This window comes from Nilaparvata lugens, chromosome 3 (assembly GCF_014356525.2).
Source record: "Nilaparvata lugens isolate BPH chromosome 3, ASM1435652v1, whole genome shotgun sequence".
NCBI lineage: Eukaryota > Metazoa > Arthropoda > Insecta > Hemiptera > Delphacidae > Nilaparvata > Nilaparvata lugens.
In genome coordinates, this window is record NC_052506.1 from 66,884,518 (window position 1) to 66,956,606 (window position 72,089).

Consider the following 72,089-nt stretch of genomic DNA (forward strand, 5'->3'; position numbering starts at 1 on the left):
ATGTAGCTGTGTTTGAACATGAATGACAAGCAACAAGAAATAGACTTCATGTTGTTGCAGCTATACTTGTACTAGTGTCAATAAATTGTTATCAAGGATAGAGATAAGAGTGTATTCTGACAGTCTAAATTCGAGTGAATGTGTATCAAAGCTCACTTTTCTATTTGTCCCAATAGCCAGCAGCTTAACATATTTTAAAATGCATTTCAAAGTGACATCTTATATTGTAGATGGTCTGCCCTCTGAATAGAGTTGATTCTTTCTCATAAAATCATGTTTTTCTATGAAAAAACGAATAAAAGAATCTAGGAAAGGATATGGTATTAGTTATTAGTTTGATATTATGATGTGTGGATATGGATTGTAAATGATGAAATTATAATCAGGTTTTCTGTATTTGAAAATATAAATTTTTTATTGATAGGATCAAATTCGCCATTGACCTGATAGTAGTTGAAAATCGCATAAGTAATATTTTAAGCCACTAACATATATACGAACAGTTATTTTTAAAAAATTTTTAGAATAAATACGATTCATATTACGTTTCGAACGACAAATAATGTCTTCAATGGTTGATATATACATGGAATAATGTATCGGATTTGTAATTCGGAAGTTTGACCTTTGATTGTAGGTTCAGTTTGCACAGATTCTATGTATTCTAACTCATTAATATGATACTGGAATCTCTATCAAAATAAAATTGACAATAATAATGATAGTGATAATACTGTCCAATATTTCAAATTGGCAATTAAGGAAAAGGTTCATTCATATTCTGATTCATTGATATATCTAGTACTGTAGTTAATTTAATGGTTATGTGAAATTTGCTATTGAGTTTTCTCTTCACTAGCGTATAAATTGGTTCATACAGTATTCAATTATTCCAATCACGATTTATTATTATTCTAGTTTCAGTGCTAATCACTTGACCTTCACACGTAGCATATCATCATAGATAAGTTATACTAATTACAGAAGCTTTTATTTTATAGCTTTTGAATAACGCTCAATTTGGTTGAGAACATAACCGATATTGAACTGGTATAAACTGTGGAAATCACGTAGGCATCCAATTGAAATATGACAATCCACAAAATAAAATATACATCATTATTGTATGCTTATTCTTTTTCTATAATTTTGTTCTATCGACAAATCTACTGAGCGACGGATGGATGGATACGGGTTTTGTTTGATGGTATACGGGTATAATGATGGCATTGTTTTGTTCAAAACAATCCATAGACCTATCGGTGTTTTACTAGAAGAAATTTTCAAGAATTATGTCTCTATATTCCTCCACTCCACATTTCTCATTTACTGATAGCAGATTCCATGGCTATTATTTTTTCCAGAAGTATTTAATTATTAATATTGGAAAATATTAATCTTCTTTATTTTCAAGAGGATAAAACAGACATGGCAAGACAATTATGACAAGAGGGGTAAAATGCATAAATATACTGCAGAAGGATTTTTTTGTCTCATTGAGTGTATAGAATCAACTGATGATTATGAACGATTTACTAATACTGTATTTTTGATAATTGACCGAGGGAAGTGATTTTTTGCATTTCTCTTCATTTATGTTTATCATGTTTTTATGTTTATATTTATGTTCCGTATTCACAGCGAAACGCAGCAACAGATTTTTATTAAATTTGACAGATATTACTTTTTGAATTTCGCGTCGACGTATATACAAGGTTTTTGGAAATCTTGCATTTCAAGGATAATATAAGAGGAAAAGGAGCCTCCTTCATACGCCAATATTAGACTAAAAACAGACTAAAGAATTATTCATCATAAATCAGCTGTCGAGTGGATTATAAATTATTGCATGCAATGACGCATGCAATTCAATATCTCAATGTAACTTGGTGAAAAACCAGCTGCTGTGTGGACTATTAATTGCATGCCTCATTGAATGCAATTTTTATGTACTATTAAATGAACTATTGATTGCATGCAATAACGCATGCAATTGAAGTAGCATAGTATTTTCTCCCGACTTTTCTCTACTTTCAACTCGGTAAGCTTTTGATGATAGTAGCATAGCTGTTTACATCAAATTATTAGCATTGTCCATACAACCCAAACAGCCATTAGTCGTTTATACACCGATATCTTGCAGACAGTACAGGACAGAATTTACTCTGATGGACAGTATTAGAGGAAACTGTGTTTTATAACTGCGCGAGGTCTACTATTCACAGAACTACTAGCATAAGTGAATTTAATTGCATATTCAAATTAGCTTTCAGTTTCATTCTTATTTTCTTAGAGCAGGAGTGCCGGCCGCCGTTGAAACATGATGTGCACTCATATATCCAAAATATCACTATTCTCTGTGTAATTAGCTAAATTCACCCTTTGGCTGATGTCATGATAACTAAATAATAATTGTTTCTCTCTTATTGGTTAACTTGTGATTAGTTGAATTCTCACAGCTCTCATTGGCTGTAGTTGTGAGGACGCAATTACTATACTCTCTCATTGCTTGGCTAGTGATTGATTAAATTTCTACTTGATTGAAATGTCTGAAATCTTGGTTGAAATGTCAACGATGGTTGTCAACGTCTGAATTTTTGCTCTCTTGATGCTCTCTAAGCTTGTGATTGATTGAATAGTCTCTTAAATTTCATTGGACTGTCAAAGTAGTTACAAACTACATAAATAGGTTATCATATATGTAAATATCCCGAGTTTATAGTCAGGGCCTCAGGGCCTGAGAGGATAATCTCATAATCACTGGTTTCGCTGTTCAGAATTTCTTTATTTTTGACGTTTGTATTAATTTCATCTCATATTGTGCATCTCATAGTTATCTACCCCGACACATATTATTTTTATAGAGGGGTATCATAATTAGAACTAAGTTTAGTATTAGCAACTTTTGTATCTATATAATAAGAGAGAGTAGGGTTGTGTTTGTTCGCATCAAAACATGCCAACTTGAGGATTGCATACCGGAAAAACGGGAATTATTTAGATCTCCAAATTTTGCACATAAATTCTAAAAATATCAATTTCGTGCACCTCGAAGCCCAAATTTCAATTTTTCTTCTAGATTTTTCAGAATTAATGTTCAAATTTCAATCATGCTACCGTACATGAAGTTCCATACGGCATAGGCTACATTGTTGTAGGCCTAAAGTGTGTTTTTTATGAGGAGGTTATATAATTATAATGTCGTTACAAGACGATCATTTTCGAACGGAGCCGTGTAGCGTAATGTTAAAGCGTTCGCTTTCGGAGCGAGAGTTTCTCGGTTCGATTCCCAATTCTCCCAAATTATTTTGCTCTTAATTTTTTCCCTCGAAACGTATTAACTATTTCTCGAAGTAATTTGTTTTCATTACAATTGAACTTGGATTTTATCAAATAATCATTTTTAATGTAAAATCTTGCCCACCAGTAAAAATGAAATGGACATAGGCAGTAGCGGCTCGTGATATTCTAGCTTGGGGGTTCAACCTCATGATCTATTGGAGAGAAAGGTCAATAGGATATAGAGTATTGCGCATAATCAAGTGTAAACGTGATCAATAATAATTACACCCCAATGGTTGAGCTTATTTTCTACAAATATAAATTTTTTGTCCTGTTCATATTTTTCTTGTTTGATTTTTACTTCGGGAGTTGGTCACCATTATGTTTTATTTTACACCTACCCTCAATATTAATATTGTTTGTATTTAACAAATACTGAACCTTATTCATATTTCTTCATCAAAATGCTGTTACGGTAACACAATAATATATTCACACTCTTACTAAAAGAAAATGGACACACTAGAAATACTCACGAATACACAAAACACACTAGAAATTACTATATTCTTCTACACGCAAAACAAATTTATATACCGAAGAGTACAGTGAGATCTATCACAACTGTATACAGTATATACCCGTCACGCTTAGGCTACTTCTTGTTTACCGCTTTTTTACTGTTTACTGCCACCAAATTTAAATCTATTGGTTATAAGCAAGTTCAAGATGGCACTGTATCCGTATCACGAATACTCACGATTATTCATTCCGAGGTTTACCGAATGCTTCACTTGCCTCGGCTAGGTTCAGCTACTCTCGGATGAACTCGTGCAAACTTGGTTCAGACAGGATTGTGAACCAAATCCGTGCTAACAAACCGATTCCCCTCCTCCATTCCACTACCATACCCAGCCCTGTTTTTGGGTTCACAACGGGAAATGAACACTGCTTTCCATCTCCACCCGTCTCGTCATTCCATTCGATGCTGTTTCAAGCAAGCCACTCCGGGCTCTCAGGCACCGGCCGCTAAACATCGACATTAAGTTTACGTAGATGAAAAATGTTGTGATGTAATTTAATGAGTATAAAATGGAAATATAATTATTTGAGTTGCAAATTCATAGGAAGTTGATTCAATTCTGGGGGTTCAATGAACCATTGAACACATAGGACGAGCCGCCACTGGACATAGGCTTCATGCTGTATCATGGAATTTCATAAGAAAAACATGAATAGATCACAAGAAAATAAGTAATAATTTATATTCTTCAGCTATAATGTACTATCAGACAAAAATTCTGAGTGTAACGAATATTTTAGGTATTTTGTTTGGAATTGGGGAAACAAAAGGCTGCCTGATTCAAATTTAGGAGGATCTAATCGATTCTAAAATTTATTGATGTATTGAAAAAGTCAATATGATTCTGTGAGGTTTTCAAGTATTATGTCTTCTTTAGTTATCTATACTATAATAAAGGAAAGAACTGACTTAAGTTATACACGTAAGGAATAGGAAATAATGTTTGACGTCTGAACTACTCAACTGATTAATTTGAAATATTGCATATATCGTAATTAACCGAGGATGGTTATAGGCCTATTTTCAGTTCTTCAAGATTTCATTAAGTCAAGTTTTTAATTTGTCATGTTTCCAGTTGTTGTATAGAAACAGCTGAACATTTCTTTAAAAAGGGACATTAGATATGATAGGTAAGATTGGGGATCCTATTCGAATAAAAATAACTGATTTTCTGTCGCATCAAAATTTTGTTCCACCATTTTGAATTCAACTTCATTTTTTTAAATTGGAAGGTAGTCACATGACACCTTCAGGTAGGCGGTTTTCAGGTAGTCATATGAAACATGATTTCGATACAGAATTTCAAGAGAAAATGAATGGTGAAAACCGCACCGATTTCTCAAACCGTTCAAAAGATACTGATAAATCATCCATCTATCCATCATCTACCTACACTATAACAATGGAAAGAGCTGGCTCATACACGTACGGGAAATTATGTAGGAAAATTATGTTTGACGCATCATCACAACTGAACTACTGGACTGATTGATTTGAAAATTTGCATAAAGATTCTTTATTAACCGAGGATGCTTATAGGTCTATTTTCAATTATCCAATATTTTATTACGCCAAGTTTTCAGTTTCTAAAGTTTTAAAATAGACCCTTGCGGAACACGGGTTACCTGCTAGTGTATTATATAATAATTATGTATATGTTTTGTCAATAAACTCCTCTGGTTGCAATTCATTGGCAATCAGAGAATTTATTATTATTATCATCTTCTACAATACAAATAGAGAAAAATGGATACTTTCTGTTCCTTTGTTCTATTAAAATTACTCACGGATCTTATATTATAATCTAATTTTGATTCTCCACTTTTTGCAATGTTCAACTGACTTGGTTGAATCTTTCCATTATTTTCAATGTAAGTTCTTTGCCGACCCTGGGACGGTGTGTTTCTCCTAGGATTAGCCTAGTATGCCTCCAGATAAAGTTGTACTTACGAAAGAAGATTTATCGAAATTTGATGAACTCTCAGTTTAATCGAGGGGCTGGGGAATGCTAGGCTGCAATGAGGACTGTACCAGGTGCATTTTTTACCTGTAGGCTATTGTTTTTCAATGAAAATACTCCCAATTATTTTTTTCCAAAAAATAACCAATCGTCCTATAACAAACTGCTTTGAACTGTTTTATGTTTTGATGTTACAGTTAAGGAACTATGTTATTTGATCGGTCTTAAATTAACAAAAATAGAAAGTTATCAAGTGCATTGAACCAATTATTTAATTAATTGACCTTAATACACCAGCCACACCTGAGAATCAACCAGTATACTACCTCTCTAAATCTTGGCTATAGTGAGTGAAATGAATGAAGCATTTACTGAGAAATGGGATTCAACCATTATCAATCTGGGTAAAATGGGAAATGGCCAAGTAGTAGAGATTGGTTGGTATGAAATTGATCAGCAGTCCAGCAAGGTCCACAGCCGATGAAAATTGAACTGGTGGAAAACGAACAGAGTGGGGAGCGGGACCGGTCCTTGAGGAAGAGGGTGAAGAGTGGGTGAGGGGGTGGCTGGGTGCCCTGCTCGGTCTACTAGTCCGTTCTTTCCATTCATCCGATAATAATAGATATCCCTGGATGCGCTGTCGATAGGAGCCGGTGAGCAGAGTAGGTAGAAAAAAGATGAAGAAGAATTGAAAGGTGGTGTAAGAGGTGGGGAGGGGGCCAGGGTGACCTTGGAGAACTTCCGGCGGCGGTGAGAACGGAAGCAAGTAGTCATCTCCCCGCGCCGGAAGTCGCTCAAGATGGCAACATCCGGCCTCTGCTCTGCCTGCTGCCGAAGCTGAGCTGAGCGGCTGAGCCTGAGCCGAGGCTGACACTCCCTCAGTCCACAGCCACCAGAGCCAGGCCTGCCAACCCACTTTTCTCTGCTCTGCCCCTATAAAGGCGGGTCACCGGTCGCCGACCTGCTAGTCCCTGTCCCAGTCGCTGCCTGACTGGGCATCAGTCATAGCCACATAATTATATCAAAACTAAAAAAATCCATTCAAATTCCATATAAGGAACCCATTACACAAGTCATATTCATGATCAATGCCCATACATCAGATCATAGATATTTAATAGTTTGTTGTCATCAAATCATTGATAATATAAATAGTGAAATATCTGATAATGTAGATCATCGAACATATGGCGGTGTAATGGGGACTTATGACTCATTCATACTCTTCAAAAATCACCAGATATGATAACTCAAAACACTGTTCATGATAATTCAATAGATAAGAAAGTCTATGCTCGTGTCACAGACAACCTAGTTGCATCTCTGCTCGAATACAACAGACTCCATTGAAATTAATCATATAAGTTGATTATACCTGATTTACATATCACGTATTCGAAATATAGTAACAATATTTTAATAGTAAAAAATATATTAAAGATGAGTACTAGAGTGCTAGGGAGTAGGGAGTAGGGAGTAGGGACTCACTTGTGTGAATGTGATGCTTTGATCGAGGCCCAAGTGGCAAGTAGGCCTATACATTCAATTTTCATTATCATCTTTCTTCTGGATATGGAGTTTCCGTTTCCTGATTATTTCAATTGAAAAGAGCTATAAATCAGAGAGATTATGTAACAAGTCAAATAATGAAAGAAGAAGTAACTGTTAAAAAGTCAATTAGAGTCAATTCAACCTCAAGATTGGTATACTAAAATAATGGATATTTCAGTTGAAGGAGTTTAGTGTTTGTATGTTCAACGATAAAAGCCCATTTGGAATTTGAAATTCATTTTCGAATTTGGAATTCATGTTTTGAACAAGATGTTCAAAGATATCAAATGCTTAGAGCTGAGACTCTCAGACTAATTAATTTCAAATTTTGTACACATATTTTTGAAACAAGTTCGTTCAAGTGATTGCTAAATGTTAACTGTAAAAATTTGAAACAGTTTTGAGGGAATGCATGCTTCCTTCATTATCTTTTCATTATTGTAATGTATCATTGAAACAAATAATAAGAATATTGAGATTCATTCAATCATAATAGTTTTCATCCTAAGGTTGGATATTAGGAGAATTGAGGCATATTATACAATACTTCCAGATGTGAAAGTTCGAAGCATTCACCAACAATGACTTATTGGTGGGGAATATGGAAAACAACAAATTTGGAATTCTAGAAGAGGAATATAAATACTCTACGTTTATAATATTCATAGATTTGATCTACCAAAACATTTTGATTTACCTATTCCTACTGGCAAAATCATATTATATTAGCCAGTGTGGATAATATTGCAGTTCTATTGAGGCCCATTGCCCCACTGCAACTGCATTGCTGACAATTTGAGCATTGCAATGTGTTTCTACCTCTAGTAGTAAAGTTATAAGTTGAATGTGTTAATCTGTATCTCCATAGCTCCATAGCTGGTCCTCTGAACAGGAGTCCCCGCTGTTAAATATTCTAGATTTTGTACAGTGCCTTGTGTCTTATTGAAGCTTGTGATCCGAAAGGAAAAAGACCATTATAATAATCTTCAACCTCCTCAAAAGAGAGATAGAGATTTTTGTCGGGGGATATTTTTTGTAGGATGTGTGGGTTAAAATTAATATTTCCTGCTTCGAGCTGGTCGCAAGGGTGATGTTGGATATTATCATGATTATCGTTGTTGTAGTAGTAGTAGACACAGAGAGACGATCAATGAGAAAGACGCATCATTTTCAACTCTGGACATCTTTCTCTTCTCACTAACCATTACGTCGTATAACTCTTTCTCGCTCGCTTTTTATATCTCACTATCGTTCCCTCTTTCTTTGTCATTCTACTACTCCTCCTCTCTCCTTCACTCTTCTTTCGCACTCTCTCTCTACTATCTATCTATTTCTCTCGCACTCTTTTTCCTCTCTCTTTCTCCTCGCTCTATTAGATTGACTATTCGACTGATGTATTAGAAAAAAGTATCACATATAAATATGCATCTCTCTGTCACACAAATTAATCTGTGTTTTATTCTCTCACACTTACACTCTCCTTCTTTTACGCACTCCCTATTTCCTCTCTATCACCATCGTCGAGATGTTATTATTTTTTTATTATAATATTTCTGTACATCGGGCCAATTTTCCAAGCAAACGAATTCGATTGTAGTAAATTTAACTAATAGGGTTTATAAAAATGTAAAATGTAGAGGTTGATGTAAATAAAAATTGGTGGGAAAAGATAGTACTGTATTGGCATCTGGGAAATGTTGTAAATGAATTACATTATACTCTTGTTTCATGTTGAATTTGAGTAAGTTGATGGAGTGAGACAGTCTGTTCCAATTGAATGAAGTGTGATGTGGGTTGTAGGTTGCATCCCACTGGGTTCCGGCCTAGGCCTACACACTACACTCTTCTCCGAGCTGAGCAGGATTGTTTTGTAGGACTGTAGGTGTGCTGCTGCTGCTGCTGCTGCTGCTGCTGCTGTGGACGGACTGTCAGCTCTCAGCCTCTCAGCCATACCCAAGCTGTGCGGATGCCTTCACTGTAACACAACACTATTATAATATTGCTTTATATAATCATATTTTTCAATTAGCAGAGGTTTTATTTACGTTGGCCATTATATTGTAAGTCAAAATCAGGACAACTAAACTTCAAAGGGGGAGAGTTGATAATTTTATTGAAAAATGTTATAGACGAAGACAGTTTTAAGCATAATTGCAATCGCAAGCTGTTCATTTGAAAGGAGTTACAAAGTAGCTTGAAACAAATATTTGTCATATCTAGTTTTTTGGGTCCAACGAATTAGCAAACCTTCCATTGACACTTTTATCCCATAAAGGCCTACTTGAATAACTTACAAACGGGCCTCAACAGGCATTGGACTTGTAGAAGGCTACATCAATGGCGCAGCGGAGGGGAGGGGGATTTCACTAGATAAAGTCTATAGGGAGCCCAACATTTCAGGTCAACCCCTCTTCTATTTCAAAAAATCTTGGCTAAGCTACATTAATAAAACCGTTGACTTGTTAGAATTAATGAATGTAATGTATTTAATTCATAAAATAAAGTGTCAAGTTAATTTTTCCAGTATTTAGGGAGATAGGAACAATTACAATTTAATTTGGGACGCCAAAACAAACAAACGTGTCACACACTGACACCACATAATAGGCTAATCAACCACCAGATATTTATGATGTCCAATTGCATACTACAACATCCTTCTCCTTGTTTGAAACTATTATGATCGATGCCAATAGATATTATTAATCAGTCATATTAATTCGGTTATATTGGATTATAATTTAATCAGTCATCTCATCAGTTCTTCAACAAGGGTACTCAGATATTCGAAAATATAGTATTGGTCTATTATGCTTATAAAATCCGTGTTGGTCCATCACAGTGTGGGAACTGTACGAAGTACAGAATTCAAGTTCCTCATTCAAGTAGCACAGCAGGCACAAACATTATGAATTGGCCCAGAATGATTGAATGAATTGAATTGGAAACCTTTTCATGTGCACTGTTTGTATTCAGGCAGGCAGTCCCTGTCACAACATCCGGCTACCCTACCCTATCCTACCCTATCCTGTCAGCTTCACTGTCGATTCATTGCGAATTTCCATTGCCACCTGACATCAGGTGATTGACCGCCGAAAAATTCAGCACAGTGCACACCTTCAGATCACTATCAGATTAACGCCCAGCTCAAGTGATGTATTGAATATAGAATTGCTCAATTCGAGAAAAAATATTCTATGTTTTTAATTATTATATTGATAATATGTAGCAAATTATCTATCTTCTATATTTATAAAATTCTTATCTCACTGACTCACTGATCACGATTTCTGGAAAACTACTGGATGGATTGCAACAAAACTTGGAATATAGCTTCCTTATACGTCCTAGGTGCTCACTAAGAAATCTTTTGGCGTTTTTAAGGGTTTAAAGTTCGTCTTTTAGCATGTATGTTCTTCTTCTCAGAATCTCTCAATTATAATAGAAATTTCCATATCATATGTTACTATAGAACTATAATCTAGAGAGAGAGTACCTCCCTCAGTTGTTAACTGGCAACTAAATTAATAATTTTGTCAGGTTGGCACCAAGTTGAGATGACTTCATTAGGTTGGCACCAAGTTGAAGAACTTATTAAAATGCATTTATCGAGAATAAATTGATTGGGCACTGCTGCTTCAATCAGAACTATTCCTGGGAGTATAGATAATTTTTATTTTTCACAAAACAAACTTTTATGACGGGAGTTGCTTCTATCAATTGATCCTATTCTATCAAGACTAATTTTGATAGTATATCCGACAGATCGCGAAAACCGCTTAAACAATTTCGATGAAATTTTAATAATTCAGTATGATATTATATGGATGGTATTTTTAAAATTTCAGAAGTGTCCGTTGTGGACTCTGTTTGCAAAGAATTAGGAAATTCGGCCAAAATTTAACTTGGGCGAAAGAAAGGGGTTATTTATTAAAACGGCCAAATAGCTATTGTTGCTTTTCCTAATGTAAGAATATCTTCCATAGAAGTAAGGCGCTTTTCCCATGAATCAATTATTCTCAAACATTGATTGTTGAACATTGAGATTCTCAAACATTGAAAAAATTGAAGGTAGCTTTCGAAAAAAATATTGGAGAATATGCATAACAGCTCGTTGACTGTCAGTATTCCTCATTTATAGCATCAATGCTCCCCATTCAAACAATGCTGACACATTGATGTGAATCTTACTATAATTTGGTTACTTGAGATCAGATGAAGATAATGCCGATGATCGCTACTGTCTCAATTTCAATCATGTTTGACATTTTTTACTTTTGATGCCAGCTGTTATTATTATGTGGAATAAGCTCTCATTGAATGAAATCATAATCTTTGAAGTTAATTATACTAAGAAAGCAATTTTTGTTTGAATATGTGTGTTTGTGGATATGTATGTATGTCGGACGGATCTCGAAAACGGCTCTAACGATTTAGATTAAATCAGGAATACAGTGGGTTTTCGACGAAAAACATTATTTTGGAACAGGTCTCAACTAATAAAAATAATAATATAAATTAATAATATAAATTTACCAACCCACATAATAGTTACGGTATACTTATTACAAATAATAATAATAACTCTGGGAAGATTCGCTGAAGCTCCTTGAGAAAGGATTATTGGTCCCTCAAGTAGCAGCTGATCAGAAAAAAGGTTTCCATAGTCTGTTGAAAACGTAAGAGGGTGTGAGCAAATGAAAAATCTGGTGTGGCGCACTCACACAACTTTCCTTGCCGTTATGAAAATTCATCACCTGACGCTAGTGTACACGCGGATCTCAAGTCTACTATTCAAAGATCCAAGCCAGCTGGTGACAGGACAATAACGCTGGAGACACACGAAGTCTGCTATCTCTTCATAGTGAATGATTCAATAGAATCAACGGTTGCCAACAGTTTGCAATTGAAATAATAACATTTTCTCGAATTACGAGCTTATTTTAAATTTTCGGTGAAAATGTTATTGAACATTAATTGTAGAGATTTTCATGCTCAATCTTTTCCACTTAGAGTTTTTTGTGTAAATTGTATCTGAAGCCTGATAATTGGAAATCTAAAATCAAACTTTGCATAGATGGGGCGGAGCTCCTGGAATTTTTACAGATATGAGACTTGTGGCAGTTGATAGAGCTTATCAAAGACTATTTCAGGTATAAATTTGATCAAAATCGTCGGAGCCGTTTTTGAGAAAATCTCGAAGAACCCTGTTTTTGACAACATTTTCGCCATTTTAGCCGCCATCTTGAATTGCATTGGATCGAAATTTGGTGACCAAATTGAATTGCATTGGATCGAAATTTGGTGACCAAATTGAATTGCATTGGATCGAAATTTGGTGACCTTATTTCAAAACATTGCAGTATTCATGAAACATCTGGAAGAATATGTACAGAAAGTGATCTGATGATAGCAAGAGAAATATTTAAAATCGATCTTTCCAAACATATGGTAGTTTAATGTAATGTTCATTGTGAGGTGATGGAAATGCGATTAATTTCTTCAGCTTCTGTTGTATTGGTTCCTCTGTTGATCCATGTTTGTACGCAGCCATGGCCTTGAGAGAGCCAGTTGCACTGTCTGTTAATTCATAATCCGGACTGACCACTAGAATCAATCAGAGAGGCCTTTTATTAAAAAAAAACCCTGCTCTGATTAATTCTCATGAAATTTAATCCTGATTGAAATTGAACAGGCTTTCATGCTAATGAACCTGATATTTTCATGTTTCAAAATCAGCTAAAAACTAAATCGAAAAAAACATGATATTCCATCAGCTGCTCCTATTTCCTTTCATGATGTCATTACATGACACATGACAAATCTATTGATAATAGATCACAAGTAAAAAATAAAGTTGTAAATTTAGATAGAAATTAAATTGAGTCACATATGTTAGTTTACATCTAAATTTTCCTCCCTAAGCTTTTGGTTCAAGCTAAGATCAAAGAAAGAAATCATATAATGGTAGTTAATAAACAAAGTGATTGAATAAACTCTATTCAGATCTATGCAAATTCACATTAAATTGATCCCACTTTAATATTTATGATAGTAAAGTTTAGGACATGGGAAATCAGCCACAATAAATGTTATACTAACTATTATGAATGGACTCTTATGTATGAATGAACTTTCATGTAATAAAGAATCAGTGGATTGGCTGCTTTTACAGTTTTGGTTAAGTGAAACGAAAAGTGAGCGCAGGCTATGCCAAAAATTCCAGAATAAGCAAGAGATCCATGGATACCAGAGTCATCAAATTCTGAATCAACTTAATTTGGAATTTATTCGTTAATTGCATCAAGCAAAATCAAAAATAACATGATCACTGCTAATTTGATAACTTTCAACGGAAAATATTAATTACCAAAGAATAAAGTCGAGGTTGACTTTTAAGCCCCGCCCAAAATTCTACAAAACTCCCTGCAATCAGACTAATATTCTACAGAACACTTCCAACACATCAATTAATTATTCGAATGATTTGACTCAATAATTTTCATGCCAAGTTGTGGCCTAATCTCAAAAACTATTATAACAATTTTGATAGAATTTAGATTATGAATGTTTCACAAAAATAATCTTATCTTTTAATTCCTGTAGCGAAGCACGGGACATAATGCTAAATAATATTAAAACATAATGACTCCCTGCTAGTACATAATAAAATTATTCTTGCAGTCCTTGAACTTTCAATTATCACCTCACTAAGTAGTATGACTATTTTTACTAGCTCTGAAACAGCCTATCAAGGATAGATGAGTTATCAAATTAGTATGTTATCAAATTCCTCAAAGCGGCATCATTTTGACGGTTGAAGATATATGGTCTTTCTCAAGATAATATCATGATTTTTTTAAATTTATTACTTTCATATTTAAATGATAAATATTACGATTAGAACTTGAAATAATAATAATACTTGGACTTATACAATAACAGTACTAGAAATAAAAATAAAAATCTAAGAGTAGTAGGTACCCTTTTGTAAAATTGTTTACTCGCAACATGTTTTGGAGGGCTATGATGCCATTATCAAGTGATTGAAAAATAAATAAATAAATCTATACTTAGATTTTTATTTCTATTTTCTATTCAAGAGTAGCCCTAACGAAAAATAACAATAGCAGTACTGTAGCCTATATACAAAGAATGCAAATAGGCCTTGCATTGGTCTTGCATGTCTTTGGTGCTCTGACAAATGCAAATTTTTTAAATTTGCATGTGTAATAATCACCAGTATATAGGCCTATAATCAGTTCTGGAAACTGAATACTTCTGAAATATGAATTAATATAATATATTTTACTATTACATAAATTATCATGGAACTCAGATTTTAGAAATGGCATTCCACTCTCAATAACTCCTCATAGTGATTTACCATTTACTTCGTAATAAATCCTCGCAGTGCAATCATTTTCTCATTATCGATTCATTCGAATAATTTTTGCTCAGTTCAGACAATCAGTATCAATAAAATTATGCTCATTTGTAAATAGCACTATTTAATACAAAATGTCAAATTTGTCTTTGAATTACCTTTCAAGTAGGTACTTTTTATTCCTTCATCCACGAAAGTTTTAAAAATAAATGCTGCTATGTACATTTCCTTTATAAAACTTTATTAGGTAATCAAATATTGATTTGGAGAAAGTTGGATTGCAGATCAACAGGTGTGTTATAACAGCTTATGAAAAACAATGTATAAGAAAATGTAAAGAATGGTTACATTCTACACTCTTTGGATGAGACAATACAGTATATTACAAACGGAATACTAATTATTATTTTGGATTATTAAACTACAGACAGACTGTGTATATACTCAGACAGAATCCTAACATACACTACAGAAGATGATATTAAAATTATACACATATTTTCCTATTAGAGACGAACAATATTCATACAAAAAAATCCACTGCTTCATCCATTATGTATCAGTTCACTAAGTTTTTATAAGCTTTTTATAAATATTCTCAAGTATATTATAAAAATATATTTATTCAGAATACACGACACATACATTAAAAACACTTAAAACTTACATATTTCGGCAACTTGGTTGCCTTTCTTCAGGGTTTCTGTGTTTTCTGTAAATCATTATTATAGAACTCAAAAGTGTCATGTGCTACGAAAGTGATATTATTAAAGATTTTGAAATTCTAAATAGAAGAAAGGTGGACATATTGTCGTGCAATAACAGTGAAATTTCAACATTCTTGGAAATTGTCTAATATAAATTGGTGGTTTGGTTTTGTGATTAGATTGTAATTGAATTCAGAATGTTCAATTCATAATTTTTTGTCTTGAAATTAAATTATGAACATTACACACAAACATGCAACCTCTGGTATATGCTTATTTTTAATTTATGGACAGAAGCCGTTTTGGGCGAATGCATGATGATTCAACCCAAATTTTTTAGTTATTGCCAAAAAATTAATGAATAAAAAATCAAATTATAACTTATGTTAAAAGGTAACGCCCGAACCGCCTTCAAAATTTTAAATAAATTAAAACTGCGATTCCACAATAAAATTTAATGAGTAATTTTGAGGTACCTTTTCTTTTTCCAACATTTTACAATATTATATGTATTGTTTAAGAATAAAGAATTATTAAAAGTGTATTATTCAAATTTCTCAACACTCAGAATGGCATGTCACCAACCTATACTCAAATCCTATGCAATTCTGAATGAAATGATTAATGATTTTCTACAGATCCACCTTGTAGTAAGTTGGGTCTAATCTTGTAAGTATTGTTAGATTTTTGTGAATCAAAATGATGAATAGAAGGAGATGTGGGAGACAGAGTGGAAAAGAACGAGTGACTGTTGGTTGAAGCTAGGAGCAACTACGGCCAAGGGTAGGATTAATTCGATTGAGGCCGGGCTAAGAATAGGAGGCGAGAATCAACCAAGGTCGCTGACAAAACACTCTCAAAATTCAAGCACTTCTCCTCTGTTCACTTTTTCAGGATAAAACAGAATCTAAGAGCCGATAGACTCAGTAAAAGTCTGAAAGAACACAGGAAAAATCTCACTGTAGTCAGCCTACGAACAGGGAGAACCATCAGATGCAGGTTATGAGTGGGGGCGGTGGATATCTCAACTCAAAATGGATCAATGGATGTAGACTTATATTAATTTCCATAATTGATGGAAGGGTCCAAACCCTTCGAAAGTATAAGTCATATTAAAAAATATTTGATAGGTGGCGAATCTAGGAATTGATTAGGCCTATAAGAGTACTTAATTGAGTGAATAGGCCTAAAAGAGATTTTCATATTATTCATTAGATTTTTCATTCATAGTAGAATAGCCTACTCATCTCATGATTTATTTCACTATTTATCAACAATACTTCTAGTGTTGTGAATCTATATTATTATATGTCGATTAGATTTCTCATAATTACATAATATATACGGTATACATAATAACATAACATTTGTAATAAAGAAGTCTTGGAATGATTTTATTTAGACATTCTATTCTGTAAAGTTCCCCAGAAGGAAGATCACAGGACCCCTTCCTCTTTGGAAGGGGTTTTAAATAAAGAAACGAGTTCACTGAAAGTGATTGATTCATTGATGAAAAAATAATTGCATTAATCAAGGTCATTAATTGAAACTTAAAAGGCAGTTCTTGGTGGAATCAACTAATATATCAAAATACTTTGAGCGGAACAGTCTAAACAACACCTCCTTCTGCTATTCCAGAACAGAAACTTCTGATTCAACGTATAATTGAGTTGGAAAACTGTTGAGACAATGTGAATTGAGGTTTAGTGTGATTGGATTTGAGTAAAAATCAAAACCTGGAATTTTAATAGATCATTATACCCGATATTTTCCCAAGAATTTATATAGTCCAGGCAATGAATGCTCAAAAAAGGGTATAGATGGAAATGTTTGTAAGACAATGCAATGAAAATTTCACGCCATACATTGAAGCTGATATAACAATGGAAAGAAAAATTGGAATAGTGAAATAATACATCCTTTTAAAAATAATTCAATGCTCTAGAAACCTACGATGGGCATTTATTTAAACGATGCATTGTTGAATAGTTATGAGCCCTGAAACAGCAAAAAATCGGATAAAAACCTGTTAATTTAACAATAATTACACACCTTCAAGAGCGAATATCTCGTGAACTTTTGAGAATATCACAAAATTCCACTGAACAAAATGTGTAGAGAATTTATCAAGCTTCATTTTTGAACAGTTAGTTATGTCGGTTAAACGCATTGTTCGCAAGATATGAGCGTGGATGCAAAACGCTGAAAAATGCAACTTTTAAACCACCCTCATCCCCTTAGCACATGAGTTAGGAATGGGGCCTTTTGATATGTTCTCCTCCTAACTAGTCTCAACAAAGCTGCAAAGTCAAAAATTTTGTTTAAAACATTCCCTCCAAATTCCTTTGTCAATTGGTCGATTATAGACCAATTGTTGCAATAATGGAGATGACACACTCCATCAATGGAGTAAAAATATGGACCATATGGAGTAAAAATAGTTTCTGCTGCTGCAAAAGGTCTAGGGAAATTCGTAAAAATGTGAAATTATACATCCCTACTAAATTGAAGAACATTTAATGCTCTATAAGATGATAATCAGCATGGACTTTTCCCATCGATTTTTAAAAAGTTATAAGAGCAGAAATAGAAAAAAATTAGTGGCAAACGTGTTTTTTTTTCAAAAATGTCACACCTTCAAGAGCGGATATCTCGAAAACTAGAGGAGATATGGAAAAAGTTGTAAAATGAATATTGTAGGAAATTATGTAAGCTTTAATTTGTTATATGCCAGTCAAGTCCTTAACTTTCGAGTTTTATGCGAGAAACCAAAAAATGGTTCCTTTAAACCACCCCCATCCTCTTAGCACAGGGGGTAGGGGTGGGGACTTTTGATATGTTTACTTCCCTACTACCCTAAATAGAACTGCGGGGTCAAAAATTGTCTTCCCAACTTTTCCCTCTATAACCTTTACTTGACTGGACTAATAATGATGTTTGTTACACTGCTGTGGTTGCTAGAAACACTCATTTGCTTTAAGTTTCTGCAACTTTCATCTTGGCATTTTTTATTATTCAATACTGATTTCACGAGGACGCTGAGTGCCCTACAAAAGAGTTTCAGTTGAACTTCAACTCAGATATCATACTGACGTGTGCAGTTTCAAAGCTATTCTGCTTCACTGACAAAAAACAAATATTTATATTTTTATAACATTATTTTTTGTAACTTGTTTTTTGTTCAATAAATGAATTAATAAGTACTCAAATTATCTTTTGCAATTTTTGGAAGAATTAATGAGCTAAATTTCATAGACAAGAAATGCGTGAAAGTATAAGCATAGAATAAACAATCTGTATCAGTTTTCTCTGGTATAAGTGAATTTTGATTGATCTTCACCCTCATAAAGAATAGGTACTGGAAGATGTATTTCGTGTAAATTTATATCACGCATTATACAAAGCATTTGAAATTTATTCCAGAAGTAGAAAGCCAGGTCAACTGTAAAGCTATATATACAGACTCCAGTTATTATGTACAGCCTTAGATGAACATAAAAATGTGAACAATGTACATCTCATACGCAGAAAATTTTGTATATTGTATATTTAATATACAACCCACCATTTGTATGGATTGGTAAAAATAAGATTGAGTAGGGATTAAAAAAACAGCAACTAACAAAACGCAGTTGAGCCCCAGATCAGGCTGAAAGTGTTAAACGATGATTGGCAACAGCTAAATGCAATAGAATTGATGATTTACTAAATACAATCTGAGGAATCCTTTTGTTAGCCTCTAATTGGCATGAAGTTGGCTGTGTTGGACCATGTTGCAATCTTTCTTTAATTTTGTCAATGCTATGATCAGAGCTCGGTAAGCTATGATATTATACTGTATTATACCAGTGCTGTGAAAGCATGTTATTTCTCTATTCATTCGCTTTCTAGTTATTTAGGATCAGTGGTGTATTCAGAAACAAATTTCGGGGGCGGATCATAACATTGGCGCATGTATCTCCCCTGTCCACGGTGGAAACTACGCCTGTTCATCAGAACTGGGAAATTTTGGGGGGACTCTCTAGAAAAAGTTACTGGAGCATTGTTTTAGTATAATGAACTTTTATTGGCAGTCACACTTTCCAAACATGCATGAGACTAAATAAACTACATTCAACTAGAGCAATTTAAGATATATTGAATTTCTCAATAATAATAAATGGTAAAAAGTACAAAACTTGACTAAATTTGAAGTGCTGCCTTAGTTCATTTTTCTTAGTCCTTAGCCTCTACTTAGTTCCTACTCACTAGACCACTCACTGTCTAGCTCAATTATCATTGTGCTATTCTCTCATCCCTTATATTTCGACTTATACGATATGAAGAAAATATGACATTAGAAGCTAATTTTTATGACTGATTCGGCCATAAAAAATGTTCAGGTCCTATTTCGGGTGTAGGGGGGATATAACCATATCCGTATCTGGATTCGCCACTGTTTAGGTTCACAGAGATGGAAGGTAACCTTCTAAATTCTATATCTAAGATATGCGATTTTTAAAACATCTATAGGCCTAATGCCCACTGATTCTTTTTCTTTCATTTTGTCTTAGTAAGAAGAATCTGCCTTCTCTAGCTTTCAAATTAATAGAACAACGGCAGAACTAAGTCAAGGATTCTCAAACAATGTCTGCTGTGATAAACAAATGGTAAACAAAAAAAAAATTATTCTTTTAAACGAATGTATAGTATGTCGAGGGATTATCATGAGCTTATTCAAAGTCAGACAGAATTCAGCCGAATAAGAAATGCTTGGCACGACGATCAAGCCCTGAACCTTCATATTATTATCGCTGTTTGCCATGGGAGGAGGAGGCGAAAGAGAGTGAGAAAAACAGAAAAGTGACAAGATGAAAAAAGAACGTTATATTATGGAACTTGCGAGCGAGTTGGATGTTTTCCGTTCTGTTATTAATATTCGGTGGCCAGGTGACGTCTGTAGATAATTATTTATATTTAGGCTTGAGTGTTTATTTTTATTTTGGGATTTGTGTACTTTATTCGGAGCTGGCCGCCCCCTCGATTCCATGAAATGCCCGAGAGATAAACGACCGCCGCACTATGACGGGTCTTTAACAAATTTGAAAAATACTTGGACATCAGCTTATTGGTCCAACTTACGTCATTGGACTCCTATTGGTCAATCGGATATTTCACAGCTTTGTGACTTATTATATGTTTTCAAATGTTCCTTGAGCACATAGATTCTATAAAGGTCCTCTTACGATATCCAAAAAATCGTGTAGGGAACCTTATCCTTAATATACTATTATTATGAGATACGGTACTGTATGTATAATATGTATAAAGGATATTCGAAATCCTGTTACAAATCACATTATTTTCGATTAATAGCTCAGTGGTTTGAGCCCCCGAAAATAACAAAATATTGTTTGTGGATTAATATTAAAAGCTAGATTTCTATGTTTGGGTGCATTGTGAACATGTGGATTGAAATCCATTTTTAGATTGAAATCCATCTTTGGATTGAAACCTTCCACTTTAAAAACGAATCATCTTAAATTTTATCGGTACAAAATTGTAAACCAGTAATAAGACTAGGCAAGATTCTACAGAATCAGAGGAGTTGGAAAAATTGACTACCCCCTTTTAAGTTTAAATTTGTCCGATAATCTCATAGTCTCAGTTCTCAATAAATTTATTAAATTTATTGCACTAAATTTTCCTTATATGCACAGCGGCATCATTCCACAGATAATATCCTATCCATCTTTATCCCATATATTTCAAGTTCTCAGGAGTAAAAATGCATATATCGTGAAAAATGAAAATCTCAGCCTCATATTAGATAAAATTCTAAATACTATTCGAAATAACAGTAGCCAATCTGTTATATTTGTCTATAAATTTCTGAACAATTGGCGATGATCTAAAATCGCAACTTTCAAAAAATTGAAAAGCTATTTGTAAATAGGGACTACAAGTGATAACATTCAAATTGTGAGGTTTGATTCATTGATAACAAATAAATTTTCCGTAGTTTTTTTTTATAAAGTAACTTAGTTCGGAAGATATATTCCTACAGGCAAAGAGGCACATGTTAGTCCTATATATCGAGTTGAAGGTTTTTCCAAGTAAGATCTGACCGGGTTGATTTTACTTTACTGTTTATACATGCAAAATGATATGCATCACCTACTAGTAATCTTATGCCAGCTAGAAATATCCAATTTGAACATTTCATTCATAAAATGAAATGATCTTTGTTTTTAAAGCCTGTTTTCGATACTGCATATTGCAGTGAAGAGCGTCGTCGTTTGGCAAAAGGCAAGAACAAGAAGGTGGCTACGGTCTGTTTGAAATGGCAAGAACGATATAATTTTTATTTTTTCGTTCGACACTGTCCAAATTGTGGTAGTTTTATTGCTATTAGCGAGCGACCAGCCGCCTTAGCAGTGTTCGTACCTACTTGCTTCATTCACTACTTTTATTATTGTTAGTGGTTGGTGCTAGTGAGGAGGAGGTCGATTCACCTACACTCACAACTCACCTACTCTCATTCTATTAACAGATCTGTGTGGGATTTTCACTCTGCATGTGTTTTCGACTTTCCGATATAAGCACAGGAACTTGCATAGTAGGCAAAGCCAATGTCCTCTTTTCAGCCTCCACATATCTAGCTAGCATACTGCACATATGTTCACAGCAACAGGTTGTTGTTTGTCACTGATACTAAATTTAATGTTTTTCCAACTCATTGTTGATGTTTAAAATTTCTAAATTCTAATAGAAATGAGTTACGAAAGATACAAGAATACTTTCATTCATTGTTTGACTTCCTGCTTTGTGTATCACGACACAATACTGTTCTAACAAAAAGTAGTTCAAGTTTAGTGTATTCAATAAGGTGCATTTGTGTATTCAAGTTTTAAATTAGCGATTAGCGTTTGTGTTTCTTGCCTGTAGAACTACAGTACTTCATTTAATGCTATGATTCAAATCTAAATAATTATTCTCAGTGTAGGTCATGAAATGTATATTACAATGAATTGACTGTCACTCAAAGAAGAATATTAACTAAGCAACCAAAAATATTAAAACAATATTATTATAGTCATATGTATTAATTATCTAGTAACCTATTATTTATTCAAAATTTATCCTCCCTAGAACTTTATGGATTCATTGGCCTATTTTTATGAATTTTGATAATATATGATAATGATCAATATTAGCTAATTATAAATTACAGTAGGTCTATTATTACCTCCAATCTCCAAATGTCATCATATTTATGAGTCATTTCTTTGAACATAATCTCCTGTATTAAAAATGAATTAATCCTTTATTCTGAATATTGAAGTGGGAGGAAGCAGAGGATAACATTCCACCGACTAGAATAGATTATTGGGCAGCCACCGGACACCGAGTAGGCTACGTGAGGCTTAGGTCTTGGGTCGTAGCCCTCACCTGGATTCTTTGCTAGCACTTTGTTTATTTAGCACACGTATCTATGTTTTGCAAGGAATTTAGTGCGCAAAATAGTATTATTAATTTGGTGTGAGCATGCGCAGTGCGAGGGGCCGTTCAACTGGCGGCTGCGGCTGCCGGGGCTAAATTTGGCGCGTACCGAGAGGCAAGAGCGAGACAGCGAGAAGCGAGACAGTGCGTCACAGGAAGTGACGTGGTTGCGTTTCCGCTATTACAAACTAACGCCTTCGCCCCCCTCCCCACCACCACGGTTTGCAAAGCCTCGCGTCTCGCGCCTCTCGTGATCGGCCCGGACTATTTAAATTTAGATGACCGATTGTCGCCCTCAGAGTGTGTTTACTTCCTTCGCGGCCAAATCGCCTTCCGGGCTCCCAACTCGCAAGTGCTGGTCTCTGCTGTGCTCTGCTATGCTATGCTCGCCCACTTTGGTCCACCTCTGCTCTGCTCTCAGGTAGAAAATCTCAGCCAGCCCCAGCCGAACGGAGGTGAACTTGTTTTCAGCCTCCAATCCAATCAACCTATTGCAATTCCTATCTACAATGAAATCGATAAGAAGTAGGGTATACAAGCCAACTTATTGGTTCTGTAATCAGTTTTCAAAGCAATATAGACCTATAAATATTACCACAAAATACTTAGTCTGGGAGAAACCGATAATGATTATCAAAAGCGCTTATCCTTTGTAATTGAAAAAAGAAATCAGATTTGTCAAGCCCGAGACAAACTTATTATGCCGTGTTCCGATCCCACTCTGATTCTATCACGGATGACAAGTTGACAACGGCCTAGAATGGTGTACGCCACACATGTCACTAAATTGATGTGTCGAATCATCACAGAAATATACGACATTAGTATGATCGGAACCCTGCATGATATGTGTGGCCCGAACTTCATACGAAATTATTAACAACATGAATACGAATGTCTGACTCATTACATGATTTATAACTGAAGTTATATTCATGAAGTTAATTCACAAGGCAAATCTCATCTCCTCATAGGTTCAACATTTATTGCAAAATAATTCTATGAACGTGAAGATGATTGACATGAGAATTATCCTAATAAGGATAATTAGAGGATTTATCATCAGTGGAATTAGCTCATTAACACGTTAATGCCATTCGACCTATTTTTGGGCCACGTTCCAACCTATATTTTTTAAAATAAATCATTAATGTCATGAAACCGACCAATATTCAAATTTAAATTTCTCAAAGCGCAAGATGGCAATGCAATACATATAAGATATAAGCCACTGAGTTCGAAAAAAGATGATTCTTTATTGATTGATTTATTAGATGATTGATTTAGATGCGCTCTGTCTCAATGTAAATAGAGGCATCTACACCAATTAAAGTGCAGTACGGTAACTAAGTAAAGTGATAAGTGAGGATGTAACCAATAACTAAGGGTAAAGTAATATTATGCTCAGAGGATTTCCTAAACTTAACCCAGAGCCATAACAGCTGATGACAACACATTATTGAAGAAGAAATGTTTAGTAAACATTGCCATAATCAACTTTAATTATAGAGATAAATATATATGTTGCTTTTCAACAAACATTTCTTGCTTTTCAACAAATGTTTGATAAATAATGATCTTTTGATGAAAAACTCGCCAGTCTCTAACGTTTCTTGAGAAAAACTCATGAACAATTTGAGATATTAAGAAAAAAGCCTACCATCCTATATATATTGCACACAATACCAAGGTTAAAGGTAATGTTCATGTTATTTTTAATGCTGGATCAGAATTATTTTGATTCTACATTGAAAGATTGAATAAGAGTACGGCAAAAGAAAATTGCAATGAAAATACTTCATAATTAGCTTACTTAGGCTAAGTTTGACTTTCTTTAATGCAACAGCTCTCCTATTATCTCAACTTAATTAAGAGACCTACCGGTACCTACCTATGTATTTTCATGTGTATTATTGTACCAAGTCAGAATTTGTACTGAGCATATGCGAGAATGTTGTTAGATTGTTAGATCTATTACAGGCCAAGACCAAAATAGCGGCCGAAAAGACTTCTGACTCTGACGCCAGCAAACGACAAGGAATGGGGGAGGGGCAGGGCAACGATTCACGATGTCAGTTCATTCTCTTCAATTGAACAAATCTATCGTTCAATCGATGTTGAAACGTGTGATGGCATTTCATTCATTCATGCAGTCAGATACTACTGAGACTGAGCAGTGAGCACAGAAAACGGAAAGTACCCCCTCCAATTCCAAAAAAGACCTTGCCTACATTCATCAATGCAATCAATGCCCAATGCTATGCTGCTATGGAGATGGACGTTTTCCTTTCGTTCAAAATACTGAGCAGAGCAGACAGCAGAGGCAGAGCAGAAAGACTCTATATCGAGGTCATGCGCTTCTATGAAGGCGTTTTCCGTATCAAAGATACAAATCAATTTGCTACCGTTGCATTCCACGTTTTAAATACTGATTTGCACAGTATTAGAACAAACAATTTGACTTGATTTAAGTACACCAGCTCTAAGAATCAGAATCTATAGATATAATGTTTAATATGCTATATCACTGCATGTAGCTAGTTCACAGTCCAGCTTTTCAGGGTAGAAAAAATTTAAATTGAACTGAAACTGAAGATATAGCCTACCTGGTCTCTCCTTCAATATAATCAGAGCAGAAGAAGAAAATAATAAAAAGTACGGTACGGTAACCATTTTGATCACAACTTTTGAAATCAAAGTGGAAAGGTTGGTGGGATCTACATAACAGGGGACTGGGGTGAAATCAATCACTATCGGTGAAAATACTATTTTTCCTACAGATACCTTGAAAAGTGACCATTTCTGCACTGATTGCAGGCCGCAAAGAATCACTTTTCCGCTCTAGTGCGCAAAGTATTACTTTGCGTACTCCAGATGCAGCATGACAACGCAAAATAGTTAGTAGGTTATATGGAGCACCAGTGCAGGAAAATCAAAATCAAGTTGGTAACACTGACTGTGGTATAGTGAGGTCCACGTTATAATGGCAGTGGTGAACAGCCTTGCCTATTTATTATGTGCCTTGATTAATTATTATATTTCTACATTGTCAAAAACAGATTTGGCTTCATTGGAGCTAGAAAAGGATAGTACTACCTACTTTGTCGAACGATAGACAAGGATAGCAACATCAAAGTTTATCAAATACTGTCATTATAACGTGGACCTCACTATAGCAATTTCAATGCTTACATAAGATAAACTCCCTTCAAGCAGTCAGATAAATTTGCAATTGAATTACTAATCGTTATAATTTAGTTATTATTATTAAATTTTAAATAAATTAAGGTTTTTATTATTAATAAAATTGCACAGAAAAACATATTTGATGGATTCCAGGGAATTTTACCCATAATTACCCACTTTTCATATTCAATGGTAACTGTAGGAAAAATTTAATGTGAAATACGTGCACAAAGTTCGTTTGCTGCACTCAAGAAAACATTATTCCATTATACATATAACTCGCCTACGGCTCGTGCGTAAACGTTTCTTTCGGTGCAGCAAACTTTCACTTTGCACACTAGTTGCACAAGTAACTATTAATCTATACTGATTGTTCAAAATTTAAGAGTGAATAGTTTTGGACTAAAAGCCTCCAATAGTTTTCTCCATCTATTGTAATTTTTGAATAAATAAATATGAATAGGTACGGTACATAGTATTAGTTTATATAACAGTTTAGTCTAATATTAGTTTAACGCATGAGTTAAAAGTAGAGTTGAGATTAAAATAGCCTACTTTCTCATGATAAATAAGCTTATAAGGAAGAATATTCATAACATTTTTATTCTTCAATTTTGGATTACATCAAATTATTAGGTATCGTGGTACTAGTATTCATCACAGTAGACAGCAGAGTAAGCAACGTTGTCCTCAAACTGAACGAGCAGTAGTTTCATTCATGAATAACGGTTAATAGGAGCGTTGTGCACATTACATATTCATGGCTATTTAATCATTTTTCCCTCCGGAATAGCATCATAACCTAAAGAATATACGTAGTCCCCTGTGGGTTGGGGAAGCTTTGAGTCGATCATCGTACTCAAGAATGTGTTGAAAACCAGAATTTACCCACAGAATCCATGCTTGTCGTAGGAGGCGACTAAAATGGACCTCAAGGCAACTCCAGAAGTTGCCTTGCTTTCAAACCCACGGGATCTGTCCCATCAGGGCAGTTTCGGAGGCGCAAAAAGAAAAACCCAAGTGACCAGAGATGGGTGAAACTCTAGGCACAAATGTGGGTGAAGAGGCTGAGTCGAGGGTGGCCGGGCGCCCTAGAGACAGTTTGGCGTCCCCTCTCTCAGCGGAAGGTCCTACAATAAGGCCAGGAGTGGAACTCACGTGGGTCACGAGTTTGTGGGTGGAGAGGCCAAAACTCACCACTGCTCAAAGAAGGGCGACCATTTAGGCAAAACTTCTTGGGAGAGGTGACGCTTTTGACCCTGCGAAGTTTAGGAGGGGCAAAAAAAAACACAAGAGACCAGTGATGGGTGAAAAACCAGGCACAAATGTGGGTCAAGAGGCTTAGTCAAGGGTAGCCAGGCGCCCTAGAGGCAACTTTGCCGCTCCTTCCTCAGCGGAAGGACCTACAAAGTAGGCCAGGAGTGGAACTCACGTATGTCACGAGGACTAATCAGTCTGAAGAGACTGTCAAGCATATCACACTGGATTGCGACAATGATTGCAACCAGGTGATGAATGGAATGTTAGTATAGAGAAAAAATCCTGGTTCTTGAAAGGACATAGGTATTGGTTTGCCTAACTAACATACTACTTGGGAACACAATAAGCTTCGGTTGACGTGTGGGGCTCTTTGAACCTTTGGATCCTTGAACCCGTCCCTTCAAAAACAATAAACAATAAACGTGGAGATTATCGGCAGATGTACGACATAAGAAGTTTTTGATGCTAGTTTCTGAATCTGGTACAGCTATGTATGTATGTATGTACTTTCCACTTCAAGTAAATTCTCTGTTATTTTATAAATATGAAATAAATTGGTACATTGCTAACTAGTCCAGTCAAGGAAAGGTTGTAGAGGGAAAAGTTGGAAAAACAATTTTTGATCCCGCAGTTCTGTTTAGGGTAGTAAGGAGGTAAACATATCAAAAGTCCCCACCCCTACCACCTGTGCTAAGGGGGTGGTTTAAAGGTACCATTTTTTGGTTTCTCGCATAAAACTCAAAAACTATGTATCCTAAGGACTTGACTGTCATATAACAAAATAAGGCTTACATAATTTCCTACAATATTCGTCATACAACTATTTTATATCTCCTCTAGTTTTCGAGATATCCGCTCTTGAAGGTGTGACATTTTTGAAAAAAAAACACGTTTGCCACCAATTTTTTTCTATTTTTGCTTTTATAACGTTTTAAAAATCGAAGGAAAGAGTCCATGCTGATTATCAGCTTATAGAGCATTAACTTCTCTTCAATTTGATATATAATTTCACACTTTTACGAATTTCCCTACACTTTTTGCAGCAGCTTTAGTGTTGAGTGTGAAATCTCCATTTTGCAACAATTGACCATTTGAAAAAGGAATTTGAATGAAATGTTTTAAAAAAAATTTGGACTTTGCAGACTAGTTAGGAGGAGAGCATATCAAAAGTCCCCATTCCTAGCTCATGTGCTAAGGGGATGAGGGTGGTTTAAAAGTTGTATTTCACAGCGTTTTGCTTCCACGCTCATATCTTGAGAATTTTTTACACCTTGAAGAGTGGATATCTCGAAAACTAGAGGAGCTATGAAAAAAAGTTGTATGACGAATATTGTATCAAATCAAATCAAAATCCATTTATTGCCAAAGACAAATTACAATTTGTATAGGCCACGTCATGAGAAAATTACATAAATCATTACATATATAATCATACAACATAGAAACAACAAGAAATCATCACATCAACGTCTTAAAAATTCTCCATATTGAAGGCAAAATATTCATCATTGGTATGAAAACAGTTTCTTATTAGAAAATCCTTAATTTTAAGTTTATATTCACCCACTAGTAAACCTCTTATATGTAACGGTAACTGATTATAAAACCTAACTGCACAAGCCCTAAAACTAATATTACTAGATTTGTACCGACAATATTAGTTTCTAAGGAATCAACCTATTTCTTGTGTTGTGCGAATGAACATCAAAATGACTAGAGAATGAGAGCAAGTTAGTCTTCACAAATAATAAACATTGAAAAGAAAAATACACGGCAAACACATAATTTTCAATTTAACAAATAGCGGTTTGCAGTGCGTAAGGGGAGGAACATAACACATGGTTCTTATTGCTCTTTTTTGCAAAACAAAAAGTGAATGGGAATCACTACAATTGGCCCATAATATAGCTCCATACCGTACAAAAGATGTGAATGCACATAACTATAGTAGACATTTACTAAAATTTTTTAGCACTATTTCCTTTAATCTTCTCAACATAAAAACACATCTTGTAACCTTGGGAATAGAATGCCCTGAATTTGACAGAATGCCCGGAATTGAAGTTATTATAGGATACAGATAAGTTTTGCGTTTTGTTCAAATTCAGAGCAAGTTTATTAGCATTACACCAATCAGACATTAGTTCTAATTTTTCATTTAATAAGGTTTCTCTTCTGTTGAGATCGGTCACTATATTCAGGCACATATCATCTGCATACATATAACAAGTTGTGCTCGAGAAGTTAATGCTCTATAAGCTGATAATCAGCATGGACTCTTTCCATTGATTTTTAAAACGTTATAAAAGCAAAAATAGAGAAAAAATTGGTGGCAAACGTGTTTTTTCAAAAATGTCACACCTTCAAGAGCGGATATCTCGAAAACTAGAGGAGATATAAAAGAGTTGTATGACGAATATTGTAGGAAATTGTGTAAGCTTTTATTTGTTATATGACAGTCAAGTCTTTAGGATACATAGTTTCTTAGTTTTATGTGAGAAACCAAAAAATGGTACCTTTAAAACACTCCCACCCCCTTAGCACAGGAGGTAGGGGTGAAGACTTTTGATATGTTTACCTTCTTACTACCCTTAACAGAATTGCGGTGTCAAAAATTGTCTTCCCAACTTTTCCCTCTATACCCTTTTTTGAGCATTCATTGCCTGGACTAATCGGAGTGATTGAAAAATGAGAGTTTATGATTGTCATGATCCACCATTATATTCCCAATACATGATCCCAGACATGGGATCAATACATGATATATACAAGACATGATCCCAGAATCCATTTTTACTCAAAGAATCTATCTAACACTCAAATTCTAATAATCGTTTTTCAATAGTGTGCTAATAACATCATATGAGCCTCTATTTTGTCGTCCGACAACGCAATCTAACTTTGTTAGTTGTTGAGCATACGTGATAAAAATTGAAAATACTTTGTTGAATTTGAATATTTTGCAGTTTAGGAGTTCATTAGGATCATTCAACCTAAAAAATACCCTTTAACAACAGGAGGTAACAAAATTTAATAAGTTAATAATGTTTTAGTTTCACAAAAAATGACATAGAATTCAATCACATATTTACAAGCTTGATTGCATAAAGTGTACTTATACGCAGTTTATAACTGTTTTGTCTTTATTTCTTCGCACAGTTTGATAATATGTTTGCTTGTCTCATGTAATGGTAGCCCCATCACTGTGAAATAGCATCCATCAATCTTTTCGATCAAAGTCGCACCAATTCCTTGAATACCATAGGCTCCAGCTTTATCCCTGAAATTAAAATATTGCAGTATAATGAATAAGCATTTGTTAGTACCTAGCTAAGGATGAGCATAAGGATGACCTACCCTAACATACCGAAAAAGTTATCAACAACTAGTGACTCATTCCGAACCTCATTTTATAAATACTGCAAGCCAACACATTATACCTAGCTCTTTAGTTTCCTCCATCGCATATTGGTCCCCATATCCTTCTCAACATCTTTCTTTCAAATAACCTCAACGTTCTCTCTTCCTTCTTCAAAATTGTCCATGTTTCAGCTACATACATTACAACCGGTTTTACTAGTATCCTGTACATCTTTTCCTTTATTCTTCGATATATTAATCTGTTTTTGAAACTTTTTGGTTGGCATAATATGCACGATTGCCTATCAAAATTCTGTTGCATATTTCAAAACTCGTTTTGTTATCGGCTGTCAACATCACATCGAGGTATATGAAATTACTGATTCCTTTCACTTCGCAATCATCTGAAATTTGCAAGCAGTTCACCTGTCTTAATCGGTCATTTGCAGAGCGGTGTCCTATCCAGCGCTTATTCTGTAAGGGACAAATTCCTCGTACTCAACAAGCAATGTCTCACAGGATATTTATATATTTCCTAACTTTTTCATACTTGTGTTCAAAAATAACTATATATGAATGTAACTTAGTTTATGTTTTTCAAGTTTTTTGTGACTATTTTTCTTTCGATTGGAAAAACTGATTGTATCCATATTGACATGAACAAATCTATAACGAACTGTAAACACATTGAAACTTCCTCTCTCCATTGATAAAATTATTGCTCACTTGAAATTTGTATTTCACTGAATACTGGTATGTTATTTGATATAATTTATCGAATACCCATATTATGATATTATAATATATGCAACCATACTTTGCAACGGTTCTGCGCACTACAGGAATAGGTAGAATAGGTGGTATCCCTGGGATCCCTGTTTTCACTTTACCACACAAACTTTTCAAGTTTTTTTCTAAATAATAAAATATTTGAAAGAAATTATCAGCTAAAAATTATTTTCAGAAATATTTTAGCTCACTGTTGAACAAAACAACAAACTGTAAGATATGCTTACTGTAGCCGCGCTGTGTATTTTGTTTAATCTATTTACCAGTTATTTGTAACCATTTCACTTTGCTTTTGTGTTAAGTGTAGGATTTTTGAAAAATGGCAGGTAATTTCAGACATTATTCATACTCCGAATCAGCTGACATGCATTTAATGTATGGGATGGGACACTGTAATACTGTAGTACCGAAGCAAGACGTTTGTAACAAGAGAACTTTCCTAACCGAGTATGTCCAAGTTCAAGATTTTTGGCCACTATTCATAAACGTCTGTCAGAAACAGGCTCTTTGATGTCCAAAGAGCACATTTATGCAGGCAGACCACGATCTACTATGACTGTTGAGTTAGAAGTTCTTCATGAAATTTATGAACATCCAGAGAAGAGCAGGAGAGAATTGTCAGTGCAGTTTTATGTCAATCAATCTATTATTTGGAGGATACTAAAAGAGCAACAATAACATCCATACCACCTCCAGGAAGTTCATACTCTATTGCCACAAGACTGTATTCCCCCATGCTGGCATTTGCCGATGGTTTTTAGAAAAACTTGTTAACCCACACTTTTTAACCGTTCTATTTACTGACGAGGCACACTTTACAAGAACAGCTATCGTTAACGTCCACAACCAACATATTTGGGCAGATGAGATTCCTCATGCCATCAATCCTAATCGTCCACAACATCAGTTTTCAGGAAACATTTGGGTAGGAATCATAGGAGATCATCTACTTCTGTTCGAGCTTCCTCGCAGGTTTAATGGCATAATCTACTTGAACTTTTTGAGAGAGGAGCTATTTATCTTACTTGAAGATGTACCTCTTCAGTTGCACCAAAACATTTGGTTTATGCAAGATGGAGCTCCAGCACACTTCAGTGATGCTGTTCGTGAACACCTGAATCACAGCTTTCCAAATCAGTGGATACGCCGAGGTGGGCCAGTACCATGGCCAGCTAGGTCACCACACTTAAATCCTTTGAATTTTTATCTTGGGAACACTTGAAAACCTTAGTTTACAATACTCCGATTGATATCATTGAAGAATTCCGATTAAGGATTTTGAACGGAATAGAAATGATAAAGCAGACTCCTGAAATTTGAACGGGTCCGACAATCCATGAGAAGATGTCTGAACATATGCATTAAGAACAACGGAGGTCACTTTGGACATCGTCTTTAATCTCTTGGTATAAGTTTAATGTCATTTAGATATGTTACTTTCATATAAAAATAAAACTCTCAATAAAAAACCGAATATTTTATTTGCAATCATCTACAACCTATGATTTATTAGTTCTCTCCTCATGAAACAGCAAATTTTTGTGGTGTAATGTACTACATAAGAATACATTTTATTGAACTTTAATTCAAATTGAGTTTACACAGCTTACATGATTCTTTTTAGAATTAAATTCTCTTCAATTTGTATTGAGAAAAATTATTTGTTTACTGGTCATTAAAGAAAGTTATTGGGCATCAAACTTGGAAGTCTGTGTTTTTCTACTTAGATGTTTTGCATATTTCAACTTTTTTCTGGAAAACTACTCACACTTCAGCTTCCGGACTAGTTTTATTCAATTTTTCAGACATTTTTCCATATGAATCCACCATAAGTTTTTCAAAAACTAGTCGCCAAACAATTCAGCATCGGTGTATTTCACCAGAGGAACTGAATTCCGGGCAAAATCTTTCAATCTGTATAGCTCGCTAATGAAGCGTTTATGAATATATGTTTATAGGAACTTTTTCTCTTATTTATACCTCTACTATCACGTATTAAATTATTTTACCATAATTATGAATCACCCTGTATAATAGATTTTTATTATATTCCATTTGATTTGATTTTGATTTAATAGTTGAAATGAATTGTATATCAAAGTGTTAATTACAGGATGTTGGCGTTTTTCTTATTCTTAATCTAAAAATACCTATATACTTTTTAATTTCTTTCAATAATCTTAATATATAACCTTTCTCATGAGTTCAAATGTGAGAACTCTCGCATGCCAAGCAACACGTTTCTATATAATAACGTTACCTAAGACAGTTACCTAAATATTGAGGTGCATATAGACTTATGCGCCACGAACATGCACATTTCAATTTTAATCAGCTGATGCTATGCTTTTGAAATCTGTATCTAACTGTTTCTGTACAAGAACAGATATAGTAATCTAAACATCAGCTGATGAAAAGTGAAATGCGCGTGTTCGTGGCGAGTAAGTCTGTACGTACCTTTAGACAGATATAGGTCTATTATATATTACAGTAGGCTTACTTTCTTATTTCAAAATATAAATAATATTATATTACATAAAATATACATTGAACTAGAGTTATTGACCGAGCGAAGTGAGGTTTAAGATTCAAGTCGACGGTTTGGCATTTGTCTTGATGTTTATATGTTGCGCATTTACGGCGAAACACGGTAATAGATTTTCATGAAATTTGACAGGTATGTTCCTTATTAAATTGCGCGTCGAAGTATATACAAGTTTTTTTTGGAAATTTTGCATTTCAAGGATAATATAAAAGAAGAAAGAAGCCTCCTTCATACGCCAATATTAGAGTAAAAATCAGACTTTAGAATTATTCATCATAAATCAGCTGTTTAGTGGACTACTAGTAGTTCTGTGAACAGTAGACCTCGCGCTCAGTAAGTTAGATTGACCTGTTGTTATGTTTTCTCAAAAATTAATAAATAATTTATCAATTTAAAATGTCTAGAAAAAATCCTAAATAAACATAGAGCTTTCTGTCCTATATCGGAATGTGAGTGTGAGCGCTGTTATCAGGTCTGGCTGCAACTGTCTACAACGTTGATGGAAAGATAAAATTTTCAAGAAGATCGATGTTTTTGAACGGGTAGTATTATAGTCAACTGTTTACTAACGTTGATGGAAAGATACATTTTCAAGATGTTTTTGAACGGGTAGTATTATAGTCCACTAGACAGCTGATTTATTATGAATAATTCTAAAGTCTGATTTTTACGGTAATATATTGGCGTTTAAAGGAGACTCCTTTTCCTTTTGTATTATCCTTAAAATGCAAAATTTCAAAAATCCGTATGTATACGTCGACGCGAAATTCAAAAAGGTACATGCCTGTTAAATTTCATGAAAATCTATTGCTGCGTTTCGCTGTAAATGAGGAACATAAAAACATAAATATAAACAAAAAACATATAAACATAAAGAGAAATGCAAAACCGTCGACTCGAATCTTAGACCTCACCTCGCTCGGTCAATAATACTACCCGTTCAAAAACATCGAACATCTTGAAAATATATCTTTCCATCAACGTTAGTAGACAGTTGACTATAATACTACCCGTTTAAAAACATCGAACATCTTGAAAATGTATCTTTCCATCAACGTTGTAGACAGTTGCAGCCAGACCTGATAACAGCGCTCACACTCACATTCCGGGACGACACGTCACGGTACGATAGGACAGAAAGCTCTATGTTTATTTAGGATCTTTTCTAGACATTTTAAATTGATAAATTATTTATTAATTTTTGAGGAAACATAACAGATCAATGTAACTTACTGAGCGCGAGGTCTACTGTTCACAGAACTACTAGTTAAAAGCACAATATAAGATCATAAAGTGCCCTTTATTTGGAATATTTCAAAAGAATAAAGGGTACTTTATGTTTTTATATTGTGTTTTTAATAATTTTTAAAAGTAGCCTATGCTAGTGAAGTGATTTTATTGAACCAGAGGTAACCAATTGAAGACGAATTTCGTCTTGACCCCAATTTCAAATGATTTTATATTTTCCCATCTTCACACTCATAATAAATTTATAAAAGGTAATACTAGTCTAATACTGTGCTAATACTAACCATTTATTAAATTTTGCAGTTTTAGGATATCAGACTACTGTGTTATCACATATTATACAATGCAGCTAAAATAGCTATTTGTGTCAAATGCTAATTGTAAGTAACTTACATAGGTTCTCCAGTGTTGATGTATGCTTTGATAACTTCTTCACTCAACTTCGCCATACTGACGTTTGCACAGGTATGAAATTTCATTTCGAGCTCTGCAGATTTCAAAGCCACTCCCGTGTATACTGTATGTGTACGATTATTCAATCTAGAAAAATGCATAAAATATTTATTATACATTGAATCAAATGCATCAAATTATTATTATGCTTTAAAAATTATCTTTATAAAAATTCTCACTCTACTCTTTAGGTACTGGTGTTTTTAAGTGAGAATTCATTTTAAAATGAATTGCCTGGTGCCCGTTTGTTACAATTTCCATCAGCTTTTGAAGTAAGGCTGAAGAAATGTGTCAAAAAATGGATTTATAGAAATTTAATATTTATTTCTATATATGAAATACCGATGTCGGATATTGAAACTCAATGGGAAAAAGATGAAAACGAGAAGATTCAAGATATGATGAGAGTTTAATAAATATAACATTGAGAGAAACAATATTTTCAATCTTCTTGAGAAAAAGTATTAGATAATACAAAATAATCTCTTGAAAATTGAGAAAATATGATAATTATGGATTTAGTACCACAATTTTTATACCTAAATTATTTTTCAAAAGAGAATACTGTAATTGAAAAATTCCTGTGGATTTATAACATCCCCAATTAACTAAACCTTTTGATTTATTGTAACTGTACAACAAATGGAAGAGTACATGAAAATCTATATGAAGGATTTCACGAAATTTTGTTCATAATACGTGATTTCCTCATTCATATAACTCATAAAAAATTATATGATTAAAAAATTGGGAGGAAAACCGAGCAGAAATTCTGTGGTCTTTGTACTAAACACATTGTTCAGAACATCAATTTATCATAATAAAATCATGTAAGAAAATTTAGTTTTATTTTTCTTAGATTGGTTATTTATTATATCCTTAACAATAGCTAGACGATTGCTGTTTGCATTGACTGCATTTTTTGTTTGTTCCATGAATAGATCGATACCTCTTCAGTCTTCACTTATGTTTCCTAAACTTTTATAATCACTTATTTTCCAGCTATTTTCTATAATAATTATAGAATAATATAGAGATTTTTTAAATAGAAAAATCATTTTCAGGAATTCAATATGTTCATTACAGAATGCTCATCCATCAGATTTATTCTGCCATCAAAATGCTAAGGTCGTCTAAGCTTATTTTCCCAATTTATTGCTGGCTTCCAAGTTCCATTAAATGTTTCACTGGTGTAGATGGAAATTTGTATACTTGAATTCACACAGGAGTGGCGTATGGCAAGGATGTGGCGCGAATTCTTGTCACTTCCACGCCTCTACTATATAAACATATAGTCAAATGCCAACAGAAGATACGCGACTGAACCATCTATAGTGTTGCTCACATATTTTATAGACGATTAAGTCACTAGCAAAGCAATTCAATTGATTGATTTAACTATTTCTATTACAGTTTCAATTAAATTACTTTTTCCATTAATTTAAATACCCCAATTCCTGATTGGTCCTCGGTCGGCATGTGTTTAATAACCTTATCATGAAACTAGTTGAGAAGCATTTCAAAAAAGCTTTTGGTATCAATATTATTGTGGAACTGTCTTATATTATGCGTTATTCGATGAGGGCTTCTCTTATTTATCTAGAAATAAAAATATAAGTAACATAAAGTTTTTAATAAAGGGTAGGCCTAATTGTATTTTTATTTCCTTATTATTAATTTATTTCATTGACAATTACAAATCATAATTATAATAAATATAATATGATAGGGAGAAGACAACAGGCATAGCCCAAAACTGTCTTCTCCCACATTTTTACAAATAAAAGTTTCAAAAAAGAATAAGGTTAAGATTTCACTTTCATTTCAAAAAGTCCAATTTCCACTTCAAAACTAATGACTAAACATTTTGAATTTTGATATTTAAAAACTGATTAAAAACAAAAATATTCCACTCATCTCTACAAATTGGAGATTTTTGAGTAATTTTATGTGTCATTTATTATATAACTATAGTAATCATCTCCATCTCATGATGTTTATGTTAATAGGTGCAGACAGGATTTCACTTATAAGCTATAATTTATAAGAAAACAATTAATTTTATACAATACTGCATTTCTACTTTGTTTTATGAAATTGAACCATGACAGTTCATTTGATAAAAAAATTGCTGCCAGATAATTAACTAGTGAGTCAATCAGGTTTCACTATTTTGGAAATTGATAGACGGTACTTGAATCATGTCATAAACCAGAACATAATAACATTTTTGAATAAAATGAAGCAGATCACCATAATTTACGAAACACTGAAGATTTTTTAAGCGATGAATTCAAGGAAATTACATAGTAATTTTATATATAGGCTCGAATAGCACAATTTCGGATGATATGATTCATTGCTTGTCTAGCCTCTCCACAGTCACAAGCAGATGATTCATTGCTTGTCTAGCCTCTCCACAGTCACAAGCAGGGAGGGGAGGACAATCTACCCCAGTCACTAAGAGAGGCTCTACATCTTCCATGCCCAGTTCTAATTCTGTTGAGTGCTGTCCATGTTCGCCTTGGCAGATCATGGTTGCCCTAACCATGTTAAAAATCCTAACCATGTTATTATAAAAAAATAATACATACGACTATTACCGTATAGAACCTTAAACTATGGATTGCACTTATGGATTCTTTTTAGGTAAGAATCTTAAAAGTCCGCGACAATCTACATTTAGCTTGTGAAATCTGATTGTAAAATTGGCAACATTGTTACATAGACTTAATGCTACAGGTTGGGACACACAGAGTTGTGTCAAGACTCTAGCTAGAGCCTGTACAATCTTGTTGTAAAATTTTGCCATGTTGATCGTAACAAACATCGAGTTTTGCTTCAGCTGCAAATTTGAACGTTTGATACCATTCGTCTTGACATTTTGCTACTAAAAATAGTAATAAAAACTGAAAATATGGAACAAAATCAATTATTGAATCTTTTCAATTTGCTTCGAAATGAGAGGGCGGACAGTGTCCGAGTCCGAGCGCCTCCCTGCTGTAGACGCCCCTGAGTCACATGAACTTACTCGCTCAAATAGTTGAAGGCTTCGTCCTGATTTTTCGGTTTGCCGAACATTTTGCCGTCGAGTGTTACAATTGTATCAGCACCAACAATCAGCTGAGGTCTGGACACGTCTGGAGGAATCCTTCGAGAGATATCCAAAACCTTCTGGTGAGCCGTTTCAGCTGCGAAATTTCCATAGTTCGGAAAAGACTTGGGATCAAGATCTTCTTCGAAATGTGATGGAATGACATCAAATTTCAAACCCTAGAAAATGGAGTAAAATTAAAATTCAAATAACAATTTAGACCACATTGTCTGTTTTGAATAACTAGTTGAGTTGATTCTGATTTAAATTATTATTAATAACTTTATAAATGCAGTTTTATTTTCAGTTTTATGTACGTTTTTTGTTTATGCGACCGTGGACGATGACTGAAATACAATACAATTGATTCTAATTAGAGAGTTTACACTTTGAATGTCTGAACAATGAAATGAAGACCAAGGGTCCTTTATTGTTGGTCCTTGTTGTATGAACAAAGACTTATCTTAATGGTCAGCGAGGTACTACAATTCCATCTATACATCGATCTCATTGACATCCTCAATATAAATATGGTGTCGTTGTAGCCATTATACTCAAATTCAGCCTAAATGTACATTTATGTGCCACACAAACAATGATTGATAAAGAAAACGTTAAGTTATTATGGTAGAGAAATACTTGTAATGATGACAAACTCGGGCCCCTTGTACCCAGACAAGCATAACCTCTAGTAGGCCATAGGCTCCCTACAAACAGGTTGTGACCCCTCAGCAGATTGATGAACAGATCTCTCTCCCTTGATGGGGCCTCACAATGTATGTTGAAGTCACCACCTATGATTATCTTAAATTTCTGCCTGCTCAAAAGAAACAATAGAAATTCCTCAATAAGTTGTGTAAAACTATTGAAATCTCCATTTGGCGGCCCGTTACATGGATACAACTATGATCTTGAAATCAACCAGCTCAGCAACTGCAACTTACATGGTGCATTCCACACAATATTTAGCAGCCTCTATTTTTTTGTATTGTATGTCCTTATTAATGTAGATGGCAGCCTCCCGTTCTTATGAGCACACCTGTTATAGATGCTAGCCAGGTTCAATGTCTTGATATTTCCATAAAAAGTGCCTCATCCTTATTCAGCCAGTGCTCTGTAATACACAAAATGTTGGGTTCCATCTTGTCTACAAAGAAGTCCAATAAATCCAACTTATTTTTGAGACAAAATATTTTTGGTCGTTCAAAATCATGACTTTTACCTCATCCAGGTGTCTCCGGTTGAGTTTGTTAAGTGGCGCTACTTCAATGCTCCCAATTGACTCTTCCTGAATAAAAAACGTCTGAGAGTGACATACTTTGGCCACTTTGTGCCATCCAGGATCACATCCTTTTAGTCAAATTCTACTCATAGCTTAAAACTGCAATAAGCCTCACTCTTAGGCCTACTGTCTAACTTTCCTACAATAAAGCTTTGTTGGGGAAATTTATTGGACAGAAAAGAGTTTACATCCTCTACAGTTGTTCCCTTTCTAATCTTACCAAGGTGAAACAATGCCAATCAGTGAAGTCATCAGATTTGCAACTATGCTAGGAGCAGTTGTTCCTATCAGAATATTTTTATCTGTTGTGGATTTCTTCTTGTTTGTTTTTGCTGGTCTGGCGAGGTTATCTTATTTACATTATCGCTGGGCTAATTAGATCTTTTTGATTGTTTTGTTACTATCCTCCTGTTGGTTTTGTCATTTCTATCACAAAATGTTGAAACATGTGAGTAAAAAAATTTAAAAAGGGTAGGTAGGTACTTGGATTTTTTATGTTTTAATATTTGAACTAGAAAGTATTTTCTTGAGAGAAACATTCACTTTATGCACATGCGTCAGCCTGGTTCAAACTCCATAAATATGGCCCGCCCTCGATAACTTTGAGGCAAATCCCAGGAGTGGACTGATAGATGAGCAATAACAGCAAGGCTATAATTTCCATAGGCCAGTTGCTGGATCTTCCCCTTATTCAAGTAGTCTATTTCTTGTAAACCATAGTACCTATGGTACTGCTAAAAACTCATGGCATGTTAGCCTGCTTGTTCCACTGTCCGACCCTTGAGAAGACTTCGGCATCTATTTGAAAATCATCTTCCAGTTAGTAAGAGAAAACAGTGGAGAGTTGTTTTAATATTAAAAATGGGATCTGACAGAGGAAATATTCATCCTACTTAATGAATAAATAGCCTAATGAATTTCAAAGCAGACAAGGAAATATTGATATAGTTTATAGGCCGTAGAATCTTAAATAACTTAGTGAATACAAAAATATTACCAGATTTGTCAGCAGTTCACTTCTTCTTGGTGAAGAACTGGCTAAAATGATGTGAAAGTTGTCAAGCAAATGACGGATCGGCTCAAGCATTATTTACAAAGAACAATGGCAATTATTGAAGAACCAAAAACAAATTATAAACCATGAATCTAGTCCCTAAACATATCCATCTTAATGTATCCAACATTAACAAATGAATTTACTTATATTGCGGCCTATTATCTTTAGCATAACCTAACCTAACTTATTACCTAATTATTACATATACATAACCTAAAACATATTACCCCGGTCGACAAAAAAAGATCGGGATAGACGTGGGTTGACGACAAACTGGGTCGATACACATTTTACACCAACGACAGATGCGGTCAGCATTAATCAGTGGGCCATATGAATAAAGTTGAGCATTTGCTTATACTTCTAAAATATGGAGCATTTGCTTCATTTTCTATGAATAATCGTGAGCAAAACCTCAAGTTGAGCTCATGCTCAACAAAAAAATAGTTTGAGCATTTGCTCAAAAGTAAAAGCTTTTGCTCAAAATTGTATGAATAAACTAGAGCATTTGCTCAACTTTTGAAGCAAATGCTTCAAAAAAGGTGAGTCTAGTCTAAAGCAGCTTATCACCTTCTGCTCATATAGTGTAGTCCACGTTATAATGACAGTATTTGATCAACTTTGGTTTTGATATCCTTGTCTATCATTCGACAAAGCCGGTGGTACTATCCTTTTCTAGGTCCACAACGATGCCAATTATGTTTTTGACGGTGTAGAAATATAATTAATTGATGCAGAGAATCGGCATCGCTATTCTTCTATCTCCATCCACTGCCATTATAACGTGGACCTCACTATAGTAAAATGGCTCAACTAATTCATATGAGGAAGAGGAAACTAAAACAGATACGATCACAACCAATAGTTGAGAACTATAAAACTCTTTTTTTAGATTCAACCATGATAATATCTGTTATAAAGGTAGCCAACACAAAATAGGAAATAGGCATTTAAGAAGATGATAGTGTAGACGATTATAAGAAGGCTATTGATATTATAAGAATATGCTGAAGATTATTATAGAGATGATATTTTTTCACGCTATTATTTCAAAATTCTAAACTCAACTAACCTAAAACTCTATTCATAATCATAAATAGAAAACAGAGCAGACGACGCAAACACAAGTGGTGCACCCTACTTGCATATTTAGCACTTCCATAAGCTATAAAAACAAATTAAGGCTATAAAAGCGAATCAGCTGATGACATCTTTAAAATATGTGAGCATTTGCTCCAGAGTTCAGGAGCATAAAGTAAGAGTATAAGGAAAAGCTTATTCATATGAAAATGAGCAAAATTTGCTGATTTGAAAACAAATAGCAAAACAAAATGAGCAAAAAAGCATTTAATGCTTTTGCTTCTACCTTTTGCTCATGAGCAAAACCTTATTCTCCATGCTCTTGCTCATGAGCATTTGCTCTGGTTTTATTCATATGGGCCTGTTCTGAACAAAGCTCAGGCTAGAGCTACCAGAGGACTGTAATTTACTATTTAAATAATCAAATACAAACAAGGGGCAAAATTTAATCTTCAATTTGAGCCAGGTTATTTGTACAGTTAAACTCTGCATTAATGAACAATAAAAAAGAGCAAAAACTCACCAAATTTATTCCAATCTTGACTACTTGCCCTTCGAAGCCTATATTAGGTGTTTTGGTCAGGTTCAGGGTGGGAAGAAATCTGGGAATAGACAGGTTCTTGCTTCCAGGCTGCCTTTTCGCGTTCAACTTGCAGGCCATGCACTGTGTTTTGAACAAAGCTCAAACTGGATTCTTTATAAATTCAAATCTGATTCAAATTAATTCAATTCAATACTATTTACGCTGTTTTATTCATAATTCACACACACAACACTCAAACAATTTACAAGAAATTTCTGATCGAAAATTACATGACAGACAAACACAATTTTGTCTTGCAAGACAACGGGCCGACAAGACAAGACAGAAGACTTTCAAAAAAATCCACAATGCCAAGCAGCAGGACGGTCTGCGCCAGCGCAAACACAAGCCTGCTATTGGCAGAACTACAGACTGGCATTCTGGCGCTACAATTCAAATTCTCTGGCCAGACCATACCCCCGCCTCTGAAAAACTATTTTTCAACCAAGTTACAAAACTGAAAAAACCAAGGAAGGGAAAAATCAGACATGACAAAAAGAACAAAAACACCAACACCAAAAAACAACACAAAAGAAAAAATGCAACAATCACAACAACTATTGAGTTGGGAGTGGGTATAATTTTGTTACTGGTCTTTTATAAATACCAGTTTTTAGGCGAACACTTGCCACTTGAACCTCGCCGTCACTTCCCGGAAACACTTGTTCAATGACACCCAGTGGCCACTGCAATGGGGGTGTGTTTGGTTGGTCAACTACCACAACCATTCCCAAACCGATAGAAGTGGGTGATTTCAACCATTTTTTATGACTTTGAAGTTCGTGCAGGTACTCTCTTCTCCATCGGTTCCAGAATGACTGAATAAGTTGACTGACCAATTCATACCTGGTGAGACGATTCACAGGGACACTGTCCATGTCCCGCATGGGAAACGATTTCAACGGTGTTAAGAGTCAAAAAGTGTGCTGGTGTTAAAGCCAGCGGTTCACGCAGATCCTCACTCTGTACACACAGTGGGCGGGAATTCAGGACCCCTTCAATCTGCACCAATACAGTGTTCAGTTCCTCATAGGTGAGAAGTTGATTGCCAATTACTCGGAACAGATGCAACTTTATAGATTTGACATTTGCCTCCCACAGACCTCCAAAATGCGGCGAACCAGGGGGAATGAATTTCCAATCAATTTTGTGTTCAGTGAGTTGACTAGTCAATGTGGTTTGAAATTCGGACGAGTTCAAAAGTTGAGATATTTTTCGCAACTGTTCCTTGGCACCTACAAAATTAGTACCACAATCGGAATACATCACACAACAGGGTCCACGACGTGACAAAAAACGACAAAATGCAGCTAAAAACATGGGCTTTGATAGATCCGATACCAACTCAATATGTACCGCCTTTGTTGCACACCACAATTTTCAAATGGTTTGCATTTTGACACTCGACAAGCAGGCAGGTCACCCATTTTCGGAATAATTGCATTATTACTAGGTCGAACACGGAAATAACAATTACACTTAAAGACACAAATACAAATATTAGATCGAGCAGACAGTATCCAGAATTTCTGTCTGATCAAGGACAACAATAACAAAGGTCCAGCATGACAATTCTTCTTGTGATGATAATCAATTAACATTGATACGAAAGCGTCAGATTTTGGTAAGATCATCTGATGACAAGTCTCAAATTCAAGTCCAGCATGAGACAAACGACTGCCGACACAAATCACACCTTTATCAATGAATGGAGACAGGCGATATAGGCGCATAGAACAATCTTCTCCCTTCTCTAATTGCACAAATTCAGATGAAAAATGTATCTTCTGTACCACTTTACATAGCAACATCGAAATCTGATTCTTCTGATTGGGGTAAGATTCGTAAGAATTTGAGAACAAGAATTACAATTCTCAAAAGACGACCATAATCCGAACAACGACCAATCAATGAATATATTGCATTGCTGTTACAATCAGGAGATTTTGTGACTGTCAACACTGACGGTTTTTTCGCCTCTGGTGGATCCACTATCTCTTCCATTTGAGTTTGAACGGGCCAATCGCATTCGTCCTCTGCTATCCATGATGGACCTGAGAGCCACAACGGAAAGTTCACAAGCTCAAGTGGTTATAAACCTCTAGACAAACAGTCAGCAGGATTTTCAATTCCAGCAATATGCATCCACCCCTGTATACAAGAATCCTGTATTTTTGCGACGCGATTACCAACAAAAGTTTGCCATTTCGTGGATAGAGCATTAATCCAACACAAGGTGACTGTAGAATCAGAGAGTGCGACAATACGAGACACATGACAACGTTCACTAATAATAGTGACTACTGAATTCATGAGTTCTGGCAACAAGAGTGCCGCACACAACTCCAAATGAGGTATTGAAACAACTTTAGATGGTGCTACCTTGGACTTTAAACACAATAGTACAACTCTTGGCTCCTCGCTCTCCTTCTGCGACTTCACATAGATAACTGCACCATAACCAGACAATGATTCGTCACAAAAACCAATCAAACTGATGTGAGAATCCTGAAACAAACCAACGTGACGTGGAACAGCAAATTTCAACAATAGAGGCAACTCTTTTTGACAATTCTCCCAAAGAGTGCATATAGACTCAGCACTGGGTCACATTCCTGAGGTGACTGCATTTGTCGTGTCGAGAGGCGACAAATGTGGTCGATTTTCATTACTGCACCTTACTTACTTACTTTTCCAGTCTTCTCCACAGTCAGGTGACCGGGAAATCGTCAGATATCTTCCCTTAGATGGGGTTTTCGCGTTAGTCTTGTTGGTTCCCATTCGTCCCATGTATAGTGAGGTCCACGTTATAATGGCAGTGGATAAAGATAGAAGAATAGCAATGCCGATTCTCTGCATTAATTAATTATATTTCTACACAGTCAAAAACATAATTGACATAGTTGTGGACCTAGAAAAGGATAGTACCACCGGCTATGTCAAATGATAGACAAGGATAGCAAAACCAAAGTTGATCTAATACTGTCATTATAACATGGACCTTACTATAGTGACTGTATGTATGCTCCTGCACATACTCCGTTGTGGTGTAGTACGGTCTCTCTTACACTCTAACAGGTAGCGCTTGAGTGCCCTGGCAAAGTGAGTATCATCCTCAATGTTCTTCAGTATGACGGGCAGTTTATTGAAGAAGAAGTCTCCTGCATAAGCTGGAGAGTCCTTGAATTTAGCGAGATAGTGCATTGGAAGGTCTACCTCCCGACAAATGCGGTCAGCGACAGAGTGGGTCACATTCCTGAGCTGACCACAATTGTGGTGTCATGAGGCGTCAAATGCGGTCGATTTTCATTTCTGTACCTCCCGACAAATGCGGTCAGCGACAGAGTGGGCCACATTCCTGAGATGACCGCATTTGTCGTGTCATGAGGCGACAAATGCGATCGAAGAAATTACCCATTTTGTCGTCGACCCACTTTGTCGTCGACCCAGTTCGGCCTATACCAAAAGATCATAGGTAGCAGCCTTAGACCAGTCATAGAATAGACACGCTGGGAAGTCCAGCCTCTGAAGCCAATATGCACTGTCATATCGCCAAATCGTAATGTCATCATCGTATAGAAAACTTTCAGATTGTGTCTATTTCAGAAGGATGTAATAGTATATTTCGCACCTAGCACTTAGAGCGCCAGACCCACTTCAACAGAATTATTGATTTGGGCCATTACCTTTTCTTGGGTTTTTTGTATCACTTATGCACTCTAGATTGGTTTCTAATGTTTTATTCATAATTTTTTTCATTTTTTATGTATTTTATTCATGTGTTCATATATGATGCACATGGCCCAGAATAACAGAAAAGTCTAGTTTTGATTAAATTGGGCCATGTGCATCAAATATGATGCACAGACTTCATGAAAAATCATAGGTATTATTTATAATAATGTAATGTAGAGTATAATAAATGTATGAAACATAATTGAATTTTCTGATAAAAGACTTTATTCTATGAAATATTTGTTTATAAGAACATGCATAAGCAAAAAATAAAAATTACTCCTACATAATCCATAGTGTCACAAAAAAGAATACCTACTTCATACAGATGAAATGTTCAAGAAACGTAGAAATCTTGTGGAATGACAAAAAATTAAATCGAATAAGCTAGTTTTTCATCATAAAATCAATAGAAGTTTATTACATGGAACAATTAACTCAACCCACCTGAATTCTACACTTTCACAACTTGGTAACTTTGTGAATTGAGAAAAAACATTTCATACACATGCATTTCTGAGGACAAACTGCACATTTTAGTGAAACTTGCTTACTATTCTTGATAGCATGTTGCCGTCCATAATCTTTGCTTAGTTTATTATAACACACATTACACCGTCCTCTAGAAGTCTCGATCAAAACATGTTGTTCTACTGTCTGGGCAGCTGGGATTACATCTTCTTCATTTTCTTCTTCTCCTCCTGAATGTAGAAGTGCCAAAGTGATGGACTCTCTAAATTTCACTATGTTCATTCTCTTTCCAGTGACTTTTTCAAAGAGGAAATGAGCATTCACTATTGCAGTGTTGGTCAGAAGTTCAATTCCCACTTTTTTATACCACTTCATACTCTTACGTAGTGGACTGGAGTATGATTTCATCTGGTCAGAGAGATCAATGAATGTCTTCGCTTGGTTGTAGTCCAATATAACATTCGGTTTCAGGACTGGTCCTCTCCGTGTTGGAATTTCAACCAATTCAGGCACATGTTTTGTTGTCAAAAATAGAACATCCCTTTTATCTCGCCATTTACCAACTATAACCTTTGAATTACTTTGAAGACAACACATTTCTCCTCTCTTCAATTTTTTCTGGATGACAGGTGTGGGGTTATACTTTCTTCTGTTCCTCAATGTACCTATCAAGTGAGTCTTCTTATTGATTAGATGGTTTGCCAAAGTAACACTTGTATAAAAGTTATCGGAATACAGAGTTCTGTTTGAGTTCAGTAGAGGTTCCATCAAGTTCAGAACAGTAAGCATTGTAACATCTCTGGCTTGGACTTCTTTACCAGCATAAACTTTGACATTCCAAGTGTATCCCCCATTTGCACACAACTTGTACAATTTCACACCGTATTTATGCCTCTTTCCAGGAATATACTGCCTAAAGCCTAATCTACCACGAAATGGTATCATGGTTTCATCTATACAAACCTTTTCACCAGGTGAATAAGCCATTTGAAATTTCTTGTTCAAAAGTCCTACAAGTTTACTGACCTTGTATAATTTGTCATTCATTTCTCTATTCTCATTATCACAGAAATGAAGATGTGATAACATAAGTTCCACTATGTTCCTGGATTTTATTTTGGAAATTTCATTTTTATAGAGTTTGTTTGATGTCCAATAGTCTGAGAACTGTGGTTTCTTGTCTAATCCCATCCAAATAATATAACCAAGTAGCACTTTTATTTCCTTCCCACTGATGTTTTTCCATCTATTCAATCTTGCTGCTGATGTGATTGATTCATTGACGATACCTTCTACAATCTTCTGTTCTGCATATCGGTTTGTTTCATCAACAAGAAAACTAATTATCTCGTTGTCAACTATTGTAGAATAGAAATCAATTGGTTTTCCATCTTGTAAATTGTTGATTATATCAGGTGATACTCCGCAATTCTCATTGAAAGTGAAATCACTCAAATCTCCAGAGACTTCTGACCACAAAATGTTCTGAGGGATGTTGAGTTGGTCAGTTGGAGCCCCTTGAACATCAATATTGATCTGTACATTTTCATCTTGTAAGGTTTGACTGCTTTCTGAAATATTGGTATGCCTACCAGTAGATGTTGAAGCTATGGGCAGAGGAACTCCACTATTTTGACTTTGTCCAATTCCTGAAGTTGAAGTAGATGTACATGTCAAAGATGTTGACTGAGTTTTTGCTCGTTTTAATGGAATTACATGATCACTATCACTGGAGCTGGAAGTATTGTAGTCAGGATCAAGGTCAGAGTCATCAGAAAAATCTATTGAAGAAGATGAATTATCCAAGTACTTCTCAATTTCTGAGTCATCCATGACAACACAATAAATATACTATAAAACTAAAAGTATGAAAACTGAGAAAGTCTATAAAGGGAACTGCCCATGGACGAAACTGTAGCTAAAACTAATGTTTGAAACCGAAAAGAAGTCTATGTTCACATAAAAATATTACTCAAAACACAAATATATGGTATTTCTAAACATGAAGTATTTCCACTATAAAACTAAAAGCATAAAAACTGAGAAAGTCTATGAGCAGAACTGCCCATGAACGAAACTGGAGCTAAAACTAATGTTTGAAACCGAAAAGAAGTCTATGCTCACATAAAAATATTACTCACAACACAAATATATTATGGAATTTCCAATCACGAAGTAGTTCTACTTGTTGATAGTTTATTAATATCACAGGAAATATAATATCGTTATACTGGAAAACATCATGTACATAACCTGTTGTAAGTACGGTACTGTCGCAATCACAACTAAAACATTGCTCACTTCAACAGCTGTTAGAACTGTTGTCAGGGTTACCAACCTCAGGCTAAAGGTAAAAATCTGTCATTCCAGGCCAGAACTATCATATCCCCATTTGATTTTCATTGTGCTGTGATCGTATCTGATGCACACCTCTAGAAACTAACACTCTGTATCAGATCTGATACACATGGCCTCCTAGAGAACCTTGCTGTATATCAAATATGATACACATGGCGTTCTAAGTGCTAGGGTCGAAAATGTACGTTTTCCGGCTCGAGATCGCGGTTTTCAAGTTCGAGACGAAGTCGAGAACTTGAAGCATTCGAGAGCCGGAAAAACATTTTTGCCCGTGTTGCGAACGCTATTTTTCGCCACACCAAAAAAAAACTTCTCAATATAAAAGAAATTGAAAAATAAATAAAATTCAAACAGCCTATTTTGATAGTTTGAATCCTGGTTATGACAACTTTTGCTGTCAAATAATTTCAATATTACTGATAATTAATTTATAATAGTGACCATATTTTTTACTATTGATATTTCGAATAATTGTTTGAATTTTTATAGCTCGTGCTTTGCGCGCCCAGTGCAATATCTCATGGATAGATGGATAAATAGAATTTTCATTACTATTTTGAAATAATGTGATGAAAAAAATTAATATAATTGCATATTTCACAGTTTTGTCTCAAAATATATCTAAAAAATTGATTGAAATTTAAATTACAGTAACTAATTTAAAAAATAGCTAATAAAAGTCGAAATTCATCGACAAAAAAAATTGTCATTGACCGAGATTCGAACCCAGATCATGTTTGTTATTCAGCTTTGTGTTCTGATGTATTATGCCTTTACGCTCTCGGCCATTAAGTATTGTTGAACGTATGGGCCTGACTGATAACACTTAGCATACACGTAATACTAGACTTCTAAAAAAGTTTACTTCACTCCTAAAATGCGTAGGCCTACAACAGACTTTGGCTCATGACTTATATTATTAAAATTAATATTATTATCTGTCTCACAATAAAATTTTCACTCTGAATTAAGTCAGGTAATGTATGTAGGCTACTATAATATAGTGTATAGAATTTGAAGCTGGTTTGCTGGCATTTTCACAACAAAATATTGCTCTGAAAATAGTTAAATCATAGAGAAAACATTCAAAGATTCAATCTTGAGTGGGCCTAATGTTTTCTCTATATGGTTAAATATTGAAGAAAAATTATCTAAAAGTTTTAATAATGAATTACGGAAAAATTATCTAAAAGTTTTAATAATGAATTACAGAAAAATTACTAGGAATTTTTCAGTCAAGGCTGAGTTTAACCAGTAGGCTTACCTTAAACTACAGATCTTTGCTTATTTTCTTATTATTATTGTTGATTGTATTGCATTAAGAAGTGGAATTCGATAATAAAAAAGAAACAATTATTACTCTACGTCACTTTTAAATATTGATACAATTATTGTACTTTGATTTCAAATTCGATTCTTCACTTTTAAATACTTGCGATACGTACCTTTCTGACAATGGACAATGCAGCAAACATTATATTGTTGAGGCTATGGAAATATCATCATATTCTATTGTTTGATATCAAAAACAGAATAATAAATATCAAATTATGAAACAGTAATTCATAAAATATATTATAGACATAATACCGCAATTCACGATACATAATTATATAACTTAGATTATTACAGTCGTTATGAGATTATCTCTCTATGATTTTTGTGAGATCGGACACTGCTATTCAAGGCTGCTGTTATTCAAGGTCATTTTACAGCCCTAGGGCCATAAAGTTTTACCGGCCTGGTCGGAAAACAATCACTTTCAGCCTCCATATGACGCACGTAAACCAGCTCATTACATCCAAGTGTGGCGAAAATTATTATTCATTAAAATGGTAAACTCCCGCTGGAATAGACACAATCTGCTATGAAAAACAATGTAAACAAACTCTACAGAAAAGTTTTCTATCCGATGCTGATGTCACGATTTGGCAATATGGCAGTATAGTGAGGTCCACGTTATAATGGCAATGAAGAAAGGAGAAAAACGTTGCCAAGTCTCTCCATTTTGCCACTGACTGTACACAGCTGTTACTCAATTCATCCCATTAAATTTAATCTAATAATAATTATCATTCCCTCAATAAATTAATCAAATTTAATGTCAAATTGATCAAGAAAATATATTTTTTCATAATTTGATTCAAAAATTTGCTTTCATGAATGGGATCAGATTTTTATTTTTATACATACCTGGAACGGCGGCTAATTTAAAAAGCTGTGATACAACAATCTGAATTTCAAAACAACAGAAATTGAGTTATTTGTTAGATATTCTATTCCAATTTCCTTTAAAAATAATAGAAAAATAGAAATCCTACTTAAAAATAAGTAATTTCAATGAATTAATTCTGAAATAACTTTTCAATATTATTTATAATGGTACAAGTAGGTCTAACCTATACGGGTAGGCTAACTTAAACATGGATGAAGTCTAGGATGGTTAGTTATCAACTTTTAAAATGTCATTTCAGCTATTTTAAGTTGTGTTTCTCATGAGAAAATGTTTAAAATTACTCCATTGTTTCAAAAATACATTTTAAATCAATTACATGACTTGTGTACTCAAGTATTTTGATAGAATGAATAAAAAGAATGGCGGCTGAGAATATGGTTTGTTCAGATTTGTACAGTCACTGTCAAAAGTAAATATAAAATATTCTGGCAAATAGACAACATTGCAAAGCGAGAGAGAGATAGTGCTATCTGTTTTGTTGTATGATAGAAAAGGACAGCAACAGTATTGTCAATTGTACACTGCCATTTTAATGTGGACCTCACTATAGCTGATGTTAAGTGTAACAATATTCATTGTTCCAATTGTGAATGATGAGGATTATGCAAATTATCATGAGAAGTCAGTCCTGTATAACATTTTATTTCGCTGCTTTGCTTTTCTGCGTTGTGTTGTGTCGATTTTGTTAGTGTGTGCATAGAAGTTATAGTACTAAGAAAATCAATGATTTTCCTGGAGCATCAGTCTGGTTCATGACTTTATAAGGCAAGGAATTTGTGTCCGAATGATTATCAAGCATTCATTATTTGGTTAGGAATTTGGAAAATAGCTGTCACTTGGTGGAAGAATGTATCTTAAATTGTAGTTGTACTGTTCCTTTCTATTGGCAGAACAGAAATTGTGATGAACATTTCCAATAAAATAGTAACTGCCAATTACAGTTAACGTTGTTTAGGTTCCTATCTAGTGAGGCCATTTACAGCTGTCCACGGCAAGATGAGAGAAGCAAAGTGGATTCATTCAGCGTCTGTCTATTGTTGCTAGCAGAACTGGATAATGTAGTCTCAGTGTTTTGTGTTAATCTTCACTTTTATGCCAGCTTTAGGCTTGTTAGTATTTGGCTGTGGAACCATCTGTTCCAATAGCATGTTCTAGTTTTTTTTCCGCCTCAGTAAATGCTTTAATTAAGAACAGAGGATATCAAATTGTCACCTTACAATGGAAATTTTCCTCCTAAAACCGCTACTGAAGGTACGTCATAGATCTATAATATAATTAAGGAAATTATTATCCAAGTGGCATGATAATACGGTTTGAGATTATAGACATTGAACTTTGATATCTGTAATAGTCTGGTGGCTTAGACAACTGATTCTCCATCAACTCTCTTATCAGTGATAGCCTAGGCTATTTACTTTGTACATCTTGAACTTTTCTGGGTTTCACAATGTTTTTGTAGAATCTAGAATCAGTTTTCTCAGCATATGGCACGCCCTCATTCATCATTACATTAATAATAAATTCTTTGATTGAGATCATAGTCATACCAATAATCATAACAAAGCAAATCAATCTACTTATTATACTCATAACATAACCTCTTAGTAAACAATAACCATGTACTCTCTCTTCCAATAAACAATTCACTATTCCTTTCCAATTTATTGCAAGCTTTCCATCATCCATTAATTTCATATAATAATTTCTTCCTTCTTAATTCAAACCCGTATCCATTATTAATTTTTTTGTTTTTAAGCATGTTCCTTTTAGCTGCAATCACGACGGTAAGCTGCTTGCTTGAACTGCGTGTGCTTTGGGTGCATGTTGGTCCCATTAGTCACTTCATCCTGGTGTTGTCTGCATGCTGCCTTCCTCCCATGGTTGTCCGGTTTCTGGATGCATTTCTGATGGTGTTTGAACCTTGCATGGGGGCGATAACCTCTTTTTCGGGGCTTTCCTCGTTGCTTCCTCTGGTGGGCCTTACTGTGTTGAATCCAATGCTTCGCTCTGACGTCATCCTGTCGGTCACACATCCTGCTTTCCTTGGTGGCAGTTTGCTCTTTGAATTTAGTGTGCCGCAGGTGGATCCAACGCTGCTTGGGCGTAGGTGTGGCATGTGGCTGCTCAAACTTGGGGTGCTGTGAGGGGGTTGAATGCTGGTGCACAGGTTCAGTGCATGACTGTGGTACATCATTTTTTGTTTTTATTATTAGTAATTCCTTAATTATTTCTGTGTTGATACTGTAGATTTTTTTCGGTGGTGGGCTGGTTGCTAGTGGTAGATTTTCGGGGGGGAATAGTAGACTTAATATAGGTTGTTGTTTATGAACTGGTTTTGATGCATGTTTGATTTCTTTATTTGGTGGCGGATTGTTGTGGTGGTGGCTTTGTTCTGGTTTTTGGTTATCTGCATGTTGGTGTTGGTTTGTTTTTATTGCATGTGCCACTGTATATGATGTGTTTACTCTATTGTGATTTTGATTATGATTGTCCTGTTTCCTGAAATTTACGTCCTGTTCATTATTTCTATTCAAATGATATCTGCTGTCATAATGTGCTTCTTTATGATACCGTTTACTGTTTTGATACTGAAACCTGTTTCTGGAACTATTTTCAAATGACTGACCTCCATTATTATTTTCGGTATACTTTGCATATCGAGCATTTGTTCCGGCATTTGACACATGATTCTCACCATTATAATTCCGTCTGAAACTGTTGCTATTATTTTGAGGAGAATGATTGGAGTTTCCTGCTCGATCATTTACCTGACTTGGTTCAGAAGTAACTGATTGGATACAATGTAAATGCTCTATCAGTTCTTTGCAACTGGAAATGGAAGATACTGCCAGCGTCATGCATACACAGAAAGGAAGTTTTTCCTTTCCTAGAAAGGATGACGGCTGGCTGGCCACATCAGACGGCAATTTGGTGGCGGCATTCTGTGTTCCCTCTGCAGTGCTTGGAGCGGTCAGCAGAGACGTCGGTACCGGGTTGGACGCCCTCACTCCTTCATCTCCACCAGCTGGACTCTCATCGGTATTTATAGCATCGACGGTATTATCGATCCTAGTGGAGGAAAATTGGGCCAGGTTTTGCGGGTCGAAATTGATGGAGCATACTCTGCCTCCTTCTCTCTCCCATGGAGTCTCCGCTACATTGTCCTGGGGTTGTTGATCAGCCAGTGTCTTGTTCGTAGGGTTTTGGGGATGGTCACTAAAGTAGGAAATTTGTGAGTTAGCCGGAGACTGGTTCATGGTGACGATATTATGTAGAAAACTTCGAATAAGACGCCAAGTGTACTACCAAATTGCAGGAATATTAAAATGAATGTATTGACAGTGCCTATTTCAGATAAAATTGTGTGGTGTTAAGAGTTTCAAGTGTCATGTACATAAAATACACATAGGCTATATAGATCGTCAATGTGACTCAGGTATGGAAGTAAACATGGAGAAAATCACTATTAATATACCTCTTAAATCTTTAAGTAAGGCCTTATCTTCCTTGATATCAATAACAATCTTATATCTAAAATAGCCTATAACCCTGGTCAGCATACAATATTCAGATTTAAAAATCAAGATCAATAATTTTGCAACAAATTTCATGGAAACTTCCATCCAATTTTTCTCTATTATTGAGAACTAGCCGTCAGGCTTGCTTCGCTTGCCATATCCGTCTAGACAGGGGGCTCCGCCCCCTGGACCCCTGACTGGATCGTTCAAGAATGAGATCAGCAGGCTCGCTTCGCTCGCCTGCATTTTCATTTGGGCTTTTTTATCATATGTTAGGACAATCCAGTCGGGGGTCCAGACTAAACAGCTGGCTAAACGGATATGGCGAGCAAAGCAAGCCTGACTGTTAGTAATATAATATTTCCAGGATTGGAGTAGCAGTGCCCAGTCAATTTTTCCATGATAAATGCATTTGAATCTTCAACTTGATGCCAACCTAACAAAGTCAACACAACTTAATGCCAACCTGACAAAATTATTAATTTAGTTGCCAGTTTACAACTGTTTCAAAGAGGTACTCATCTAGATTATAGTTCTATAGTAACATATGATATGGAAATTTCAATTATAATTAAGAGATTGGGAGAAGAAGAATATACATGCTAAAAGACGTACTTTAAACCCTTAAAAACAACCCTTAGAGTTAAAATATTGCCAAAAGATTTCTTAGTGTGCCTCTAAAGGGCCAACTGAACATACCTACCAAATTTGAACGTTTTTGGTCCAGTAGATTTTTAGTTATGCGAGTGAGTGAGTGAGAGAGTGAGTGAGTGAGTCAGTCAGTCAATCAGTGAGTGAGTGCCATTTTGCTTTCATATTTATAGATTATGTTATCAAACTCGTGTGATACAGTTTGTCTGTATTCATGCAGCTTGAAAAATTTCGACTTGATGAGCAACTCAATTATTTTAGCCAGAAACTTACAATAGATCATCAGATATACCTTGTTGAATCAACTTCAGATTATGCTTCTTGCAGCTTTCAGTTTTATTAACAATTTTATTCAGCATTGATAGTAAAGTTGAGTAGGTAAGCATTTCATCATGCCTCATGCTTGTGGTGCCATTCTTATGTGGTGCGTTATATTGATATCCCTGTTGGGTGATATTCTCACAAGAAAAAGTATATTGGATATATACTGGAGCGATTGCTAAAATATCTATTTTGCAAATAAATTTGCAAAAAGTTAAGGCCGTCCAGCTCACAAATATGCTGGGTTCAGACCACAGCTCTAGCTCGGTAGTAGATGCATGAATATTCCAAATATAATGAATCACCAAAGGGTTCAATGACTGACTGGTTATCAATATTCCTTACCGCTGCTTCCGTGAAGTTATTGAAGAATACCAATAAGGAAGTCAAAAAGATAGTTGGTGACTGATTATCAGTAACCATGGTGTCACAAAGTGAATTTTTGTGACGGACGTAGAGCCGTCGTCTAATGTATAATTTAGCGAATTTATTCTGTTTTAGAATTAGAATAGGGTCGACTTCCAGATATATCTTGTTGGACTTGTAGTAGTGTATGCACATCATCACCATCGTCGCCAATCCCTATGAATCAGCAGCAGCCGTATCATCAAAACGATAAGCGGCTACCAAGTCGGGTTGGTATCACTCTTCATGAAATTTTCTGGAATAGAAATATTGTTTACCGGCCTGATTTAGTGTAGTAATTAGCATCATTGTCATCATTCGCTGCACCCTTAACATCAGGAGCAGCTGAGTCAAACCCTGTCACATGACCAGTGGCATGATCGTCTTTTCAGACTCTCATTGGTCGGGAATCTCTTTTCCCCCGGCCTCCTAATTTTCAGCAACCCGGTGTTGCTTCAAGAAGACCTGGGAGAGAAGCAGTTGTTCGGTGAACGGGTTGGTGTACGGCTGTGTTCCGAGCGGCGCTCCTAATAGTGGTGTACTAGAGGGTTAATATTCTATTCTGTATTTTAGTGAATGGAATATTGTATGTCGAATTGCCGACTGTATTTGAAGGTGGATTTTCCTGGGGGATTCTCTGTCCTTGTAGGTTTCATTTAGGGCAGTTGTTCGGTGAAGGGGTTCGTGTACAGCTGCGTTCCGTGCGGCGCTCCCAATAGTGGTGTACTAGAGGGTTAATATTCTATTCTGTATTTTAGTGAATGGAATATTGTATGTTGAATTGCCGACTGTATTTGAAGGTGGATTCTCCTGGGGGATTTTCTTTCTTGTCGGTTATTTTTCCTAAATTCCTAACACTGGGGGTGAACAAGTTATCCTTGGTTTTGAAACCTGTAAGGGATCTCAAGTTTGTGCTACAAATAGTTGAGTGGGGAATTTAACTAGGTCTTATAGCGGGTTATTTTTGAGTACTTAATTTATAAGTCTCGACTCTGTCGCTTCACGACGTTTTTAATTAACTTATAATACAGGAAGTGGGAATCGGTTTGCTATTCTCCGTATCAGTATCCAAGTCGATTCAGGTAATTGTATGTCAGGACTGGTAGTCCACATATTTTTCCTTCTCTGTAGTAAGGTGGCCTTCAGTTTAAAGAGTAATTTTTCTCCATTGAATTTTTATTCTTGTAGGGAAATCCCTGTCCTTTTTGAGAAAAGTTTTTCTCAATTAATTTTTATTCTTGTGGGAAAATCCCTGTTCCTTTTGAGAATAGTTTTTTCAATTAATTTTTATCCTTGTAGAGAGATTATTATCATTTATGGTAAATTTTCCTTGCTTAGTTTTTATACTATAGAGTGGCCCTGTATTTTAAATTCGCTTAGCAGTTTCTGACTTGCTGTAATTCCAAGTAGGAAAATTCCAATCATTTCCTAGAGAACTCAGGTACAGCTTGAGTTCGTCCTTGGCGAAGTTGGTAGACTGCGACGTCCTTTCTCTTTCTTTCTCTCAACTTTCCCTTTACTAAAGTCCTTCTAGCTCTCAGGTACAGCTTGAGGACTTCCTCGCCGAAGTTTTTAGACTGCGGCATCCTTTCTCTTTTTTTTCTTAATTATTTCTGTGTTAAAATCCTTCCTGATCTCAGTTCCAGATTGGAGATCGTCCTAGTCGCGGGTTTTCAGACCCGTGAATCCTTTCTAAAATTCTTAGAAACCTGTCTTCTTTAATAGCAAATATTATTTGCTGGCTTTACTTGTGGAAAATTCACGAATTTTCCCGTGATCTCAGTTGCAAATTAGAGATCGATCTTTTGGTAGTCCTTAGACTGGCAATTACTTGGAAAAGTCTATTGAAATCTTTTCCTGAATTAGGAGTCTCTGACTCGATATTTTCCTTGTGGAAAATCCTGGAAAGATCCTTTCCTACCCTGACAACGACAGACTGTTGTCTTCCCGATGTTATTCTACAGACTGTGTCTGTGAAAAATCTTTTCTATCCTCTCATAATAGTCAACATACTGACTATTAATTTAAAAGCGTTTCGGACAATTAAGAGTGATTCCCATACCCTTAAGGGCAGTCACAGATTGGCCCTTAATAACCGGCGCGCAGTCATCAGATTAGCGCGGGAATCCTGTTTAGCAGTTTCAGAATTGCTGAAAATCCTTTCGCAGCTGCAGGCTCGCGACTCAGAAATCCCACACCTCAAACCTTATTCTCTAAATTTTAATTACCACATAATTGAAATTGATATACTGTATTTAGCTAGCAGGTCCAGCTTGCTGAGAGCTAGAGCGCAATTCTCAGATTGCGGATTATTGAGCAGATATTTATTTGCTGTAGAGAATAATAATCTTATTATTGATTCTCTGTTCCCTATACCCTATACAGTATACCTCATATCCTACACCCTACTCTCTATAACTTACACCCTATACCGTGCTCTATTTGACGATATCTTAAATATCACTAACAACTCCATAGTTCCGCCATACCGTTACTCCATAGCCCTCACCTTAAACCCCATAGAAAAACCACATCTCGGGCTTGCAGGTGCAGCTTGCTCACCGTCAATTCGCAGTTGGTTCAGATTGCATACTACCCTTATAAATAGAATTATTGGTAGGGATCTGATAGTCAGATCCGTCTCCTTGTATAGGGTTATCTTAATCTCCCTTAACACCCACCCTGTATTCCAAAGGCCGAGGGCCAAATCAGCCAGCAATGGCACGGACAAACACTCTTCCCCTGACATTAAAAATCTCGCGAAAGAAGCAGAGGGTAAAGAATCAGGATAGAGGGAGAAGTGTAGGTCCGGTAACTCCACCTGTCAGTACGGCTACTGACCCCGACCCATATCCGACTGTAGCTAGTCCGCGTTGTAGCAATACTTCGCAATTATTAGGAAACCTAGAGGGTGGAATAGGACATCCTAATAAAACTGACGTCTCCGAATGTGGGGCTAAGACGTCTTGCGCCCAAGAAAATCGCGAAGAGGGTTTAGGTGAATCCCAATCCACGATGAGTGTACACGGAGAAGAGACTTCTCATCAGGATGATGAAGTCGTACAGGCGGTCCGCCAGGAGGACCTTGCGGATCGCAAAGCCGACCCCAGAGTGTCGTGGGTGTATCGGCTGAATAAGGAGGAAGCGGTCGGCTACCTAGAGAGTCTCGGCCTGTCGGCAGCGGGGACTGTGAAGGAGCTGAGGAGGAGGATGGCCGAACACCTTCGATCCCAGACCGCTGCTGCCTCTCAACCAGGTACAGAGCCGGCACTGTCCCGCTCTTCAGGCACGTATAGTCAGGGAGAAGTCTGCGACAAGGTAAGAAGTTGGAATTTACATTTTGATGGTGTATCGGATGCTCCCAGTTTCATCGAGAGGCTCGCGGAACTCCAGGGCGCATATGGGATCTCTGGGGAGCAATCTCTTATAGCCTTGCCGGAGCTGATGGAGGGAGGGGCCCTACTTTGGATGCGGAATCGTCGCTCCCAGTGGAGGACATGGGCTGATTTTGTAGAGGCATTTAAACTCCGTTATTATCCTCATTCTTATAGTAACGACCTTGAGAGTCAGATCATTGCAAGGAAGCAGAGGGAGGGCGAACCGGCTGATGAGTATGCCGAAGCCTTGCTTACCTTAATGAGACGGTTAGGTAGTTATGAGGGGGATAGGATGCTTCAAAGATTGTATTTAAACTTATTACCACGGTATAAATTATATGTTTGTAGTGTAGGGGTTAAAAATGTAGATGAGTTGTTAGATGTAACCAGAGAGTATGAGGCGATTCGTGCTGAAGAGAGAAACGGGAGGTTATCTCTGAAAAGCACAAAAAGTGAAGAACAAAAACGGAGGTTGGTAGCGCTGGCTACCCTGCATGGTTTACTGGAAGAGTGCTCTGTTGAATATACCATTTTTAAATAGTTTGTTCTGATATTGATAAAGTAAGCTATGGCCAAGTGTATTAGTGATCAGTGAGTTACCTGAATTGTCTATCCAAACGATGTAAACCGGTGAGTTGAATGAATTACATGAGCGAAACACAACACACAATGCTTGGTTAGCTTTGAAATCCATTATTAGTTCCAGTTTTCACTTGTCAAATTTTACGTGAAGTCAACAAACTGTTTGTGTTAAACTGATAGTGTTTTGTCATCAACCTGTACAACAGAGTTGAGGACCCGGTGCAATCAGCTGTTATTGCGGGCGCTTGTCTTATTGTTACCATAGCAACGAGTCAAAAACAATATTCCACTGTGAACTGCTACTTGTCCTTGAAGATGTATGCGTGCGCACACTGACTGCTACCGTTCTGTCACTAGCCTGCAGCCGCGAAAGTGAAAGTTGATCGACGTGAGCATTATCAATATTCAGATAAGAAGCGGGATTTTGAGCGAGCCTTTTGAAAAACGTTTTCCACTGTCACGAGAAATAATAATTGACATTTTTCATTCTTATCCACCTGTTTTCTATAGCCTACCACTGTTCCTTCTCATTCCTTTCATTATTCAGGAGCTTCCGCAGATACCTTGCCTTGAATGCTCTCTTGGCACTCTTTGCCTGTCCTGCCCAATTTTTCCCCAATTTAATCAATAAAACAAAACGACTACTGTTTTGAATCAACTTCTCCAATATAAATAAAATAAAACTTCATTATGAATTGCGAAATAAAGAAATTTAAAACACAGAGAGGAGCTATTGCTATTGAGATTGATGGTTATAAGTTCAGGAAAGATTGAGCCATGGCGAATGGAAGAGTGTCGTTCAGATGCCTTAAAATCGGATGCTCAATGACGTTGAAGACTAACGCCGAGATGGAAAATGTATTAGAAACAAATGGGTCGCACAATCATAATGATTCAGTTTTGAATACTACGAGTGAAGATGGTGTGAATGACGTTTCCATCCGTGAACGAATGTCTTATGCTGCAGTCCTTTCTTCTCCACCTAGTTCTTCTCCAATGATGCGTGATATGGGAGTAAATACACCCAATGCCAGAACTGTGTCGCCAGGAGGTGAGACTAACATTCGTACTGTTGAGCTACTCCAGCAACGAGACGACTTAATTTCTTTGTCAGTCAGTCATGAGATGCAGATTGAATCACTCAATCAAAAACTAAATTCGCAAGCGGAGTTTATTAATTCAATAACTTCGAAATTTGAAGAAGAAAATTTCCACCTTAAACGAAGGATTGAGTCCATGTCAGTGTCGATAGAAACATTGGAGTCGGACAATACTGCTCTGAGAAATGAATCTCTATCATCGAAAGGAGAAGCGGAGAAATGGAGGGAAATGTACGAGGAATTATTGAAATCTAAAACATTTGATCCCCCTTCTCAACGAAACTACAATCATATTATCATCGGAGAAGTGGAATCCGCCAAGGCCAGCGAGAAGAGTTTTTCCCGCCAAAATAGACATTCCAGATCGTTGCAGAGAGGAACAAATAGGCGAGTTGCTGTTTTCTCCGATAGTCAAGGTCGGGATTTCTCGAGATTTCTGTCTACACGTATGGACGAGGATACTGTGATCACTGGAAACGTGTACAGTGGTGCTCCAGTGCAACATATTGCCGAAATGATCAGCTCTGACAAGGATCTTGAGAAGTTCACCATGAAAGACTTTGTTGTTCTGCTGGGTGGAACTAATAATTATGATTCGCTGTCTTCTGAATTGGATGTAGACTTAGTTGTGAATACAGTTGAAAGAACAATTAGAAGTACAAACTCAACAAATCTAATATTGTGTACAATTCCATATAGATACGATCTGCATGAGAACAATATCGTCAATAGACTTATTAAGATAACTAATACTAAGATTAGGTATATAGCCTGCAGTTCCAAAACAATGCTGCTTGACTTATATTACTATAATCACAGGTCCCACACACGTCAAGGGTTGCATCTGAATAGAGCCGGTAAAGTACATGCTTGTAGAGAGTTGTCTACTCTCATTTTGAGCAGAAATAGCAATCATGATGCTGTTCTTCCAGTTACGACCAATAGCACTAGCATTGTAGTCGATAAATCTATGCCATATGTAAGTAGAAATATTGAAGAAGTTTCGGGTAGATCTCAATTATTGGCGAAGAGCTTGAGCTTGAATTCGAGGGTAGATTGTAATAATAGTGTGCTGACTATTGACAAAAATTTTTTGGATCAGACCAGGAGGAGGTATCTCAGTCTGTAGTAGAACTAATGGGTCCTGCTGTCATGAGTAACAGGGAAAATATCAAGCCAAGCCTCTGTGACCTGAAAATGTGCTTAATCAATGCTCAGAGTCTGAGAAATAAAATAAGTGAACTGGAGCATTTATGTTACTCTAGTAATATTGATATCCTATGTATTGTTGAGCATCGGCTACTTGATGAAGAAGTAGAATTTTATGGCAAGATAGGTGATTTGGATATTGTCAGTCATTTTTGTAGGAAAACCCCTTGGGGTGGAGCATCAGTCTACTTTAATAGCAGACTCTCCTTAACTGTAAATCCATTGGAATTAAGTGTTTTTTGTGTTGAGGGTGTGGCAGAGTTTGCAGGTTTATCTGTTGCTGAATTATCACTGGTAGTGGTTGCTATGTATAGGCCTCCAGGTGGTGATGTTAACTTGTTTTTCAATAAGCTGGAACAATGCCTGACCTATTTACTATCAGCTGGCCTATTTCTTCTTGTTGGCACAGATCATAATTTCAATACAGTATACTCTCCCAATGAAATGAAGGACTTTATACATTTGATTCAGGGCTTTGGTATGCATAGCACAGTACAGGAGGCGACTAGGGGAAATGCATCTCTAGATTCTATCTTGACCAACCTCAAAAATGACAGCTACTCTGTTAATGTTAGTGGTAACCAGATATCAGATCACAAACATGTATTTATGGATGTCAAACTGGCATATCTGGATAATCTGCCTAGGATGAGTAAATCCTTCAAGTTTAGGACTATGAGTGAAAGTGCTACTATATTATTTGGTGCTGCATTGCAGTCCAACATTGGGGTATGGTTAAATATTGTAAGAGAATTACCAGGCAAGGAAATGTTTAATATTTTCTTTTTAAAGTTTAATGAATTATTCAACTCTTTTTTCCCACTCAAGTCAAAAAATGTGAACATAAAATATAGTAGAGCTCCAATGAAATTAGGAAGACCTAGCAGACCAAAAGTTGACTGGTACAGTCCCGAGATGGCCAGACTCAGAGATTTTATAATGATTGTAAGTGACTTGGCCAAGATCAATCCCAACTTGATGAGCCTGTTGCGTAACCTTAGGCGCGAATATCGCTCAAAAATAAAAATTGCCAAACTAAATGCCAATGCCGAGTTTATTATTGAATCATCTAACCCAAGCAAAGCTGCATGGAGTCTAATAAATCAGCATAGATCTCCCTCAGAAATGAAAGATGATTCTTTTGCATCAGCTGACGAATTCAACAATTACTTTGTTAAATCAGTGGAAAAACTTGTTAATGAAATACAATTGAATTTAGATGATACTCCTATAAACCATACTCTGTTGCCTAGTGTTGTCTCTTCATTTAGTTGGAGTCCAGTAAGTGATCAGGATGTAATAGATGCAACCAAAAATTTGAAAAAAGGTAACACAAGAGATATATATGGAATGACACCTAATTTTATGAAACAAATAATGCCAATTCTCGCTCCCTTGCTGGCATTCTTGTTTAATACATGCATATCAGAAGGCATTTTTCCTGACCAGCTGAAACTCTCTAGAACAGTACCAATTTTCAAAAAGGGTGTACGAAATAATACTTCTAGCTATAGGCCCATTTCTATCATTCCTATGATTGCCAAAATATTCGAGTACATTTTATTTCACCAATTGTACAACTACCTTGAAAAGCATCATCATTTGGTATCAGCTCAGTTTGGTTTCAGGAAAAATAAGTCAACGGTGTTGGCTGTTGAATCCCTTGTCCAGCATATTTTAAATCGTTTTGAAACCAGGGAATCTACCTGCGCCTTACTATGTGACTTATCGCGTGCATTTGAGTGCATTCCACATGATATTCTCCTCTTGAAGTTAAAGTATTATGGTCTTAAAGATGATGCGCTCAGGTTGACTGAATCCTATTTGGCAGATAGACAACAGATAGTGAGCTGGAACGGTGTTGACTCTTTACCACTGCCTGTTAGAAGGGGAGTTCCACAGGGTTCAGTTTTGGGGCCTTTACTTTTCATTGTTTCAATAAACGATCTGTTCTATTGTTTATCTGGTAGGGCTTTGATGTTTGCCGACGATACCACTATTTATGCATCCAGTTCCACAGTAGACCTTGCAAGAAACTCAGTTCTTGATCATTACAATAAAGCTAAAAAATGGTTCTCTATTAACAAACTTGTTTTAAATGAAACTAAAACACAGGAAATCACATTTTCATTAAACAATGCTAGCGGGACAGACAACCCAGTTAAACTACTGGGTTTCATGCTGGATTCTAAACTATTATGGGAACATCATGTTGAAATGATTTGCTCTAAGCTAAGCAGAAATATATTTCTATTGAGGAGACTAAAATGTGAGTTGCCTGATAATTATGTTAAACAAGCTTATTATGCTTTTTTCCATTCAATCCTGTCTTATGGTATCAGGTTATGGGGCCATTCTTCAGGTGTAAAAAAAATATTAGTTTTACAGAAGAAAGCAGTCAGAATAATAAGCAATGCAGATTACCTAGATCATTGTAAACCTCTATTCAAGGAAAATTCAATATTAACAGTTTTCAATGAATTTCTGTATCAGTGCTTGAAAGAGATAAAATTGAGGGAAAATGTACTGACGGTTGCCAGTGATATTCACAATTATCCGACTAGGGCCAGTGGAGATCTGCATGTACCTAGGTGCAGACTCAGCAAATCTCTTTCGAGTTTTCCAATAGTGGGGATAAAATTTTTCAACCTTTTACCAGCCTCCTTCCGTACCCTTCCCCTGCCTGTATTCCTCAGACAATTAAGAAAATGGCTCATAGTAAATCCATTCTACTCTTTAGAGGAATTCAGGACAGTGGTAGGTAGATTAAATTATTAATGTCAACTATTACATGAAATAGTTAATTATAACGTAGCCCTATTATGGGTGAACTATTGAATGCTATTACTGTAATTGATAGTGTTGTCTTTACTCATTTTAAGGATTTTTTATTATGTATTTTGACCTAATTATGATTTTATTATGTATTTCGACCTGATTATGATTTTATTATGTATCATAATTTTATAAAATATTTTATGACGTAGCCTTATGTACTACTGTATCGCCAGGCTAAATAAATTGATTGATTGATTGATTGATTGATTGATTGGAGTGATTTTCAGTTTAAAGCCGCACCGAAAACGCGAGATAATAGGGTAGGAGAAATCCAAGAGCCTAAATGTTGGAATTGTAATAGAATAGGGCATTGGAAGTCGAGTTGTCCCGAAATTTCTAGTTGTCAAAAGTGTAGAGAAATTTTTGATTATTGTAAATGTGTCTCACAAACCAATAAGATATCAGGAATCGCTGTAGTGAAGTCATCACGTGTTTTAAGTACGAGGTCAAAGTTGGGGGATGAGCGCATTTTTATTGATGTAGAAATTGCAGGGCAAAAATTTATTGCACTATTAGATATGGGAGTAGAGGTATCCTGTATTAGTGGAAAAGCTCTTAAAGTGTTAGAGCAAGTAGGGTGTGTTAGAAAAGAAAAGTGTAGTCACCATGAAGTATTAACTAATGGGAAGTATAATAATTTTTCCACAAAAATTATAACTAATTTAAAAGTAGAAAATATTTTAGTTTCATTTCAACCGGTAGTTGTAGAGGGGCTTTCCCACGATGTGTCATTGGGTATGTCGTTTATGAAACAGCATAATATGAGTATTCAAATGCGTGATAGAATTGTGGAGTGGGAGCCTAGTATAGTTGATAGCGGAGTAACAGGTAGCTCAAAAGGCGAAAAGATGTCTAAGTCTTGTATCTCAAAAGTTGCTACAGTAGCTAGTGAGAGACGGGAGAGTGAGAGTGATGGAGATGGGATTTATGTCCACGTAGGAGTAAGTGGAATGGATCTTAATGCTTTAATTGATATGACAACAGATAAAACATTTATCTCTTCTGAAGTAGCCAACCGTCTTGGAGTAGAGGGGGAGCCCATATTACCGGTTATCGTTTGTGGGAAAAATTATAATTTGAAGGTATCTATCACACCTAATATAAATTTGCGAATGGTTTTAGGGTTGAAAAATCTCCGTGATATGAGAGCTGTAATAGAGTTACAGCCTCATGGTATTCGCTTAAGGAGTAGGGATGATGAGGGAAAATTATCAGTTGTCTCCGGGATGGAGAAGGTAGATAAACCCCCTGTAAGAAAACTTGAAAAGTTTTCACCTATCTCTGAAGAAGCTCCTGTAAGCGGGAAAAAAGTAAAACTCCATAAAAGAGTTGAATCTATTAAACTTTATACCTGTCCTAAAAATATAGAGAAGCAGGGGAATGCTTTAAATATTAAGAATAGGCAGGACAAGGTTGTGGTACGGGATGTACTGTCACGATTTTCTCATAGATAGGGGGGCGAGTTGAATAGAGCTAACGCAGGTTGTAGTGCAACTCATTCAATTGAAAATCGCCGTAGCGGTAGCGAATTTAGTGGGAAAGGAGAATTGAAAACCCGATCTGAGATAAGGAGATCAGGGGTGAATGATTTTGATAACAATTCATTGTATTCCAGCTGTCAACAGTACAGGAGCTGATGGAGAAGAGCCAAAGAAATGGGTAGTATTGCTGATGTGTGGAGCGGGTTGCCGAATGTGCGTTTCAAGGTGCTCGAGTGTAGAAACAGTACTATATTGATTAGGTAGATCTGTAATGTGTTCCATATGAGGGGTGAATGGTTCTCTTTTCATCTTTCATCTTTTTCTCCTTTTTCTTTTCATTCTTCAAAGGTGATGCGCCGTTTTACTTTTCCTCTCCTTTCAGATTATTATACAGCTGCTGTCAGCCAGGGGCTGTCGTTATCGGTGTTATCGGGAGATAACAAGCGATGAGCTCTATTGCTAATTGCTGTTATAATAGTTGGAGCAACAGGTTGTTTCTTTTTCAGCGTTAGGTCATGCTTATCTTGTGGCTTTGAGTAGCCTGACCTACTGCACTAATTATTCTTCTTCTTTTCAGCTTGACATTCTTCTTTCATCTCTCTCTTTATTAGTCCTGTTATTTTCTCTCTTCCACTTCCTTCTTGTTTTCTTGAGTGCTGTACTTCAGGTGTGTGATCATGGGTTCAACACAGAGTCAACCGGTACCTCGGATGCTGTATTTTCTTCTCATCGCCAACCCCCCCCCTCCTTAGTAGGAGTGGGGTGTCACAAAGTGAATTTTTGTGACGGACGTAGAGCTGTTGTCTAATGTATAATTTAGCGAATTTATTCTGTTTTAGAATTAGAATAGTGTCGACTTCCAGATATATCTTGTTGGACTTGTAGTAGTGTATGCACATCATCACCATCGTCGCCAATCCCTATGAATCAGCAGCAGCCATGTCATCAAAACGATAAGTGGCTACTGAGTCAGGTTGGTATCGCTCTTCATGAAATTTCTGGAATAGAAATATTGTTTACCGGCCTGACTTAGTGTAGTAATTAGCATCATTGTCATCATTAGCTGCACCCTTAACATCAGGTTTTCAGACTCTCATTGGTCGGGAATCTCTTTTCCCCCGGCCTCCTAATTTCCAGCGACCCAATGCTGCTTCAAGAAGACCTGGGAGAGAAGCAGTTGTTCGGTGAACGGGTTGGTGTATGGCTGGGTTCCAAGCGGCGCTCCTAATAGTGGTGTACTAGAGGGTTAATATTCTATTCTGTATTTTAGTGAATGGAATATTGTATGTCGAATTGCCGACTGTATTTGAAGGTGGATTTTCCTGGGGGATTCTCTGTCCTTGTAGGTTTCATTTAGGGCAGTTGTTCGGTGAACGGGTTCGTGTACGGCTGCGTTCCGTGTGGCGCTCCCAATAGTGGTGTACTAGAGGGTTAATATTCTATTCTGTATTTTAGTGAATGGAATATTGTATGTTGAATTGCCGACTGTATTTGAAGGTGGATTCTCCTGGGGGATTTTCTTTCTTGTCGGTTATTTTTCCTAAATTCCTATCACTGGGGGGGGTGAATGAGTTATCCTTGGTTTTGAAACCTGTAAGGGATCTCAAGTTTGTGCTACAAATAGTTGAGTGGGGAATTTAACTAGGCTCTTATAGCGGGTTATTTTTGAGTACTTAATTTATAAGTCTTGACTCTGTCGCTTCACGACGTTTTTAATTAACTTATAATACGGGAAGTGTGAATCGGTTTGCTATTCTCCGTATCAGTATCCAAGTCGATTCAGGTAATTATATGTCAGGACTGGTAGTCCACATATTTTTCCTTCTCTGTAGTAAGGTGGCCTTCAGTTTAAAGAGTAATTTTTCTCTATTGAATTTTTATTCTTGTAGGGAAATCCCTGTCCTTTTTGAGAATAGTTTTTCTCAATTAATTTTTATTCTTGTGGGAAAATCCCTGTTCCTTTTGAGAATAGTTTTCTCAATTAATTTTTATCCTTGTAGAGAGATTATTATCATTTATGGTAAATTTTCCTTGCTTAGTTTTTATACTATAGAGTGGCCCTGTATTTTGAATTCGCTTAGCAGTTTCTGACTTGCTGTAATTCCAAGTAGGAAAATTCCAATCATTTCCTAGAGAACTCAGGTACAGCTTGAGTTCGTCCTTGTCGAAGTTGGTAGACTGCGACGTCCTTTCTCTTCCTTTCTCTCAACTTTCCCTTTACTAAAGTCCTTCTAGCTCTCAGGTACAGCTTGAGGACTTCCTCGCCGAAGTTTTTAGACTGCGGCATCCTTTCTCTTTTTTTCTCTTAATTCTTCCTGTGTTAAAATCCTTCCTGATCTCAGTTCCAGATTGGAGATTGTCCTAGTCGCGGGTTTTCAGACCCGCGAATCCTTTCTAAAATTCTTAGAAACCTGTCTTCTTTAATAGCAAATATTATTTGCTGGCTTTACCTGTGGAAAATTCACGAATTTTCCCGTGATCTCAGTTGCAAATTAGAGATCGATCTTTTGGTAGTCCTTAGACTGGCAATTACTTGGAAAAGTCTATTGAAATCTTTTCCTGAATTAGGAGTCTCTGACTCGATATTTTCCTTGTGGAAAATCCTGGAAAGATCCTTTCCTACCCTGACAACGACAGACTGTTGTCTTCCCGATGTTATTCTACAGACTGTGTCTGTGAAAAATCTTTTCTATCCTCTCATAATAGTCGACATACTGACTATTAATTTAAAAGTGTTTCGGACGATTGAGAGTGTTTCCCATACCCTTAAGGGCAGTCACAGATTGGCCCTCAATAACCGGTGCGCAGTCATCAGATTAGCGCGGGAATCCTGTTTAGCAGTTTCAGAATTGCTGAAAATCCTTTCGCAGCTGCAGGCTCGCGACTCAGAAATCCCACACCTCAAACCTTATTCTCTAAATTTTAATTACCACATAATTGAAATTGATATACTGTATTTAGCTAGCAGGTCCAGCTTGCTGAGAGCTAGAGTGCAATTCTCAGATTGCGGATTATTGAGCAGATATTTATTTGCTGTAGAGAATAATAATTTTATTATTGATTCTCTGTTCCCTATACCCTATACCGTATACCTCATACCCTACACCCTACTCTCTATAGCTTACACCCTATACCATGCTCTATTTGACGATATCTTAAATATCACTAAGAACTCCATAGTTCCGCCATACCGTTACTCCATAGCCCTCACCTTAAACCCCATAGAAAAACCACATCCCGGGCTTGCAGGTGCAGCTTGCTCACTGTCAATTCGCAGTTGGTTCAGATTGCGTACTACCTTTATAAATAGAATTACTGGTAGGGATCTGATAGTCAGATCCGTCTCCTTGTATAGGGTTATCTTAATCTCCCTTAACACCCACCCTGTATTCCAAAGGCCGAGGGCCGAATCAGCCAGCAATGGCATGGACAAACACTCTTCCCCTGAAATTAAAAATCTCGCGAAAGAAGCAGAGGGTAAAGAATCAGGATAGAGGGAGAAGTGTAGGTCCGGTAACTCCACCTGTCAGTACGGCTACTGACCCCGACCCATATCCGACTGTAGCTAGTCCGCGTTGTAGCAATACTTCGCAATTATTAGGAAACCTAGAGGGTGGAATAGGACATCCTAATAAAACTGACGTCTCCGAATGTGGGGCTAAGACGTCTTGCACCCAAGAAAATTGCGAAGAGGGTTTAGGTGAATCCCAATCCACGATGAGTGTACACGGAGAAGAGACTACTCATCAGGATGATGAAGTCGTACAGGCGGTCCGCCGGGAGGACCTCGTGGAACGCAAAGCCGACCCCAGAGTGTCGTGGGTGTATCGGCTGAATAAGGAGGAAGCGGTCGGCTACCTAGAGAGTCTCGGCCTGTCGGCAGCGGGGACTGTGAAGGAGCTGAGGAGGAGGATGGCCGAACACCTTCGATCCCAGACCGCTGCTGCCTCTCAACCAGGTACAGAGCCGGCACTGTCCCGCTCTTCAGGCACGTATAGTCAGGGAGAAGTCTGCGACAAGGTAAGAAGTTGGAATTTACATTTTGATGGTGTATCGGATGCTCCCAGTTTCATCGAGAGGCTCGCGGAACTCCAGGGCGCATATGGGATCTCTGGGGAGTAATCTCTTATAGCCTTGCCGGAGCTGATGGAGGGAGGGGCCCTACTTTGGATGCAGAATCGTCGCTCCCAGTGGAGGACGTGGGCTGATTTTGTAGAGGCATTTAAACTCTGTTATTATCCTCATTCTTATAGTAACGACCTTGAGAGTCAGATCATTGCAAGGAAGCAGAGGGAGGGCGAACCGGCTGATGAGTATGCCGAAGCCTTGCTACTGGATGTAGTCATACCCTATTCAGTGTTGAAGAGACTGGTGTCAGAAATGTTGTACTTTTTACATCGCGCGCGTCCTAGCTTAGTGTAAAGTTTGAAGCCTAGTGGTACATTTTTCGAAAGTGAGTGTGATTTTACCGTTAGTTTGAGATGAGTTATTATTAATTTTGTTAATTATAAACAGTTTTGACAATTTTCGTGATGTCAGATGTTCTAAGAACAAGTGAAATAGACCGACTCCTCAATAGAAGTAGTTCAGATGAGCAAAACATTGACTCTTCTCTCTTCAGATGAGAGTGAGGAAGTGATAGAATACAACGAATTTTCGGATGATAGTGGAGTAGAAGGTGACAATGGAAGTGAATGAGAAACCAGAACTTGATTATATATTGAGTTTATTCTTGGGAAGGATGGTGGAACAATCTGGTGTACGTCTGAAGTAGCAAAAACCAGCAAGACTAAGAATAAAAATATTATAAAAATTCTCCCTGGTACAAAGAAGGTGGCTAAGAATGCAAAAGATAAAGTTGAAGCATTTTTATCAGTTATTAGCCTTGATATGATTGATGAGATTTTATATTGCACTA

The 72,089-nt window shown here is 36.1% G+C and overlaps 1 protein-coding gene across 2 annotated transcripts; it reads right to left on the bottom strand.

Moving 5' to 3' along the window:
- Positions 1–9,032: 9,032 nt before the first annotated feature.
- LOC120350543 (dTTP/UTP pyrophosphatase) lies at positions 9,033–41,480 on the bottom strand. Of its 2 annotated transcripts, none has more exons than XM_039424371.1 (4): positions 41,167–41,456; positions 38,825–39,066; positions 35,734–35,880; positions 9,033–9,351 (listed from the first exon to the last, which is right to left on the bottom strand). In XM_039424371.1, exons 1-4 carry the CDS (start codon positions 41,254–41,256, stop codon positions 9,312–9,314), a joined length of 519 nt encoding a protein of 172 aa, XP_039280305.1. In that variant the 5' UTR covers positions 41,257–41,456; the 3' UTR covers positions 9,033–9,311. The 2 variants fall into 2 exon arrangements, with proteins under 2 accessions (XP_039280305.1, XP_039280304.1); XM_039424370.1 differs by lacking the exon at positions 9,033–9,351 and adding an exon at positions 30,411–30,678 and having other exon boundaries at positions 41,167–41,480.
- Between the last annotated feature and the right edge of the window lie 30,609 nt (positions 41,481–72,089).

Excerpts from the sequence above, each read along its gene's own strand:
- LOC120350543 (XM_039424370.1), bottom strand. The coding sequence starts at position 41,256 with ATGCTTGAGCCGATCCGTCATTTGCTTGACAACTTTCACATCATTTTA. Across the intron at positions 39,067-41,166 it reads GTGAACTGCTGACAAATCTG|GGTTTGAAATTTGATGTCAT; the intron begins GTAATATTTTTG and ends TCCATTTTCTAG. Across the intron at positions 30,679-35,733 it reads ATCAACACTGGAGAACCTAT|GGATAAAGCTGGAGCCTATG; the intron begins GTAAGTTACTTA and ends TTTTAATTTCAG.